General features: G+C 38.0%; 1 protein-coding gene and 1 non-coding gene across 2 annotated transcripts; both read left to right on the plus strand.

Moving 5' to 3' along the window:
* Positions 1-25,685: 25,685 nt before the first annotated feature.
* LOC145095688 (protein IQ-DOMAIN 13-like) lies at positions 25,686-28,974 on the plus strand. Its single transcript, XM_079033527.1, has 6 exons — positions 25,686-26,128; positions 26,352-26,451; positions 26,571-26,960; positions 27,563-27,802; positions 27,884-28,012; positions 28,074-28,974. The coding sequence occupies exons 2-6, from the start codon at positions 26,377-26,379 to the stop codon at positions 28,809-28,811; spliced, it is 1,572 nt and encodes a 523-aa protein (XP_078889653.1). The 5' UTR covers positions 25,686-26,128; positions 26,352-26,376; the 3' UTR covers positions 28,812-28,974.
* Positions 28,975-61,077: 32,103 nt separating this feature from the next.
* LOC145080818 (small nucleolar RNA R71) lies at positions 61,078-61,184 on the plus strand. The gene has a single exon (XR_013695401.1). It is a non-coding gene; the product is annotated as a small nucleolar RNA R71 (small nucleolar RNA).
* The last annotated feature ends 10,905 nt before the right edge of the window (positions 61,185-72,089 follow it).

A 72,089-nucleotide genomic window follows, 5' to 3' on the forward strand; every position in this document is an offset into this window, starting at 1 on the left:
ATTGTAAGGAACAGATCTGACCTCAGAAGTTGTTTTGAGTTTGTGCATGGCATGAACTCGCCGAGTCCGAAGAACAGACTCGGCGAGTAGTATGAAGGTTGCCCGTTAATCACTTTGTGAGTGGACTTGCCGAGTTAGGGAATAACTCGATGAGTCAGGGAGAGTCAGGGGGTACTGAGTTCAAGTTGGAACTCGCCGAGTTGTTCTTGAGACTCGGCGAGTTGAGTCGGGGTGGCCCCACGATTCATGCCAGGTGGAACTCGTCGAGTCAGGGGAAGTACTCGACGTGCCAAGAGAGGGTCTAAGAGAGTCAGTGGACACGTGTAGACTCGCCGAGTCGCCCTAGTGCACTCGCCGAGTCGGGTCAAAGTTTGACCGTTGACCTTGTTGACTTTTAGGGTTGAGTACAGTTGTACTTATGAGAGTATTACTTTATGTGATTAGGCGGAGGCTAGATCACACTTCTTCCGAGTCAGGTATTTACCGAGACATCGAGGTGAGTCTTCTCACTATACGTTACCTAGAGTGGTACTATGCGATGACCAGAGGGTCTTATGTGTTATGTATGAGATTATGTGCTATGTGATATTTGTATGTTGTATGATGATATAGAACGGACCGGAGGGTCTAACGAGCTATGACCGGACCAAAGGGTCCAACGAGCTACGGGACTGGAGGGTCCCGCTGAGACACATCGACCGGAGGGTCATATTATAGCCTCGAGTGGCGTACGTGTTGTATGTGGTATTTTGGGGAACTCACTAAGCATTTATGCTTATAGTTGTTGTGTTATGTGTTTCAGGTACTAGTGATGAGCGCGGGAAGGCGCCAGCATGATTCGTACACACACTTTTGGAGTTTATGTTCGAGATTCTGGGGAGTTGTTTTGTAATGAAAACATTGATACAATTTGTTTGACACTATTTTATGAGTAAATGAATGTTTTGAAAATGAAAAATTGTTTTGAAAATTTACGTCGTTACAAGTTGGTATCAGAGCGTTGGTTTGAGGGATTCAGATGCATCTTCGGGCGTATCTGAACTCAAACTGAGGATTTGAGGAAAAATCTTGATAATGAAGTAAAACTTTTGAAAAGAGTAAATACAGTTTTGAGACAAACAGAGTAGAGCCGTGTGTACGATCAGCCAGCGCCCGAACGGTGAATCCTCAAAAGTACCCTTACATTATGTGTTATGAGATATGTTATGTGATGCATGCTAGAGTAGGCTAGGTATACATATTAGGACTAGAGTGGCCTGATTTGTGATGCCTTAGCCTAGGAGATTTCTGCTGCTGAGATGATTTGAGAGTGAGTAGATAGTAGTTAGGAGCACATGAGAGTAGAGTACTTGTAATCCAAGATCCAAGGAGGAGGACTCGGAGTGAATACTGATGCGGTGTGGTCAGTAGTATTGGGCCCGTACTACTGGAGACACCAGATCACACCTGAGAGCAGTGGTGTCAGCGACGAGGAGATCCGTCGATTGATTCATGAGGAGGTTGCTGCTGCCATCCGGGCTGAGATTCCTGAGATGTTTGGGGACATCAAGACCACGTTGATTGAGACTTTTGATGAGCGGTACGCAACATTGACTGAGGCTGCTACAGCTGCAGCTACTGCTGCTAGACCTCAGGGAGGTGACTCGTTGTTGTTCTGGGAGTTCAGCAACACGAAGCCACCAGTGTTCGATGGGACGCAGGACCCGATTGCCGCTATGAGGTAGATCTCTGACATCGAGGGATGTTTCTATACATGTTCTTGTCCAGAGCACTTGAGGGTTCAGTTCGCCTTGAACCAGCTCCGCCTGGGAGCGAAGGATTGGTGGAAGTTCGTGACGGCGAACTTCACTTTGGCTGAGATTTCCGAGGTGACCTGGGAGAGGTTCACCGCTATGTTCAGAGAGGAGTATGTTCCCTCGGTGGAGAGGGAACGGTTAATTCAGGAGTTCTTGACCCTCAAGCAGGGTACTGATTCTGTGGCAGTCATCACCAGGAAGTTTCATGAGAGGGCGATGTTTTTCCCTGAGCAGGTGTCGTCTGAGCAGGCTCGTATGAGCCGTTATCTGAGTGTGCTGAGGAGAGATATTCGGGAGTTCGTGGCGAACTCAACTTACCGGACATTTGCGGAGCTCCAGGAAAATGCCCGGAAGAGGGAGATCGAGTTGGAGACTCAGGCCAGGGAGGAGGCCGAGTCTCAGAGGATGGATCGGTGGTCGGCTCAGTCTCAGTCGGCAGCCAAGCGGGCTAGACTCGCTGATTTGAGACCTGGAGGCACGAAGGGCCACACTTGTGGGAAGTGCAGTAAGAGTCACGAGGGGTCGTGCAGGGCTGGGGTATGGTACAAGTGTAGGAAGGAGGGGCATATCGCGAGGGATTGCCCCAAGGGATTCTCGGTTTGCTTTCATTGCAACCATACCGGCCATCGGAAGGTTGAGTGCCCGCAACTTCTTCAGGGATCAACACAGGGATCTGCGCCTGCTGCTAGGACTACCGAGGTTCGGCCGGTGAAGGTCGAGGCCCCGAAGGCTCGTGGGAGAGCATTTCAGTTGACCGCAGAGGAGGTCCGCGCGGCGCCCGATGTTGTGGCTGGTATGTAATCTCTTTTCGTCTTTTATTTGAGTTGAGTTTTTATGCTTATATGATGATATGTGTAGGTACTTTTCTTATGAGTTCTGTGCCTGCGTTGGTATTATTTGACTCAGGTGCGAGTCGGTTGTTTGTTTCCATAGCATTTAGTCAGCATATTAGTGTCCATTGAGAGGCGTTGGATCGGCTTCTGCAAGTTTCCATAGCTGATGAGCGAGTAGTGTATGCTTTGGATGTGATTCGAGGATGTGTCCTTGAGATCTTCGGTGTGGAGTTTCCGATAGATCTAGTTCCGATCGCGATGGGGGGCGTGTGTGTTATAGTGGGTATGGATTGGTTGAGCCGATATGGAGCTGTGATAGACTGCGAGCGACAGTTGGTGACGATTCGAGACCCTATTGGGGGAGTTCTTATAGTACACGGCGAGGGTACCCGTGTGGGGTCAGCCTTTTGTTCGGCCGCCAGAGCGAGACAGAGTCTACAGCAGGGCTGTAGAGGATTTGTGGCATATGTGATGGATGCGAGGGTTGTTTCAGAGAGACCGAAGTCGGTTGATGAGGTTCAAATAGTGTGCGAGTTTCCAGACGTGTTTCCAGAGGAATTGTCGGGTGTGCCTCCGGAGAGGCAGGTAGACTTCGGTATTGAGTTGGTTCCAGGAGCTGCGCCTATCGCTAAGGCGCCTTATCGCCTTGCGCCTCCAGAGATGCAGGAGTTATCCTCGCAGCTTCAGGAGCTGCTGGGAAAGGGGTTTATCAGGCCGAGCAGTTCGCCATGGGGGGCACATATCCTTTTTGTCAAGAAGAAGGATGGCTCGCTTCGGATGTGCATTGATTACCGTGAGCTGAATAAGCTAACGGTCAAGAACCGTTACCCATTGCCGAGGATCGATGATTTGTTTGATCAGTTGCAGGGAGCATCATGGTTCTCCAAGATCGATTTGAGGTCTGGGTATCATCAGATGAGGGTGCGGGAGGAGGACGTCTAGAAGACATCATTTCGGACTCGTTATGGGCATTACGAGTTCGTGGTGACGCCTTTCGGACTCACCAACGCACCGGCGGTGTTCATGGATCTCATGAACAGGGTGTGCAGACCGATGTTGGATCGCTCGGTGATCGTGTTCATCGATGACATATTGGTGTATTCGAGATCCAGAGAGCAACATGAGGAGCATTTGAGGGAGATCCTCGGAGTTCTGAGATCAGAGAGGCTTTATGCCAAGTTCTCCAAATGTGAGTTCTGACTACGAGAGGTTCAGTTTCTGGGACACCTCATTAACCAGAATGGGATATTGGTCGATCCGGCCAAGATTGAAGCGGTCATGAGATGGGAGGTGCCGAGGTCACCCACCGAGATCAGGAGTTTTCTGGGTTTGGCCGACTATTATCGGAGATTTATTAAGGATTTCTCCTAGATCGCCGTGCCACTCACCAAGTTGAACCGGAAGGGTGTTGCGTTTTCTTGGGGTCCGGAGCAGCAGACCTCGTTCAAGACACTTCGCCAGAAATTATGCGAAGCACCGGTGTTAGCTCTTCCGGAAGGGATGGAAGATTTTGTGTTCTATTGTGATGCATCGACATCCGGATTGGGAGCGGTGCTTATGCAGAGGGGGCATGTGATTGCATATGCATTGAGGCAGCTTAAGCCTCATGAGTCGAGATATCCCACTCATGATTTGGAGCTGGGAGCGGTAGTGTTCGCTCTCAAGATCTAGCGACATTATTTGTATGGGGTTCGGTGTATGATATACACAGACCACAAGAGCTTGAAGTATTTGATGGATCAGCCCAACCTGAATATGTGCTAGAGGAGGTGGTTGGACGTGGTCAAGGATTATGATTGTGAGATCCTGTACCACCCGGGCAAGGCTAATGTGGTAGCCGATGCATTGAGCCGTAGGGCAGAGGGCGCCCCATTTCGAGATGTTTGTTTGAGATTGTCAGTGATGACCCCGATGTTGGATGCTATTTGTGGGGCCCATGCTGAGGCTGTGAAGCCAGATAGCTAGAAGAGAGAGCGAGTTGTCGGGCTGGTATCGGAATTTGTTACCAATAGCCGGGGGCTTATGACATTTCAGGGTCGGATATGCGTACCGTCTGTGGGCGGAACGCGTACCATTTTGATGGAAGAGGCTCATCGATTGAAATTCTCGATCCATCCCGAGGCCACTAAGATGTATTTGGACCTGAAAAAGGATTATTGGTGGCCCTGTATGAAGAGGGATGTCGCATGGTTTGTAGAGAGGTGCTTGACCTGTCGCAGGGTGAAGGCCGAGCACCAGCGTCCACATGGTAAGCTGCAGCCATTAGAGATTCTTGAATGGAAATGGGAACAGATTACCATGGATTTCATCACCAAATTGCCAAGGACCGCGAGGGGTGTCGATGCAATTTGGGTGATTGTGAACAGGTTGACGAAGAGTGCTCACTTCCTGGCCATCAGTGAGAGCTCTTCCGCGGAGAAGTTGGCAGAGATGTACGTGAGAGAGGTGGTATCGCGGCATGGAGTGCGGATCTCGATTGTCTCAGATCGAGATGTACGTTTCACTTCCAGATTCTGGAAGAAGTTTCATGAGGAATTGGGTATGAAACTGCATTTTAGTACCGCATACCACCCACAGACTGATGGGTAGACTGAGCGGACGATTCAGACGCTCGAGGACATGCTCTGAGCATGTGTGTTTGATTTCGGTAGGAGTTGGGACACGTATTTGCCCTTGGCGGAATTCTCTTACAACAACAGCCATCATTCGAACATTGGCATGCCGCCCTTTGAGCTGTTGTATGGGAGGAGGTGTCGGACCCCTATTTGCAGGGGAGAGTTAGGGCAGCGTGTGATGGGTAGTACTGAGATTGTGCTTCAGATGACAGAGCAGATCCAGCAGGTCAGACAGAGGTTGTTGATCGCTCAGAATCGTCAAAAGAGTTATGCGGACAGACGTCGGTCCGAGCTCGAGTTTCAGGTCGGCAACTTCGTGCTCCTGAAGGTCTCTCCTTGGAAAGGAGTGATCCGATTCAGGAAGAGGGGCAAGTTGGGGCCCCGATATATTGGTCCTTTCAGGGTGATCGTGAGGGTAGGCAGGGTGGCCTATCGTTTGGAGTTGCCGGCAGAGTTGGGCCAGATTCATGACACTTTCCACGTGTCGCAGTTGCGAAAGTGTATAGCCGACGAGTCGGCAGTGGTGCCATTAGAAGATATTCAAGTCGATGCGATCCTAAATTATGCTGAAAGACCGGTGGCAATCAGGGATCGGAAGATCAAGGTTTTGAGGAACAAGGAAGTGCCACTGGTGCAGGTCCAGTGGCAGCATCGGAAAGGGTCAGAGTTGAGTTGGGAACCAGAGTGTGAGATGCGGGAGTAGCATCCGGAGTTGTCTGCAGAGTGAGACTTTGAGGGCGAAGTCTGATTCTAGTGGGGGAGAATTGTAACACCCGGATTCCCAGGTATGATATTTTGTTCCTTTATTTTTGGGTTTTGTGGGGGAAATCGGCGAGTTGGCATCTAGACTCGCCGAGTATGGTCGCGGATTCGTATGCGAGTTCACAGCTGGACTCGGCGAGTTCATGAGTGGACTCGGCGAGTCCACCCTGTTTAATGAAACCCTAATTTCCAGGGTTTGAGACCTATTTAAAGGGTCTTATGGCCGTCATTTGCGGCCACCAACCCCCAGAGAGAAACCCTAAAGAGATCTAGAGCGTTTATGAGGAAGGAGAGGCAAATCTTGAACTTTTGTGGGTGTTTTTGCAAGAAGGAAGTGTTCAAGGCAAGAGGAGGCTGAAGGAGGTGCAATTTTGGTGGTTCTTGAGCTCTTAGAGACTGTATTGAGGTATTATTCTCGGACCTTCTTCAGTTTTGGTGTTGATCCTATGTGTTAGGGTTTTCTAACCCTTTTAGAGATGGTTTAAGTAGAGCATTTGGTCCCTTCTCGAGTTTGTGTTCTGGATCTGGACCCAAAGAGGTCCAGAGGCCCTAACCCTTGGAGCTTTATGAGTCCTTTTGGGAGCCATGGGCTAGGAATGTCATTTTTGGGGCTAAATCACCATTTTGGACCATTTAGATGTTATATGAGTACCAAGGTCCGAACTTTACGTGATTATCATGCTTGGGGAGGCTAGATCTATGATTGTAAGGAACAGATCTGACCTCAGAAGTTGTTTTGAGTTTGTGCATGGTATGAACTCGCCGAGTCCGAAGAACAGACTCGGCGAGTAGTATGAAGGTTGCCCGTTAATCACTTTGTGAGTGGACTTGCCGAGTTAGGGAATAACTCGATGAGTCAGGGAGAGTCAGGGGGTACTGAGTTCAAGTTGGAACTCGCCGAGTTGTTCTTGAGACTCGGCGAGTTGAGTTGGAGTGGCCCCGCGATTCATGCCAGGTGGAACTCGTCGAGTCAGGGGAAGTACTCGACGTGCCAAGAGAGGGTCTAAGAGAGTCAGTGGACACGTGTAGACTCGCCGAGTCGCCCTAGTGCACTCGCCGAGTCGGGTCAAAGTTTGACCGTTGACCTTGTTGACTTTTAGGTTTGAGTACAGTTGTACTTATGAGAGTATTACTTTATGTGATTAGGTGGAGGCTAGATCACACTTCTTCCGAGTCAGGTATTTACCGAGACATCGAGGTGAGTCTTCTCACTATACGTTACCTAGAGTGGTACTATCCGATGACCAGAGGGTCTTATGTGTTATGTATGAGATTATGTGCTATGTGATATTTGTATGTTGTATGATGATATAGACCGGACCGGAGGGTCCAACGAGCTATGACCGGACCAAAGGGTCCAACGAGCTACGGGACTGGAGGATCCCGCTGAGACACATCGACCGGAGGGTCGTATTATAGCCTTGAGTGGTATATGTGATGTATGTGGTATTTTGGGGAACTCACTAAGCATTTATGCTTACAGTTGTTGTGTTATGTGTTTCAGGTACTAGTGATGAGCGTGGGAAGGCGCCGACATGATTCGTACACACACTTGTGGAGTTTATGTTCGAGACTCTGAGGAGATGTTTTGTAATGATAACATTGATACAATTTGTTTGACACTATTTTATGAGTAAATGAATGTTTTGAAAATGAAAAATTGTTTTGAAAATTTACGTCGCTACAATATATATATATATATATATATATATATATATATATATATATATATATATAAACTTATAATACTATAAAGTATAAAGGTTGAATTTTAACTTTTAAAATTCTAAGGGCTTAACCTGGAATTAAAGTATTCATGAGGGGAAACTTTACAAATTCCAAAACTTGAGGGCAAGTTTTGAACTATTCAAAAACTTTTCAATTCCATAACTTATGTGTTTAAAGTAGTTTTAATGAAAAACTCTTCAAGTTCCATAACTTGAGGACAAGTCATGGAAGACTTTAAAACATTTAAAAATGAGACTCTTCATTTTTCATAACTTATGAAAATCTTATGAGTTATAATAATCATAAATGTGACTTTTCATATAACTTGAGGACAAGTTACAAAAACACAAATTACGAACAACTTTTATATTTATTTGGATTGAAAACATATTATCACATAATTTTTCTATTAATCTAAATCAACTCATAAGAACAAGATAATTCAAATCAAACATTTTTCATGTAATTAGCCTAACCATTAAACTAATACAAAACATGAATCTATTGACAATTATCTATGAAATTGGATTAGCATGAACATTACCACATCAAAAATAGGTTTATAAGTTCAAAAAAAGCTTAGGGTAATGTTCATAGTCCAATTCCAGCCAAAAACCTCGAAAATATGTTGTCTGGGGGTCCAACTCGTTGAGTGCATAAACCAACTTGACGAGTTGGATGATTTTACACATGGACTCGTCGAGTCCCTTGTCCAGACAGCAAAAAAATTCGATTTTTTCATTTTTTTTCAGCAAATTGCATCAAGTATAAAAGAAAACAAGCCTAGGCTCTGATACCACTGAAGGGTTTTGAGCATTCTAATTATACATGCAGCCCTAAATAACTTGGATCTATGTTTTCTCTATTATACATGCAAACTTGAACTTTCCAAGGTATTACCCTAACTAGCATACAATCATTGATACTTGGGTAATATAAACAAGTTAGAAGACATACCTTTTCGTGTATCTTGATTCCATGGAGCTTAAGAGCCTAGTGCCTCAAGTGTGACACCTCAAATGGTTCACACAACATCACCAACATCTTGGAATAACTTGAGAGAAAAGGTTCCTATGCTCAAATCGGCTAGCCCTCATGTGTACACACACTAGTCCCAATTTCTTGAGCCATGGGGTCCTTATATATGGTGGCTATTAGGGTTACACCATGTAACTCATGTCTTTCCATATTCTTCATGATCCATGGGTTAAAACCTCCATGGAGTATCCGTGGGTTACTCCATGGGTTTAGCCCAACATGAAGAACTATGGATCATAAGCCCACATATATAAGAATGAATGATTTACACAATCAATCCCCATATATTTAATTAGTCTCCTTTTGATCACAAAATTAATTCCAAATTAATTCTTGATCAATACTAATTAAATAATATGATTCCATATTAATGTATTAGAACTTATAATATATTAACAAATCATAAATATCCTTTTCTTACAAAAGTCTATTGAAATTGTTCTGATGCCATGCAATCCAAATGGACCATGCCAATCGGGTCAAGTACATACCAATTATAGTTATGGACTTAGACACTAATCCAACATGTTTTGGTTTAGGGAGTGAGTAGAGTTGATTCCGGGTAGAGACGTTTCAACTATCATCCAACAGTGATGTGATTTTCCTCCTAGTTTGAACGGGTCGAAGGCACCAAGGTCGGCCCGTATATGTTATGTGTATTGATTAGTAGCTAAGTGTGGGCAGGGCACATATCTCATAGATAGCTGAGTGTGGGCGAGACCCGTATCTTATAGAATTATTTGAGTATGGATATAGGACTGATTGATAGATCAGATTATACTTGTTGTATGTGTGATACTTGTATGTATGCTTAGTAGCTGAGTGTGGGCAGGCCCGTATCTTATAGTTAGCAGAGTGTGGGCGGGGACCATATCTCGTAGTTAGCGGAGTGTGGGTGGGGCCCGTATGTCCTAGTCAGTGGAGTGTGGGCGGGGCCCATATCTCGTAGTCAACAGAGTGTGGGCGAGCCCCGTATCTCGTAGTTAGTCGAGTGTGGGCGGGGCCCGTATCTCCTTGAGTGTGGGTGGGGCCCATATCTCCTAGTAGCATGATTATGTGTATGGTATGTGGTAGTTTGGGGAGACTCACTAAGCTTCGTGCTTACAGTTTTCAGTTTTAGTTTCAGGTACTTCCGGTAGCAAAAGGAAGAGCTCGGGGTGACTGTAGTGCACACACCATTTGTTTAGCCTGGGATGTTTTTACTCTAATATGTTGATATGAGTTTTGATGAGATACTCTGATTTGATACTTTGACTTATGATTTTGGATGGAATGTTTTTGATAGATATGTTCATTTTAATAAATAAAAAAATGAAATTTTTGTCATGATTTTTGGGATGTTACACTGGTTCAAATCCGGTTTAACCCGGATCCAAACCCTGAACCATACCCAAAAATGAGTCCACATGTATATGCACACATCCAAATAGTGAGCCGCAATCTCAAAGAAACATAAAGCAACAAACCACACCTTGCACAAGAAATTAACTCACAAAATACATCCTAATAAATTACACTTTTTACCATGATAATAAATATTTTATAAGGTTCATTTGTCCCCTTATTTTTTAATGTAGTATGAATATGTATACCAAATCAATGAAAAAAAAATACATAATCACTATAAAAGTCATACACATCATCAGTTGTATCGAAAACCTTTCCCACTATGCTTTCATCGTTTTCACATTCGACGTTCACATCAACACCGTCTATATTTTCAGATTCATATGTGGCTTTTGAAAAATCATTTGCAACAATATCTTCTGTTATATATGTCTCGATAGGGTGAACATTGACTTCAGTTTCAAACATCATGTATTATACAAAAGAAAATAATGTCTTATTTAACATTAAATTATCATATGATCAAGTAAGAATGGAACATTACATATAAAAATCGACATAAACATAAATAATCATGAATCATATCAAACTCGACACTAGGAAATAAACCAAATTCACCAACAAAAAGGAATTTGACATTAGGAATCAACCAAATTGACTATGTAGAACAAATCCAAGAGGATAAGGGCAAATCAACCAAAATTTCGAAACAATCCATGTCATGGGAAGTTCCAAAATTTCACACTATAGGCTTTCAGAAGTGTTTTATATCAACCAAATTGACTATATAAAACAAATTCAAGAGGTGGGGCTGTTATGTGTCTTTTGAAAAAAAACAATTCAAAAGTGGTTATTAGCTTATTAGGTTAAGGATGATGCCAAAAATTCACGAATTATAAATACGTAATCAGATTTACTCAATTTCAATATAATATAATTATAGTAGCTAAGTTAATTAGTTAAAAATGATATATGAAGTTGTCGGATTAGGTGTCTAAGCCCATAACTATTTTAGTATGTACTTGACCCGATTGTGAGCATGGTCCTTTTGGGTTGCCTCTACCATAGCAACTGATAGGATGAATTAAGGAGAAAGAAGATTAATTATGATTTATTAATATATTATATGAATAATATATTAAAAGAGAAATCATATTGTTTAATTAATATTAGTCAAGAATTAATAAGAATTAATTTTGTTGCTAAAAGAGATTAATTAAATAAAGGGGACTGGTTGTGTAATTATAAGATAATTGCATAAATGGGCTAATAGACTCCATAGAAGTTAGAGTGGACGAATCTATGGGGAAACCCATAAGAATTCGTCCAAGGCCTCTAAGGAGGGAGTCCATGGGCTGCTTAGGACCTAAGCAGTCAAATTAGGGTTTCCTAGTTGAAAACCCTAATAGCCTAAGTATAAAAGGAACCCTTGGCAAGTCAAAAACATCCCTAACCTTCTAAGAGAAACCCTAGGACGTTTTTGGAGCCTTCTCCCTCTCTCCTTGTTCATCTTGTTGCATATGGTGTTTGTGAGTCCATTAGAGGTGCAACATTTGAGGCACTAGGCTTTCAGAAGTCAATTACAAGAAGGATTCAGATTATTATTGCAACATAACAATCAATGTAAGATCTAAACTCTATTCTTTTGTCAATTTCGATTATTGTATGCTAGAATTAGGGTTTATGAGCTTTGGGTTATTGTTGCATGTATATTAGACAAACTAGATCCAAAGCTTTAGGTTTTGCATGTACACCATAAGATTGGTGTAGTGCTCAAAACCCATCAGAAGTTTTATGACATTAAAAAGTAAAAGGATGAGGTGTAGAAAGTTTAAATGTTAATGTATAAAGTTGTTGGCTATAAAATTAATAAGTGACCAACACAAAGTCCCCTGATCAGTAACTATAAAATTCAATACATAAGAAAACAATTATTAAAAATTAAGCAACAATAATGACAAAAACTAAAAGAAAATTCGTTAATAAGTGCAAGAGAATTAATAAGTGCCTAACACAAAGCACAACCCAATGTAAGTAAATTTTTTGAAAAAAAAAATTACAAATCTGAGTACAAAGATCTCACAAACTCGATCACAAACTTAATACAATGAGATTCAACAGTAGCAAACACGACCCATATGCAGTTCACGAACTCGACTTAATTGATGAAATAGAACAAAATCAATCAGACGCAACTCAATTTGTTAGAAGAAATTCACGTAAAAAAATTGAAAAAAAAAATCGTAAACCTGATCAGTACAGAAGAAAATCACACATCGGTAAGAGATTCACCAAGAATGAATATGATCAGTACAGAAGAAAATCACATAGCAGAAAGAGATTCACCAAGAATGAATAATGACGAACCAAATGCAATTCACGAACCAAAAAAAAAGAAATTGGTAAGATCTTTGAAAACAAAATTACGTATTTTAATGGAAGGATGAGTTTTTTTTTTTTTTCAGGAAATCACTCAACCATTTTTTTTGTAATATACTCTTAGCAAAACGACCTAGTTTAGAGGGTTTAGTACCAAAGCTTAAGTCGATTTATATATATATATATATATATATATATATATATATATATATATATAATTGATTGTTATGATACTACCATTGGATTGAAAACTTTGTAGCATTACTAACATATTACTTATCAACATTCTTAGTTTAGTTGAGAACATATTAGTTAGTTTTTGTCAGCATAGTTTATATATGTCAGGACAGCTTATCATGTTTTTTTTTTTTTTTTTTTGGCATTTTAAATTGAGGGACTAAAACCATAATTCTTTTAAAAGCAATAGCACCTGTCAATTATTTAAAAGTCGTACCAAATACGTGATTCTATCAAAATACATAAACCATATATGTAATTTACTCTTTATTTTATTAGAGTAAAATAAGGAAGGATTGTAAAATAAGAATAGGTCACGTGAGTGTAAGCAGGTGATGTACCTTTGTCGGACCAAACACCATTCTTCTCACATCATCAAACACCATTCTTCTCACATCATCAGATATGCATGTGCCCGTAAATACACGGCTTAGTGCTTACCCCACGCCCACCTCCTTGATGGGTAAATTCGTCAGATAATAATAAATAAATATAGGATACAATATTGTAACTTTTAATTTAATCTGAAATAGTATAGCATTTGGTTTAGATAGCTTTTTGGGTATGTATTTCATATGTTTATTTCTTCATAATCATTACCTAACGTTAGTTAACTTCGATTATGGTATGTAGATTTTATTTTATTTTGTTTATATTGTTATATTTATAAATATTTGATGATTACTAATAAAATATCTAATAATAACACTAAAAAGGTAATATGTAAAGATGACAACATGGACTCGTCACACAACATGAATAACATGTGGAAACGGCTTATTTTTGGCATAAGTCAATAATGGGTCGGACCAACTTGAATTGATCTAAAACACAATTTATCTATTTTAAAATTCTTTCATGAATAACTCATGTATTAATTAAGTAATATAAAAGATTATATTATATTGTTATATTTATGTGTTGAAAGATTTCAATACCTCTTGACTAGTTTTCTTCTTAGCTAATGGTCAAAATATACTCGCCAATACCTTTATGTGTGGTTGAATAACGCTAGTCATGCATGCATCGATTGAAATTTCTTCGTTAATCATTGAAAAGTTCCTCGAACCCTAATCACAGAGTAATCACGACGGTCAATTCATATGACCTGTGATGTAGTCAGTAAGTACGAACAACTAAATAAAAAAAAAACTGTAACCATGCACATGTACACATTAATATATGACGTGAAACATGATCTATAACACCTAAAATGATATCGTTTAGCATGTAAGTGTAAGTATATAATGTTTTATCATCTCAAAACGTTGGAAACTTATATAAATCACAACACTTGTACGTTATTTAAACTATATTGCATCTAGTTAGTAGTTTTACAATTCAAATAGGCTCACCTTAGTTCTCACTGTCAATTTAGGGTAGAATCATCAAATGAGTTCATTTAGTGACCTTTAAGTAAGTGCATTGGTGCATGTGTTTGTGTTTGTGTGTGTTTGTGTTGGGTAGGGCGCTTGTGCCACAATTGTAACGTTTGAGGCATATGTACCAAGATATTGCCCAATTTGGGCCACCCGACACGAGAACTTCCTAAGATGATCAACTATCCTGAAAATTTCTCCCGCTCGCACATGTTTAAACGAATAACCGTGTTAGGTTGTCAACCCAATAAATAATATGGTATATAAAAATATTGTTAGTTATACCAAGGATAGTGTTAGGATTAAATATCCTTGAATGATCGATTAGATTCAAAGAGAGTAAAGCAAGAACATGACAATGACTCAAAATATGTTGAATGATTCAAAAGTCACGCCTCAGAAGAACTCGATGAAGAATTGCTACTGTAGAGGCGTGACTAGAGTTACAATATAATATCAGAGTTACCAAAATACGATACATGCATGCATCTTAAATACTCTAACCCTAGTAATTAAATATGGGAGGACATGCCCAACCCGTTTACAAAACAAACTAAACAAATGGCCCAATGACGCAACACAATAATCCCAACAATCTCCTTTTTACTATCCATGAAGTCTTTTCTGAGAGTCCCACAGTTTCATCTGCGTTGTCGATCGGTGCATACCAAAAATGTTCGTCACATCCACCTTTGTTATCTTCATTTACAAGGGACGTTAATTCGATAGTTTGGTTTTTATCTAGTCCTATGGTTGCAAAAACTTGATTTGGGACGGTTTGAACATTTTGATAAACTACAGCCTTTTCTTTTAAAGACTTTGGTTTATTTTGTGAAAGACGTGTGAATTCTACTGAATTTTCAAAAATTAATACTTTCGTAGTTTCAGATTCGTTTTTAACAAATGTTGAACAATCAACCTCATCTTCTACTGAAATTTCACTCACATCACTGTCATCGTCGAATTTAGATGTGTACTCAACATTGAGTTTATTATCTGAACTTAACTTTGAACTCAATGAGTCAAATTTTTGTACAGTTTTGGTTTTGGTTTTCAGTTTATCATTTTCATCCAAAAGCTACTTTAATATGTTCTTATGTTCTTTGGACTTGATGCATGTTTCAATTTTGTCCCGTCCCACCTTGTAAGCATCTAAAATTTCATCAGAAGAGACGATTGACTCAACTTATAACGATCAATGTCGATTTTATCTTCCTTAATTCAAGGAAAGGTAAGATCATTTTATGAATTTTCTTACCAATCTCACAATCAAGATGTAATTGTGTAATATTGAAATAAAGCCTTTTTGCAATTAAACAAAAAATATTGCGTTGTTTCAAAAGCATTGAATTGTCTCGTTACAAATAAATAAGTTCATCCCTAGACTTAGAAATATCAGACTCCAACTTTTCAATCCATATGCGTCGTTCCTCACTCTTTGACAAAACCCTACTGATTTGATCGGTTAGGTTAGAATTTGTCAAGCGAGTTTGTTTTAAACTGTTACTTATACTTGAAAATGTGAATTTCAATTCTTTTATTTCAGTTTCGTATTGTGACACGGGAATATTGAGTGATTCAAGAATAGAGTATACTTTATTGATCATTTGATTACACTCGTTGATTTGTTCAAACACTGGCTTCGCAGCAAAGCAGCTATCAGTCTCATTTCCACCATCAGTGGCATATCCTCGCATCTGTGACACATCGTTTGTCACCACAAAACATCTTCCTTCAGGGTGCTAATCCTCCTCTTTCGCAACGAAGCTTTTCCTATGAGTAGGCCTGCGAACCTGCTTGTCTTTAGAGTTTGTGGACCAAACTTCTACCCTGCCAAATTCATCATCAACTTCATTTTCCTGCACAACAAAAGCATGCATAATGTTATCTGCAATCTTTTTCTTCTTGATTTCTTCAAGCTTTCGCAGATGGTAAGATTCATCATCCTCTCCCTCTTTCTTTTCGTTCAATCTTCGCAACATACACTCATTTTCTAAATGACTTTTGCCATGTCAATAGTTGCAATCATAGTCGGAGTCACTCATTAGCTTCTTCTCTTTCTTGTCTTCATCCTTCTACAAACCGTTCGCATTTTCTTCTTTCACCTTTTCAAAGGTATAACTGCCCTGCCAGTTTCGGTTCTTATTCTGGTTGAAGTTCTTCTTTGAAAATCTCTTTGGATTCGACACCATCATTGCAAACTCTTCTTTAGAGAGTTTACAATCAGAAAGCTCAAAATGTGAGTCATCCTCTTCAGCCACCTTTTTACCCTTCGTAACAAGGGCCAATGATCCCATTCCGGAGACTACTTTCGCCTCTTTAGTCACTTCATCTTCATGTGACCTCAGGATACCAACAAGCTTGGCCAGTGTATGGTTCTTGAACTGTTCATGTGTCTTAACTGTAGACACCACTGCCTTCCACTCTGATCGAATTCCATTCATAAATGTGACTTTTTGTTCTATTAACTCACGTCCAATGTCATGTTTCGTCATTCAGCTTAAAAGATGATTATATCGATTCAAGGCTTGACTTAAAAACTCTTTAGCCTTCTGTGAAAAAGCACCAAAATCTGAAAGCAAGAGTGTCTGTGTTGAGTGCTAAAGATCTGCATCTGTTGAGTAGAGTTCCTTAAGCCCATCCCAGATGGCTTTGGTAGTGTCACAGGAACTAACCAGATGAAAAGTGTCAGCTTGCAAGGCAAATCGAATGATTCTCAATGCCTTAACACTTTTGATCAGTTTTTCCTTTTCATCTTGAGGAACGTCCTTAATATCAAGAAGGAGTTTATTATAGTCGTTTTAAGTTTTGATAAATCTTTTGCTTTCAGTATGAATAAACGGTCGAAGAGTTATAGCCTCCCATATCATATATCCATTATCTTCTAGGCCGAGAACATAATCTTCGAAGTGAAGCGCCCATACTTCATATTCATTAGGAAAGCGAATTGGGATCCTAGTGGTCGATCCAATGCTGCTTGAAAGATTAATAGAGTTGATGTGAGAATCTTCGTGCTACATGATGATAAGATCTTTAAAACCTGTTAAGAATCAGACGTGTAAAACTAAAGCAATTTTAGGGTAATATTGAGATTGCTAAACAACGTCAAGAACACAATGATGATCGTTAAGCTAGATCCAATATTAACGGAAACCCTAAAAGCTATTAAACAGAATAGATGCGTATTTATTACACAGTCTTCTGCTTTGATACCAATTATTAGGATTAAATATCCTTGAATGATCGATTAGATTCAAACAGATTAAAGCAAAAACATGAAAATGACTCAAAATATGTTGAATGATTCAGAAGTCACGCCTTACAAGAACTCGATGAAGAATTACTATTGTAGAGGTGTGATTAGTGTTACAAGATAATATCAGAGTTACCAAAATACAATGCATGCATGCATCTTAAATACTCTAACCCTAGTAATTAAATAAGGGCGGACAGACCCAACCCGTTTACAAAACAAACTAAACAAATGACCCAATGACGCAACACAATAATCCCAACAGATAGTATAGCTAAAACAATGATCGTAAAAATTAGACCATAACTAAAATAAAAAGGATATATTTTTGTTAACTAAAAACTAAAACAAACCATAGCATAAAATAAAATAAATACGAGATTTTAAGAAAAATAAGATTTTAAGACAATTCTGGTTTCGTGTTCGATTCAACTACATGTAAATGTAATTGATCATGAGTTATGTTTTAACAGTTTTTAACCTAAGTTGGTACCAAGCAATATTGAAAAGTTCTAATATTACTTTATTTGTCAAATTATATTAAAAATAATCTCTTCAACTAGACCTAACTTCACTAACTCTATTCTAGACAAGCTTTTAGATTTTGATTGAAAATTTGTATTAAGATATTCAAGAGTTATCATAAGCTTGGACATGTAAAAGTATGGAAATTTATGTTTACAACGAATTAAGTCCTAAGTTAATAACCAATCATTGCTTGTTACTCGTGTTAACTCATATAACAATTACACATTTCATAATTACCTGAATTTATTTAAATTAAACTAATTCATGTAGGCGTTCATGAGAAAATAATAAATTAAAGCACTTTATTAAAACAAAAACATGAATCACTAGGTAAAAATCAAGTCTAAAACATCAATCTTATAGAATCAGTTACACATAGTCGAGTTACGAACTAGAACTGGAAAAAGGGTTTTTAGCCGATTATGGATAAAAACACTAGTTCAAAATATGTAATGGATAAGATGTTTTACAAATTAAATGATAAAAAGAGTGAATATCATATCCAAAACATGTTCTTTAACGTCTTGATGTTCTAAAAGTCATCATTCAAACTCCAAAAATCATATATATCGAGAAAATAACACAATCTTATAGAATTAGTTACACATAGTCGAGTAACAAAATAGAACAACAAAGAAAGAGTTTTTAGCCGATCATGGCTAAAAATACTAGTTCAAAATATATAATTGATAGAATATTTTACATACTAAATGATAAAAATAGTGAATATCAACTCCAAAGCGTGTTCTTCAACGTTTCGATACTCTAAAAGTCGTCCTTCAAACTCCAACAATCATATATATCGATAAAATAAAATAGTGTTCGGATTTATAGGTTTTAGGAAGCGTCTGGCCAAATATTTCTTGACTCATACGAGTCAACCCATAGGGAAAATGTGATCGGACCAAGTCACCTCACCGGTAGATAAAAATGCATTTTCTTGACTTTCGTTGATTTTTTTACCCGACTCGATTGAGTCAAGCCTGACTTGACCGAGTCAACTCATTTTTGTCCTAAGGCTTGATTTTGACGGACTAGCTCGATTCTAGGTCCTCAGAAAAGCTTGAGTCAGCCGTGTAATTCATTGTATTGTTTGAATCTTTTATTTTTTCATCCTTTTCAATCCAGCTTCGTTGTTCATAAAATTTGGATATCAACTCCCCAACAACATCCTAAGAGTGGTCCAACCTTCAAACCATCCAAAAAGTGTGAAAATGAAAAGGTTCTATGAATTTACATAAATCTCTCAAAATGTGCAAAATGCATGAGTTTTAAAATTTATAATTGATAGAAGGTTTTATAAACTAAATGATAAAAATAGTAAATATCAGCTCCAAAGCGTGTTCTTCAATGTTTCGATGCTCCAAAAGTCATCCTTCAAACTCCAATAATCATATATATCGAGAAAATAAAACAGTGTTCGGATTTATAGGTTTCTGGAAGCATCTGACCAAACATTTCTTGACTCAGACGAGTCAACCCATAGGGAAAATGTGACTCGACCAAGTCACCTCACCGGTAGACAAAAATGCATTTTCTTGACTTTCGTTGATTTTTTTACCCGAATCGATTGAGTCAAACCTGACTTGATCGAGTCAACTCATTTTTGTCTTGAGGCTTGATTTTGACGGACTAGCTCGAGTCTAGGTCCTCAGAAAAGCCTGAGTCGGCCGTGTAATTCATTGCATTGTTTGAATCTTTTATTTTTTCAACCTTTTCAATCCAGGTTCGTTCTTCATAAAATTTGGATATCAACTCCCCAACAACATCCTAAGAGTGGTCCAACCTTCAAACCATCCAAAAAGTGTGAAAATGAAAAGGTTCTATGAATTTACATAAATGTCTCAAAATATGCAAAATGCATGAGTTTTAAAGACCAATAGTGATGTAAATGGATATAATAGATGTCCTAAAAGACGCATTAAAATGTACCAAGTATGTTTGGCATGGTACAAGTAGCAATTTTTTATACCAATTATAGTTGGTACGATACATGGTTTAGAGAAAAATGAATTGGTATCGTACCAATTTCACCCCTAATATAAGGGCTGCTTATTTATTCTTTCCAATACATGTGGGATTAGAGGCTCACCTCTTTCACCCATACTGGTTTAGTATACAAGTTGAACACATTGACGAGTTCCCAAGCTCTGATTCCATTATTTGACATCCCTGACACAAGTACCTAGATATTGTCTGATTTGGGCCATCTAAGACGAGAACTTTACAGAATGTCACCCATCTGGAAAAATTGCTCTCGCCTGAATATTCTTAATGATAAATTTCTTATGAACTTACGGCCCCCGCGACTTTAAAATTGTAACGTCCCGAAAATCACGGCATAAAAAAAATTGTTTTTAAATTAATAAATCTTTAACACATATTATTTCCATAAAACTAGGGTAATCAATATATAGTAAACTATCATCAAATCAGAGTAATCCACAGAATGCGGAAACATGTGGTGTGTGTTTTGCAATCAAATTGAGCTCTCCCATTTGAAAACCGAAGTACCTGAAACATAAAATGAAAATCATAAGCACAAAGCTTAGTAAGTTCCCAAAATACCATACAACATACAACCACATATTATCATGTAACATACATATAGTTGCCATGGGCTCCCCCCATGGTCTTTATCTGGAATGCCATGGGCTCCCCCATGGTCTTTACTTGGAATGTCATGGGCTCCCCTTCATGGTCTAATATCCAAATGACATGGGCTACCCCGGGGTCTTCGATGCAAGTATCACAGAGAAAACTAGCATACCACATAACACATAATAGGGCGACATTGGTGCCTTCGACCCATGGATATAGTGAGAAGACTCACCTCAAACGCTACGCGAATAATCCTACACTGCCGTTGCTGTGAACCGGCTCCCGAACTGAGCCAAACAGCCCAACACCGTAATCAATAACTAAACAAGGCTAAACCCCAACATTAGGCCCAAAGATGACCCAACTAACCAGGCCCACTAATGGCCCAACCCATTAGTCCCACTAAGGCCCAAATCCGGTGGGCCTACAAAGGCCCAACAAGGAAAGCCCATAATCTAGCCCAAAGAGTAGTCCAATTCCAAAAGCAAATCCTCAGACCAATAAATCCAACTCTCAAAGCCCAAACTCAAGTCCAAAGCCCAAAACATGAACAAGCCCAAAAGTCGACAGCAGAACGTACGCGGGGCGTACCCCTAGGTATGCTCAGCGTACTCGATGATTTCGGATGGGGACTCAAATTAGTACGTGGGGCGTACTTGCATTTACGCAGGGCGTAAGTGCAACTTCTCCAAAACTCGATCCATGACTTAATTCTTTAAGTCCTTTGCATCCAAACCTCAGAAAACCTTCAATATAAACTCTTAATGCATAAAGTCGGCACCTTTATGCATTTGCATGTCTTAATGGCAGCCAATAACCATCTTAATCCATTAAAACCTATTCTATTCCGACTAGAACGTTCATGGACCACTCTTAAACATCAAGCAAACATTTTTATGAACTAACAACATCAGGAGAGGTAAGATCCATCATTCCAAGCTCCTGGAGTGGCTTAAACTCACAAAGAGAACTTAATACACCATAAAAGCCCTTAATCTTGCCCTAAACTCAAACTAGCATAAGACGAAGTCAAAATAAGAACTTTTTACCTCCTGAAGCTTCCCAATAGTGTGAACATTTTGGATATATAACCCCAAGGCTACACCAAGCTTGACCACCAAGATCCACCACATTGAAATAACACTGAGAACCCTTCAAAATCACCTCCAAGATCAAGAATGCACCACCAAGGGGATTAGGGTTTGAAATGCGGCTCTAATATCAGTGGAGGCTGAGAAATTAAAGAACGTTGACCTTATAAGGGTGTTTAAATAGTGCTCAAACCCTAAAAATTATGGTTTGACACTTTGCTCATTACGGTGGACGTAACCCAGCTTACGTTGGGCGTACCCACCCAGACACGCATAATCCCTCCTTGCATTCATGGGACCGATTTGCCAACTAATTCCATTAGGGGCTAATTCTGCCAATAACTTCAAATTGCCATAACTTCCTCACCGTAGATCCGTTTCCAAGGAACCTTATATCCACGGAAAGGTGGCGAGGAGCCCTACACTTGTAACAACACACCATAGCCTTAAAACTTCACAAAAACCCAAAATTCATAAATGACCGAGTTATTAAATTATAATTATACCCTTGGGCTCCGGAAACACCATCAAACACTTGGATCACTTAATCCATAACACTCACATCCGAAAAGGGCCAAATCCGTCCTTGCCTAAGGCCCTAAGACTCATGACAACTGATGATTGGGATGTAGCCCCGAATAATAAAGCAAATCCAAAACCGAGTGTTACAAAAATGCATCATGATAGTTATTCAAACCCATTATAAGGAGGGACTAGGTCTGATTTCCAATTGATATGAAATTAGAGGTTTTTTTTATTTAAATACCCTTATATGGGTAAGTTGAAATAAATATTTAAATTAAGATTTTAAATCATTTGATAGAATAATTTGTGGAAAAGGTCACGAACATTCTAGCCTTTAGCATCCTACAGTTTTAAAATGTAAAAAGTATATAATGACATAACAAAGTACTGCATAACATTAATATTTTTATTTGCTTGTCCTATTTTTGTACTTATTTGATCTTTGATTTTTGTTTAACTAACAACTGTTAGTTGTGGTGTTGATTGTTTTTGGAGAGATGATTCAAGGATCATTAAATCTCAACTTACGTGAACTGGTTTTGCTTAATTTGATCTGGGTAATTTAATAAAAACTTATTGAAATAGTCTTGTTAAACTCATTTTAGGTAATTAAATTCCATTGTGTTGCAATAGTTTTAATAAGATTTGGGTCATGAAACCCCTACATCTTTTGGAAAAGACTTTAAAGAAAATACTTTTCGGAGGCCGATTCGAGTAAGATAGATTGTTATCTTCTAACTCAAAATGAATCCAACTTGAGTATTCTCACTAGGAAAATTTGTTGTCTAACCTATTTTGACATATGATCAGGTTGAAGATAGAGTCAAGAAGTAGAAGACTTAAGCTTGGATTTTATGAAGACCACACTTGTGTGATGAGCTTGAACAAGTGTTTTTGATACATTTATTATTAACAACCCCACTACTTTAACTTAAAAACATTTATGCATTTGGGATTGTTTTACTTTTGCAAACTTTACTCTAAACGAATTTGGAATTTAAACTAAATGATGTTCTTAAAGGTGTTTTTAGCTAGATCTTAGTGAGGGGTGTTACAACACAATCGCCACTTTTCCATATAAACACCACACCATTTGGAGTTTTTTTTTTCTTTTTCTTTTAAATCGATCGGTAGTAAGATGTGAGAAAATGGAGATGTGTAATAAGATGTGTAGGTTGAAGAAGAAAGAAACATTTAATGTCTTTATTTATGTAGCCAGAGTAACAGAAGACAGATACAAGCTAGAAAGACGAAAATGTATGTGGCTTTATAAGCACTTGGTACAAGATGCCAGATAAACTTAATAGATGTTACCATTAGGGACCAAAATCACCAAAAAAATCTTTTTCAACTAAAAGCACAAAAAATTAACAACCAAAGATAGTGTTGTTAAAGGTCAACCCGATCGGGGTTCAAGTTAAAGGTGTCAGGTTAGTAGGATTTGCAAAAATAAATATATTACCAGAAAGCCGACCCTACTTAAGTATAGTTTAGTTAGGTTTGTGTTAATCATGTCGGTCATTTTAGTCGAGTTAATCGACTTGAATTGGAAGATAGAATAATATTGTGTGATTTGAACAAATCACGTAATACTATAGGGACTAAATATGTCAATTGCCAAAGAAAGGTTCAATTATTTTGTTGTTAGTGTTAGGTTGTATGTAGGGATGATCTTTAGAACTGAAACCGATTTTCCTATATTATAAGAACCGAGAACCGGACCACCGGTTCTAGCGCCGATTCCGGTTCCGGTTTCGGTCCCGGTTTTTCAGTTATTTTTCAAACTAGAACCGGTTGAAATATTATAGATAATATGTTATCTTTCGTAGCTTGTAAGTGATTTAATACTTAACTCAATTATGACTTTTTATATTTTAAATTTAAGTACAAACACCAAATTACATGATGAAAAAAGAATCAAGCGAGTCCGACTTCATATGAGTGTGTTATGCGCATTTTAAAAGCGGGACAGATTCTAAAAAAATATGCTCAAACAGAAAATACGCAGCATTGATATGCTGTCTTCCGAGGTCTATAACTGATTCAATATCTAACCAAAATATATGTTTTTATAGACTAAAATGAAGTGCAAACACCAAACTACATGCTGGAAAAAAATTAAGTAATTTCGACGTCATATAAATGAGTTATGTACATTTAAAAAAATAGGACAGATTAAAAAAAACAAAAAATGTTGAAATAGAAAAAACGCAACATCGATATTCTTTCTTTCGGGGCATGTGTCTGATTCAATATCTAACCAAAACATATGTTTGTACAATCAAAAATTAATTACAAACTCCAAATTACATGTTGGAAAAAATATCAAATAATTCTGACTTCATATGAGTGAGTTATACACATTTTAAAAAACAGAAAATTGTCAAACCGGTTCCGGTTTTTAGAACCGGGTTTTCATAAAAATGGAGAATCGGTAACCGAAACTTGTTACCAATTCCGGTTCCGGTTCCCCTAATGCTCATCCCTAGTTGTATGCATAAAGCTAAGATGGATTTAAATGTCATTGTAATAAATTATTTATTAGTAAAAGGACTGAAAATGTAAATTTTCAAAAAAGATTTTCACTCCGTGACTTGCTGATGACTTGACTACGATGATAAAAAGATTAAAAAAAAAAATTGAAACTCTTCATGATATGATCAAATGAGGAGCAACAGCTTGAAAGGGTCGTACTATACAGATTGTGTTCGTTAAGACCGGAGAGTGGTTACAATAGACCGTAGTCTCTTTGGATTGGGTTTGGATTGAGTTGTGGATTGAATCGATTTTTGTCAGCTATAATTTTATCTATTTTTTACCACAAAATGGACACCTAAATTACTAAAAAAAAAGGCAATATTATTTTATTCCTATGGCAAAGATTAATTACAAAAAAGTCGCTAATTTTAGCCACAAATTAGCAAAATTATTCATTTGAATATTTCACTAAAATTTTATATTTTTAACTAGTAACTAAAAAACACAATTTAGAAAAAAAAAATACACAAACAATATAGATAGTAGTTTTATTAAAAAAAATTAAAATAATAAATATAAGTATATATCACACCAATATATTATTTTTCGTTTTTTTCTAAACTAACATATTATACAAAACCATGTTTTTGTACGACTAACTGCCAATAAAATTATTTTGTTTGGCGTTCAAACAATCAAATGATAACACACGGAAGAATTTTCCATAAAGCAAACACCATCAGAGGACCAGTCGTCTTCCGGCTCCACCACACACACATACCATGCGGGCCCTCATGCGCGTTCAATCCACGCGCCGTCGTGGCAATAATAACCATTCGACGGACTGCCAAAAAGATGACGAAAAAGCAATTAGCCTTAATGCCTTATAATTGTCTTCTAGAACGACTTTTAGTTCCATTGATTTAAGAGGATACAAATGAATCATTATCATATATAACATTATTATTAATGATGACGAAAAAGCATTTAGTGTTATAATAGTCTTCCCATCTAAGTAAAGTTTGTTGAAGTTGGCAGCACGGCAGGTTCAGAAAAAAAAATCAAGTGGGTAAGCGGCCAAATCTATCTCTCTCATTCAAACCCTAGAAGGAAGGAAGAATTGTTGTTGAATTTAATCTTTAAAGAAAGAAATTGGTATATATAAAGTCATGAAAAGGTGAAAGGTGGTGGGGGACAATAAAGATGGAAAAAGTAGTAAGAATTGTTGTTCATATTAATAAATCAATCTTCTCAGAGGGCCTCAAGGAACGAAACCAATTCAAAGTTTCTTCCTTTTAAGTTTTAATTAACCATTAAAACTCATATAATTCTCTCTCTTTTTCTTTCTCTTTTCTCCCTCTCTTAAATAAAGTTGGTAAGAAGAAATGAGTCATGTAGAAGGATGCCATGTCAGAGAAAGGTTTATCTAAAGAGAGGGAGGATCAGGATATTTTGTTTTGTGTAGAATCGATCAACCAACATGAAGCAGCTTTCTGGAAAGGGTTTTTGGAAATCCAGTGGAATTTTTTATAGTTAAGGTAACATTTGTTCTTAATTATACGTCATTTGAGTTATGATTTTCTATTATATCTTGTGAAATTGCATGAGTTATGATTTTTTGTTGTATCAACTTTATTAATGTTGAATTATGCATCTGGAGTATGTGATGCATATAAAGTGTTTCTTGATCTACCCAGAAATTTTCGTATTTCATGTTTTTTCGATCCTTTTTGTAAAATATTCACCTTAAAATTTTTACAGGGTTTGATAGTAATGCTGGGAACATATGGGGAGAAAAGGGAGTTGGTTTTCTGCAATCAAGAAGGTTTTTACATCCAACTCCAAAGACAAGTTACACAATGTAAGTAGTTTGATTATTGAAAATATCTTTTTTTTTCACTTATGGATTTGGTAAAAATGTCATTGATATATCAAAAAGTTTCGATTTTTATTCATTTTCTTGATCTCTCGTGGTCGTAGGACATCGAAAAGAAAACTCCTGATGAAAAGAAGAAGGGGCGAGTGAAATCAAGAAATGGAGAAAATAGATCTTTCATTCCTCTCTTTAGAGAGCCAAGTAGCATTGAGAAAATCTTGGGCGAAGTTGATCAATTATTGTATATTGGACATCCTACACCTGTCCACCAACCACAACCACCACCGCAACCGGAATCTATACATTCCGTCAGGCCGCCCTCTCCAAGGGTCGGTGGTTCTTATCGAGCCGCCTCTCCTAGGGCGGCTTCCCCACGAAGCTCCCCTCCTAGGACGGCTCATCGCCGGACTGAAATTGCATATAGACCGGAACCAACCGTAAGACAACACCATCTTTCGGCTACCATAATCCAAGCCGCCTATAGAGGTTATATGGTATGTTTTTATTGTTTATAGTGTGAGTTCCAATGATTAAGCCTTTTCTGCAAAAGAGTTATTCTCCAAGCAATCCTACCCACACTATATTTGTTCATAATGTGAGAAGTAAATCAGGTATAGTGATAGGTGGTTGAGCTCAGAGTTGAACACCTACTAGGAGCCTAGTCAAGATCGGATTTCGAACTCCCATATTGTGGCTGTCAAGACTCAACCCTTTGCAAGTATACTTGCAGAAACAGTGAAAATCACAAGTCTCGGTCGTTACAGTGTGAAAGTTTCAATTCCAATGTGAATTTAGTTTCTTATGAGCATTCAACTCTTATGCAGCTGCAGTGTGAGAGTTTCAATTTCAATGTGGATTTAGTTTCTTATGAGCAGTCAACTCTTATGAAGCTGCAGTGTGTGAGAGTTTCAATTCCGATGTAGATTTAGTTTCTTATGGACATTTAACTCTTATGCTAACCGCCTATGTGCACCTAATCTACTTCTCACATCATGCTTATGGACATGATAGTGTGTCAACTTAATTAGGGTTGGTAGAAAAATAATTTTTTTAAGAAATATTGAATATGTTGTAATTATTTGTGTAAATCTTATAGGCAAGGAGGAGTTTTCGAGCTTTGAGGGGTCTAGTGAGGCTACAAGGAGTGATAAGAGGCCAAAACGTGAAGCGACAAACAATGAACGCCATGAAACAGATGCAATTGTTGGTGAGAGTCCAAACTCAAATTCAATCACGAAGAATTCAAACGCTGGAAAATCAAACACTTGAACGCCAAACTTACAAAAACGAAAAGGAAGTGGAAAATTCAATCGGGAAATGGACCTTCAGTAACCTAGTAAGATTTCCTGATTTCCTCTTTACATTTCTCAAATCGAGTAATGTTAAATTTATTAAATTTGGGGATTGTGTATTATAGCTGGAAATGGGCGATGAACATTGGGACGATAGTTTGATAACAAAAGAAGAACAAGAAGCAAGAATGCAGAGAAAAATGGAAGCAGTGATCAAAAGAGAAAGAGCCATGGCGTATGCATACTCCAATCAGGTAATAATTTCAGACTTTCAGTTCTTGAAAATTGAAGTTTTAACGCGATTTGAACAATCAGTTATGGAAAGCGACACCGAAATCAGCTCAAACCGCTCTGACGGACATCCGATCCGGCGGATTTCCATGGTGGTGGAACTGGTTAGAACGTCAACTTCCGGCCGATGAAACTCAGATTAAGAACCGGAACCCTGAATTAACACCTACACCACCACGAACAAATCTCGATCGGAAAACAAGCCCACGTCCTCAATCAAGCATCTTCAAACAGAGCAACTTTTCGTTTGAGAATCTCGACACGCCGACGCCTAAGTCATCACGATCAATGGTTCCGACGAGGGGGAGAACACTCATGACTCCGACGCGAACTCCACCGTCGACCACCCCAAACCTAATGAAATACTCCAAACCAAAAGGCAGTGCCGCGGGTTCTCCTTACCCGATGAAAGACGACGATAGCTTGATGAGCTGCCCGCCGTTTTCGGTTCCGAACTACATGAGTCCGACGGTGTCTGCTAAAGCTAAAGCGAGACCGACGGGGAATCTGAAAGATCGTACGATGAGCGCGGCGGCGAGCGAGACGTCGTCGAAACGAAGGTTTTCGTTTCCTTTAACGCAGAACATTGGGGCGTCGTTTAAGTGGAATAAGAAGTCGTCGAGTAAGGATTCAACGGCGTCGCAGGCTCCGATGGTGTTGGAAAAGCATAAATCTCCACGGTCGATTGGGGATTTGAGTATGGATTCCGCCATTTCTATGCCGGCGGCGTTTGGGAGGAGACCGTTTAACCGATTTGTGTGATTTTTCGTTGTTTTGTGGATTTTTTCATTTCAAATATTGGTGGGTTTTGATTTTTTTTTTTAAATTGGTTGGTAAAATGAGTGTATGTTCCTCTACTACATATTGGTTGATTATATAATATTTTGATGTATGATAATAAAAAAACAACTGTTTTGTGTGAAAATATTACGGTTTTTTCGTTTTTGACTAACAAGAATGTAACTAAATACAGAGGTTATATAAGAGAGAAAATTTAAAAAAAAGTGAAGAAAAAAATGATAAAAAGAAAATTAATATTGTCCTACAAAATAGTCAAAAGTCAAAACACAAAACTATTTGCATTTTTACGAGGACTCCTATAGCCTTGGGCCATATTTCCATGGATATGGATCGGGCATTGGTACATAATTAACCTGATGACCCATATATATAAACCAAAAAAAAAAGGTTTTAGTTTTGAATGTCCCCAAAATTATCTCTAAAAAATGGTGGAAGAAAATACAAAGGTCCAGTGGAGTTACTTTCTTTATGATTTTTTTTTTTTTTTTATGTTTTCATAAAAAATGGTGGAAGAAAAATACAAAGGTCCAGTGGAGTTAGTTTCTTTATGATTATTTTTCTTATGTTCTCATCAAAAATGGTGGAAGAAAAATACAAAGGTCCAGTGAAGTTAGTTTCTTTATGATTATTTATCTTATGTTTTCATTTAGATTTAAGATTTACACAACAAAAAACCGAAAACTTTATATTTTATGGAATTCTCATAGGTTTATGTGAAAATCTTTTGTTCTTGCTATAAAAACGAGTGAAAATTCCATAAAATATACCTTTTTCTTATAGGATATAAGAAGTTTTCTTATTCGATAAAATTAACACCAGATCTTGTTAAAAAAAATACATTATTTTTGCATGGGTTCTTGACAAAATACACAATTTTCTCAAGAAAACAATATTTTTCGTAAGAGTCCCAACAAAAAAACCAATTTTCCTAAAAAAATTATGTGTTTTTGCAAGAACTCATGCAGAAATCATGTCGTTTGCTCGATTATATTGTTTTCTTTAAAGCGATGCGTTTAAATGGAATAAGAAGTTGTTGAGCAAACATTTAACAGCGTCGTAGGCTCCGATGGTGTTGGAAGAATACAAATCTCCTCTGTCGATTGACGACATTTCTATGTTGGTGGCGTTTGGGAGGAAACCGTTATCAGATTTGTGTAAATTTTTATTGTTCTGATAAATTTTCACTCCATATATTGGTGGGTTTTGATTTTTTTTTCCTAAATTGGTTGGTAAAAAATGGTTGTATGTTCCTCTGCTACATACATATAGGTTGGTTATATAATAATTTAATGTATGATTATATTAAAGGCAACCGTTTGCGTGAAAAATTACGGTTTTTCTACTAAAAAGAATGTAACCAAATAGGGATTGTATACGTTTTGAGGGAAGAAACTTACAAAAAAAAAGTAACTTGGATATAGAATAGGTTAGGCCAAAGGGAATGGATGAGTTTTTCACGCGTGACAACTGACGTGGAGGGGGGTATTTATGCGTGAACACCGCCCCCTCTATAGTGGGTGTGACACGGATTGAAGACATTCACGGACGATTAAGAACAATTTTATTGGCTGAATTTTTTCCCCCCAATCATTCCTCCCGTTTCTCTCTATCTCTCTCTTTTCCTTTTATCTTTCTCTCTTGTCGACTATTGAACACCGCCCCATTACTAGTAAATATGTAGTGGAGTGGATTTTTATATGATGTGTGGCCGCCTAAAACACATAAATATCTCAAAACCATACATCATGGCCTTATTCAATAGGATTGTCCAATGGACTATTGACTTTGTGGCTCATGACTTTGGAAGATGGGATTCCGAGACCTCGATCTTTTTTCAGAACTTCTTCTCGTTGCATCCCTTGCTCCACTACTGTTTTACTTTATATTGTAGCATTAATTATTTCTCAATTTAGGAATGATCCAATCTATCTATAGCAACCACCCTTACTTTTAGGAGATGGAGATGTGCACTTAGGAAAGCAGAATAAACCTAAATGTCAGCCAATGTTAGGAAATAGATACGACCAACCTTTTCGGAATATATATATATATATATATATATATATATATATATATATATATATATATATATATATATATATATATATATATATATTTCTAAAAAATTAGATGAAGATTAAGAAAAAAAATAGTTGTATTTTTTATTGACTCCTCTGGGTTTTGGCCATATTTCAGTGCAAATTTTTGCTACATAATCGGATGGTGACCCTCATACTTAACAAAAAAATACTTATGATTTTTTTTCAACTTTTGAATGCCTCCAAAATTATCTCTAAAAAATCGTAAGATGAACGCAAAGGCCCAATTTAGATAAGTTTATTTATGAATGCAAAGCCCCAATTTAAATATGTATTAATTACTTTCTTAAAATAACTAAAATGATTGGTCCAGAATCAATCATACATGCACACAAGAGATAGTGAAAAACAAAATAACCTAACCGTATATATATATATATATATATATATATATATATATATATATATATATATATATATATATATATATATATATATATATATATACGGTTAGGTTATTTTGTTTTTCACTATCTCTTGTGTGCATATATGATTGATTCTGGGTCAATCATTTTAGTTATTTTAAGAAAGTAATTAATGCATATTACGCGTTGAAGATATAATGGATATTAATTACATCTTCAACATTTAATATGCATTAATTACTTTCTTAAAATAACTAAAATGATTGGTCCAGAATCAATCATACGTGCATACAATAGATAGTGAAAACATTTGAACCTAACTCTCTCTCTCTCTCTGTCTCTCTCTCTCTCTCTCTCTCTCTCTCTATATATATATATATATATATATATATATATATATATATATATATATATATACACACACACACACACAAGGGTTCAATTGAGGAAAAAAAAGTTTGAGAATGGGGGAATCATTCTCAACCACTCATTTACTTTTGCCGCAAAAGCCTCCGTCGTACCAGCGGAAATGGTAAAGGAATAGACATGTGTTTTCCAACAAAACATGTTTCCTTAAACTATGCTAAGCATTACCTTAATATATACAAAAACATAGTTTTTACGTCTTTTTCTTTTTAATTTTTAAAAAGCTATTTTTATCGAAAACTGATTTTAAATATATCAAAATTCATGATTTTTTATTCTCTACAAATAGACATCTATATTGATATAGTTTTAAGATAAAATTACAAAAAAAAAAAAATTATATTTTCAGCTATCGTTATTCATAAGTGAATAAAAATCAATCAGGTTTTACTACAGTACATTCGTTATTCACTTATGAATAAAAACTATGATTATTTTTTTTTACAATTTAAGTATCATTCATATATGAATATAGCATATACTAAACATAATATATTCATATTTAAATATTAGACGATTCATTCACTTGTGAATATTACATAGTATATTTACTTGTGAATATTAGATGGTGTATTCATTTATAAATATGATATAATATTTTCATATCTAAATATTACATAGTATTACATGGTATATCACATGTGTATATTACATAGTATATTCACTTGTGAATATTAGATGATATATTCACTTATGAATATTACACAATATATTCACATATGAATATTACAATGTGTTTTCACAAATATATATAATTTTTATATGTTATTCACATATTAATAACATACAAACTTGTGAATGTTAGATGGTACATTCACTTATGAATATTAGATAATATTTTCATATCTGAATATTACATAGTATTACATGGTATATCACATGTGAATATTACATAGCATATTCACTTGTGAATATTAAATGATATATTCATTTATGAATATTACAATGTGTTTTCACAAATATATATAATTTTTATATGTTGTCCACATATGAATAACATACAAACTTGCATATTCGTTTTTTTTGTTTTAATAATCATATACCGATTCAGGTGAGAAAACATATTCATATATGAATATAACGTGGTAATTTAGTTTATGCATTTCATCAAATAGTTGGAGTGCATAAAATTTAACTTTTTTAAAAATAATAAAAACATGATACTTTGACTATTTAAATCTTACAGAATAGTAGATAGATAGAGAATTATATGAAGTTTTTCAAAAAAAAATGATTTGATCTTTTTCTAACCTCAATTTTGAAGTTTTATTTGAGAATCGATGTTGAATGAATGATATGAAGTGGATTTTTTGTTGATTATTGATGATGTTGATCTAATAACGCTGGGAGTATAATTAATCGTAGATGTTGAAGATCTGATCATATTCAAGAAGAATTGAAGGTTGGATTAAAAGAACCAAAAACGAATTTTTGTTGTTAACTGTTGAATCGTGTTGATAAACATGTTATTGACGAAGATCGATGATTGATTAACACTGGATGATGTTGATGATGGTTTAACTGAAGAATTCTGGATGATTGTTGAAGGTTGGAGGAGAAATTTGGATGATGAACGATCGAAATTTCTATACAGTTACGTATTTGAGATTGAAGGTTATTATCATATTTACAAGTTTTCCATCGTGTCTTTTTATGCTTTGATTAAATGAGTGGCTGAGAATGATTCCCCCATTCTCAACCTTTTTTATTTTCTCAATTGAACCCACCTTTATATATATATATATATATATATATATATATATATATATATATATATATAGCTTCATTTGAGACTATTTAGCTTTTATGCGACAACTGGACTAAATTTCAACATTTGATCAAAATTAATCATGTGGTTCGCAAATAAAACATGACATGTTATTAAGGGGTCTAACTAGATGATCAGGGGTAGTTTAGTCAAATTTATTGTTTAGATATTTATCGAGTAATTTTTTGTCTCAATCTATATTAGCGTACCAGAATCACATCATGTTTTGGTAGCCCGATATTGAAATCAATTCACATTCTTCGTGGAAGATCAACATTGAGTTCGATTCACAGTTCATGTTTCTATCATAAGCATAAGATTGAGATCAATTTCAAAATTGATCATCAATTTATAACAAGCTGGTGAAGATTTTGTCATATTCACATAATATAAACCTAATGTTATCTGATTACACGTTTAGAAGCAATCAAGATGAGGATTTCAGCAAATTGATCATAAATTCAACAACTTGCATGAAGATTTCAAAAATCATATATGAAGGGTTTAGCACCTAATATCAACAATTGATCATTAGTTTCAAGCTTTAATTTTTTCTCCATATTCGAGCACATAATACTTGAAAAGAAGCAAGTGGCAACAACGAATTTTTGACGCATTTTGCACTCTTTCTGTCAAGTTAAACAGACATGTACAAATTAATTATTGTTCTTCAGAAATTCTCTTGAACTATACATGCATTCTACCTATTTGATGAAAATCCTGAATAAATCCTAAATGAATGAAGAGTCTGATATATCACATATCCTTCTCATGAATAAAGTACTCTTTAAGAATATGGATATGCTTCCAACATATGAATTATAATTGGTGTAAATAAATTTAATGTTAACTACTCTTATTAAATTTACCTTAATTTTGTTAAAAAGAACGTCTTTTTCTTCAAACACATATTGTTGGAAATGTCTTTTAGCACAATTTTGTTTGAATATGCTCATGTTAACCTACAGAAAAGGAGTTGTACTAAGGGAAAATGTCACTGTAGCCCCACGAACTTACATATTTTGGTTTAAAAGGTCGTTTTTGTTATATTTTGGTTTTATAAGGGCATGAATTCAGATTTTACCGGCTAATTAGGGATTTTGACCCAATTTAACCGATTTCCTTTTTTAGTCATCACCCAACTCAGTTAGAGAGTCAACTCACCCAACTCGGATGACACGTCAGCGACCCACGAACGAGTTGGCTTGCTTAGGCCCTAAGGGTTCAGTAGTCCCCTAGTATATAATAGAAGGATCTGCTGGAAAAAACCCTAAAATGTCGTTACCATTTTCGGCCAAACAATAGCCGAAAACCATTCGACAATACTCTTATTTCCCTTCACTGTCTTGTATGGATCCTACCCCACCACCATCACAAGATACTATAAACTCAAAAAACTCCATAAGCTCAACAAACAGTAACGACCTAATTTTTTTTCAAAAGAAAATTTTCATTTTTGATTAACCAAACACATCTCCATAAATCATGAAATCCAAATATAATTGTTTTTAAAACTCATATTAATTACAACTTTTATTTCAAAACATCAGAGTGTCCCATAAAACGCCTGAGAGAGTGCACGCCGCGCCATCAAGCCTTGCCCTTGCCCTTGGGCTCGGATGTACCTGAAATAAATCTACAAATTATAAGCTAATGCTTAGTGAGTCCCCCAGAGCATACCCCACACACAATCCACATAACACATATCATATTAACTCTAAAAGCTACATATGCCACATAATTCATGCATACTAACATATAAGGATGTCGTGTGTGACATCCCCATTTTCACGGCCATAAAAGACCGATTTTGTTTATGCTTTATAAAAATCAGAGTTCTTCTTTTAATAAAAATGTTGCGGAATTTGTTCCCAGAAAAACACGATAAATACGTTATTAAAACACTTTCTAAGAAACGTATTTTATTCATTTTAAAACGTTTGGGATGTCATCGTTAATACAGAAACATAAGCATAAACAGAACTTACATTTATTTACACTAGTGATCTACATCTCTTTAAATCTCTCAGTGTAATGTGACTTCATATCAACACCTGTGATATAAATAAACTGAGTGGGTCAGGTCGGGAAACCTGGTGAGTACATAGGGTTTTCAACCCACAATAATATAATTATTATGTTTAAACAATCAAACAATCAACCTAATTACCCATCCCCATTATCTTCTTTACTCTTAAGGATTTATCCTAAGAGTCATCTATCTTGCATTCGTTTATTCCGAAGTCCCTTACTTCCAGGGTTATAGGACTGGCACTAAATCCATAGCTGCCAATGTTCGTTCGTAAAGTACTAATTCCATAGCTGCTATATTCTACTCATCGGGTACTAAATCCATAGCTACCAGTGTTCAATATGTACTAAGTCCATAGCTACCAATTCCTAACAGGTACTAAGTCCATAGCTACCAGCGTCTAACTAATAGGTACTAAGTCCATAGCTACCAATTCCTAACAGGTACTAAATCCATAGCTACCAATGTCTAATAGGTACTAAGTCCATAGCTACCAGCGTCTAACTAATAGGTACTAAGTTCATAGCTACCAATTCCTAACAGGTACTAAATCCATAGCTACCAACGTCTAACAGGTACTAAGTCCATAACTACCGTTGTTCGTCCCATAGGCACTAAGTCTATAGCTGCCAATGTATACTCACATCATCTTATATCTCTCATCATTCATCTACCCATGTCATACCCAACATATTCGTATATATAAAATACGTATATAGTTTAAAACCTTTAAAACATGTATAAAACGTTCATCCAGCATAGACAACAAGTATTCTAATAATATGCACACATCGCACGTAGTTTATATAAAATACTTCATATCTATGTGTAAGATGAAAGTAACTATGCACTCACCTGAGTAGGTGGTGACTCAGCACTCGGACAACGCTTCGATACTCTTAAAACAATTTTCCTTCGATAAAACCTAGTACCAATACCACTAGGGTTTTGTCTAACGATAACCGCGACAAATTAATAGTCTGACTATTATTATTATTATTATTATTATTATTATTATTATACAAGCGTTAATAACACTCAATATAACTCATAATAATAGCCTAAATAATTATTTTAAGGACCTAATAACATTCCTATAATTATTTGAAAGCTATATGAAAAATTGCGTAAGCGTAGCACACTTACAGCGAGTTTTATCGAAAACCGGAACTTATTTGGAGCAGCGTTTCGAAACCGAAAGGCTCTTTTTCTCGGGACTCCGGGAGCCTCGGGGCTTCCCTCGGGAGCTAGGGGTTTAACTAGGGCTTGGGGGGGTGTTAGAAACCCTAGAGAGAGAAAGAAATCTAGAGAGAGAAAGGAAATAGTGTGTTTTGCTCGGCAATCTTCGCATCTATTTATAGCCTCAGCAGCCTCGGTTACGCTGGGCGTAGTTCCGAGGTACGCTGGGCGTACTTCGCATTGGGCTACCAGATGGCTTCGTACGAGACACACGTCGGACATCGGCTGGAGCTACGCGGCTGCTTGTGGACCAAGGGTGGCAGCTGTACGCGGCGCGTACTGAGCTTCGGACGCTGGGCGTAAGCGAGACTTCGTGGCGATCATCGGATGCGAGGCGTGATCAGCAAGCAACGGTCCAGATCATGCCACGTCATCGATTTAGCAACAGACTTCGCAAATTTCACTCTCGACTTCTAAAAATCATAACTTTCACATACGAGCTCCGTTTTTTACGTTCTTTATATCCACGCGAAGGTGGGAACGTACTCTACAACTTTCGTTTAGACTCCATCGGCTGATTTTGGCTCGATTTTAAATTTTACATTATTAACAGGTCGGGACAGGATTGGTCCGTTAAATTCTCATAACTTCTTTATCCGACGTCCGTTTTCGCCCATCTTTTTCTCGTTACGCTACTCTTAACGAGATCTTCGATTCCCGTTTAGGTCGTGTAGGCCAAAAACCGCTCGATCTAATATTCGAATTTCAGGATGTACATTGCTAGTCCGAAACTTCGAAAAATCATAACTTCTTCATTATAACTCGGATTTCGGCGTTCTTTATATGTACGAAAACCTTGTGACATATTCTACAACTTGGTTAAGATTATTTATTCTAAATAATCTTTTCTTGAAAAGTCGTTTTCGACTCCTATTGCCTCTAATTTGACTAGCCCGGATTTGTGGACGTTACAATTATCTCCCCCTTAGGATGATTACGTCCCGGAATCATCAACGAAACAGGGCTCGTATAATGACTCCATACATCATCTCTTCATCCTAGGTAATAATTATAACTTCTATATTCCTTCAAGTCTTAGACTTATTGACTGTAAGCAGTACTTAATCGTGCACCTGCTCTCTAGCTCAGGTTAGACTCCAAATATTGACCTATCATCATGTGATGCACGTTTAGACTCAGGTCTCTTAGAGTTAAATTCTAAAACAGACTATGCTTTCATTCATGTTCTAATGTGATATAATCACACTTTAACATGTAGCATTTCTAGCTACCGACTTCTTTAACAACGAGCGCGATACCTCTATTGATCGCTTTGATTTCAATTGTTTGGTTAAAGTCGGACGCTACATCAAACTTGGTTCTCTGAACCACGTAACCTACTCATCGTAGTCGGACTCAATGTGATATGACCACTAGGGTCTGGATAACAACAATCTTCGTAGTCATTACCGAAACAATGGTAACGACATACTTGAATAAAACGAAATCAATTACTAGTTTCTTGGTAACCTTGTGACTTTCCCTGATCCAAGTGTGAGTCATGTGCTTCCGGTAGTATAGGCCTCTACTACCATTCACACCTACTCATACTCGTCCCAAGTATCGTCTCGCAGTTTTTCCAAGTCACCATACAAGAAAATCACTTAACAATTTAACACCAGATAACAAAACGAAGATTTTATTATTTCTTGAAACTATTACATAGATGTTCAAGTTCACCCTGGACTATGCCTCTAATGGGCTACATCAAACGATACTATGGCTACTGCATAACTTGATCTTCGGGTATAAAGTCCTCATCCTTGATTCCTCACATGGTTTTCTGCTTCATCGAGGATCATGTGAAATGCCCTTGGCCTTGGTGGCGTTTCTGGTCTTGCTGCTTTATTTTTCCTTGGGCAGTCTCTGGACATGTGCCCCTTGCCTACACATCCATACCATACATTATCATTATGTTTGCAGTCCTTGGAATAGTGACCAGTCCTCCCACACTTGTAACAAGTCACTTCTTCGTTGCACTTCCCACAATGCTTCTTCTTGCATTTATCACACCATCTCGCTTCACCTCCATCTCCTCCTCCAAGCTTTGAGAATTTTTTTCCTTGTTGGACCTTGAAGATCCTTCAAACTTCCGCTTCTCTCCTGCCTTATCTTTTTCTAGACCCTTTTCTCTTATCTGGGCCTCTACATTCTTAGCTGACCTAACAGCTGTTTTCAAGGTAGTTGCCATTTTGACCATTGGGCCAAAGTCAGTGGGCAGTCCGTTAGCAAACCTATCAATCTTGGAGAGTTCAGTAGGCACCAAGTAGGGGAATAGCTTCATCCTCTCGGTGAATGCGGTGGCATACTCATCAACACTCATCTCCCCTTTCTTCAGGTTCTGAAACTCGTTGTTTAGGTCTATCAGATCTATCTCCGAGCAGTACTGCATTTTCAACTGTTCCAAGAACTCTTCCCATGACATCCTTAAGGCTTCTGCTCGTGGCATCGTATCTGCCAATAGCTTCCACCAGCTCAAGACTCTAGTTTTCAATTGTCTCACAGCGAAGACAGTCTTCTGCTTCTCGCTGCAGTCGCAGCTTTCAAACACCATCTCCATCTCGGAGATCCAGTCCATAATCTCGACAGGCTTTGGGCTTCCTGAGAGACTTGGTGGTTTCGCACCCAAGAAATGTTTGTACATCCGCCCATCCTTTTTGTTTCTCCCTTTTGGGCCATCCCTTTGCTCACCTTGAGTCCCTACATGACTCACTTGGCGGCTGTAGTTCCCTTCCTTAGATTTCTTGGGAACTGGCTCTGTCGGTTCAACATGTACGGTAGGTTCTTCCCTATTTTCGTGGAGCATCTGTCTCATTTCTTCCCTTTGTTCAGCTAGCATAGCCCGAATCATGGCTTGAACTCCAACCATGGTGACTGGCTCAGGCGTAACTTCTTCTACAACAGGTATTTGCTGAACCACTGGGGGTTGGTTTCTGTTCCCATTTGCGTTTATGTTTCCGCTACGGGTCCTTGCCATCTTGATCTATACACCGAATAAGGTGAATCTAGACCTTTACTTAGGATTGACGTTTAAATAATCCTTATCACTCCGAAACGTTTATATGCTAGTTCTAATATCGTAGTTAAACGCTTAGAATCCTAAACACATAAGGTTTCCAGATCCAGTCGGCAACAGACCATAGATCCGATCAAACTATAGGATAACAAATCATTTAGCACATAAAAGCAATTTAGGCATCATTCCTAAAATAAGCTAGTGCTCACACCTTACAATCATCGCTTAGCATTCTAAGTTTAAGTCTAGAAATAAATCCATATTCCTAGTTCACTTAAACTAATGCTCTGATACCAACTGTGACATCCCCATTTTCACGGCCAGAAAAGACCGATTTTGTTTATGCTTTATAAAAATCAGAGTTCTTCTTTTAATAAAAATGTTGCGGAATTTGTTCCCAGAAAAACACGATAAATACGTTATTAAAACACTTTCTAAGAAACGTATTTTATTCATTTTAAAACGTTTGGGATGTCATCGTTAATACAGAAACATAAGCATAAACAGAATTTACATTTATTTACACTAGTGATCTACATCTCTTTAAATCTCTCAGTGTAATGTGACTTCATATCAACACCTGTGATATAAATAAACTGAGTGGGTCAGGTCGGGAAACCTGGTGAGTACATAGGGTTTTCAACCCACAATAATATAATTATTATGTTTAAACAATCAAACAATCAACCCAATTATCCATCCCCACTATCTTCTTTACTCTTAAGGATTTATCCTAAGAGTCATTTATCCTACATTCGTTTATTCCGAAGTCCCTTACTTCCAGGGTTATAGGACTGGCACTAAATCCATAGCTGCCAATGTTCGTTCGTAAAGCACTAATTCCATAGCTGTTATATTCTACTCATCGGGTATTAAATCCATAGCTACCAGTGTTCAATATGTACTAAGTCCATAGCTACCAATTCCTAATAGGTACTAAGTCCATAGCTACCAGCGTCTAACGAATAGGTACTAAGTCCATAGCTACCAATTCCTAACAGGTACTAAATCCATAGCTACCAACGTCTAACAGGTACTAAGTCCATAGCTACCAGCGTCTAACTAATAGGTACTAAGTCCATAGCTACCAATTCCTAACAGGTACTAAATCCATAGCTACCAACGTCTAACAGGTACTAAGTCCATAGCTACCGGTGTTCGTCCCATAGGCACTAAGTTTATAGCTGCCAATGTATACTCACATCATCTTATATCTCTCATCATTCATCTACCCATGTCATACCCAACATATTCGTATATATAAAATACGTATACAGTTTAAAACCTTTAAAACATGTATAAAACGTTCATCCAGCATAGACAACAAGTATTCAGATAATATGCACACATAGCACGTAGTTTATATAAAATACTTCATATCTATGTGTAAGATGAAAGTAACTATGCACTCACCTGAGTAGGTGGTGACTCAGCACTCGGACAACGCTTCGATACTCTTAAAACAATTTTCCTTCGATAAAACCTAGTACCAATACCACTAGGGTTTTGTCTAACGATAACCGTGACAAATTAATAGTCTGACTATTATTATTATTATTATACAAGCGTTAATAACACTCAATATAACTCATAATAATAGCCTAAATAATTATTTTAAGGACCTAATAACATTCCTATAATTATTTGAAAGCTTTATGAAAAATTGTGTAAGCGTAGCACACTTACAACGAATTTTATCGAAAACCGGAACTTATTTGGAGCAGCGTTTCGAAACCGAAAGGCTCTTTTTCTCGGGACTCCGGGAGCCTCGGGGCTTCCCTCGGGAGCTAGGGGTTTAACTAGGGCTTAGGGGGGGTTAGAAACCCTAGAGAGAGAAAGAAATCTAGAGAGAGAAAGGAAATGGTGTGTTTTGCTCGGCAATCTTCGCATCTATTTATAGCCTCAGCAACCTTGGTTACGCTGGGCGTAGTTCCGAGGTACACTGGGCGTACTTCACATTGGGCTACCAGATGGCTTCGTACGAGACACGCGTCGGACATCGGCTGGAGCTACGCGGCTGCTTGTGGACCAAGGGTGGCAGCTGTACGCGGCGCGTACTGAGCTTCGGACGTTGGGCGTAAGCGAGACTTCGTGGCGATCATCGGATGCGAGGCGTGATCAGCAAGCAACAGTCCAGATCATGCCACGTCATCGATTTAGCAACAGACTTCGCAAATTTCACTCTCGACTTCTAAAAATCGTAACTTTCGCATACGAGCTCCGTTTTTGACGTTCTTTATATCCACACGAAGGTAGGAACATACTCTACAACTTTCATTTAGACTCCGTCGGCTAATCTTGGCTCGATTTTAAATTTTACATTATTAACAGGTCGGGACAGGATTGGTCCGTTAAATTCTCATAACTTCTTTATCCGACGTCCGTTTTCGCCCATCTTTTTCTCGTTACACTACTCTTAACGAGATCTTAGGTCGTGTAGGCCAAAAACCGCTCGATCTAATATTCGAATTTCGGGCTGTACACTGCTAGTCCGAAACTTCGAAACATCATAACTTCTTCATTATAACTCGGATTTTGGCGTTCTTTATATGTACAGAAACCTTGTGACATATTCTACAACTTGGTTAAGATTATTTATTCTAAATAATCTTTTCTCGAAAAGTCGTTTTCGACCCCTATTGCCTCTAATTTGACTAGCCCGGATTTGCGGGCGTTACATCGTGGGCTCCCCCCAAGGTCTTATACCTTCATATCATGGGCTCCCACCATGGTCTTTACCTAGGAATGTCATGGGCTCCCCCACATGGTCTTATATCCAACTGTCACGGGCTCCCCCCGGGGTCTTCCATGCAATAACATTCATAATCAACTAGCATATAATATATCATAGAAATATCTATCATAGTACTTAACGTATACATGAACATGTAAGGATGTCGTGGGCTCCCCCGGGGTCTTATACCATCATGCCATGGGCTCCCCTACATGGTCTTTACCTTGGAATGCCATGGGCTCCCCCACATGGTCTTATATCCAAGTACCACGGGCTCCCCTGGGGTCTTCCATGCAAATATCATATAATCACTAGCATACCACTTAGCGTAATGCTAACTATCATACCACATATCTATACTATAGCTAGTGTCCCACATAACATAAAATGGGCCAGCCTTGGTGCCTTAGACCCGGCGTACAAACGGATTAAGTACTTTCTTCCATTAAGTGCTTAATACTTGTTGTTATATCATCCAAAACCATATCTGAGCTCATTAAGACGTCCTAGGGCATAAAGTTGGCAACTTTACGCCCTTGCATGCTCTTTGGGACTTAAAAACTTCATTCTTCACATTAGGACTTCATTTAAGTCTCCAAAATCTTGCATGGAGTCTAGATACTTTCCAAGCTAGCACCTTTATGCATCTAGCATGCTCACAAGGCTCAAATCTAACCATTTCAGCCTCTGGAGTTGCTTAACTCTCAAGAGAAGGTCTAAAACCAACAAAAGGGACCATAAAGAAAACCCTAACTAGATACAAAGAATAAGAAGACAAGATCAGAGCTTTATACCTCCAAAAGCTCCTCAAGGTGAACTAGATACAGATTCTTGAAGTCCAATGTCACTCCAAGCTTGCTTGACAATTCCTTCCTCTTGAATGGACACTAAAATGGCCACAAATGCACTCCTTAAGATCAAAACACACTCTCTAATGGTTTTAGGGTTTTCAAAGATGTTTAAAGGTGAAAGAGGCTGTTTAGGGTGAGGCTCAAATAAGATAAGGATGCTTATATAGGTTTCAGGTCTGGAAATTAGGGTTTGGACATCCGTCACGTATGCCCAACGTACTCTTGGTACACCCAACGTACATGTTATCCCTCCGCGATCATTCATACATAGTACGCTAATCGTACCCATGAGTACGTCCAGCGTACTTAAGGGACTTATTATGCAACATTTAAAATTTTCAATGGCTTCAAAGGTAATACCTGGTTTGGAGTGTTACAACTCTCCCCCACTTGAACTAGAATTCGTCCTCGAAGTCTGTAGATGCAAATAGATCGGAGTAATGCTCCCGCATCTCCTCCTCCAGCTCCTATGTCCATTCGGAGCCCCTTCGGTGCTGCCATTGCACCTTTACAAGCTTCAATTCCTTGTTCTGAAGACCCTTGGTCCTCTTATCCAAAATTGCGATAGGCCTCTCAATATAATTTAGTCTCTCGTCCACCTAAATGTTGTCCAAAGAGACGGCTATGGACTCGTCAGTGACACATTTCCGAAGCTGCGACACATGGAAGGTGTTATGAATCTGGCTAAGCTCATTCGGCAAATCCAAGCGATATGCCACCTTGACCACCTAGGCCGTAATCATGAACGGGCCTATATATCGGTGTCCTAGCTTGCTCTTCTTTCGAAACCTGATGAGTCCCTTCCAGGGCAACACCTTCAGTAACACAAAGTCCCCCACCTGGAACTCAAGATCTGATCGCTGTCGGTCAGCATAACTTTTCTGACGGCTCTACGCGACCCGCAGCCAGTCGTGGACCTGCTAAATCAATCTGATAGTCTTGAGCACTACCTCAGTACTTCCCATGAACCAGTCTCCAACTGGAGAAATCCTGGATAAATCTCCAATAATAGCCCGCTAAACCCAAGAAACTACGGATCTCAGACGCATTCTTCGGTACTTCCCTCCGCATCACTGCCTCAACCTTGGCTGGATCAACCGAAATGCCCTCCTGGTTGATGATGTGCCCCAAAAACTGTACCTCTCATAGCCAAAAATCACACTTGGAGAATTTGGCATACAGCCTCTCTACCCTTAGGGTCTCCAATACCTTTCTCAGATGCTGCTCATGCAGCTCCCTGGACTTAGAATAGACCAAGATATCATTAATAAAAACGGTCACCAATCGATCCAGTATCGGTCTACACACCTTGTTTATGAGATCCATGAACACTGTTGGGGCATTGGTGAGGCCAAACGACATCAACACAAACTCATAATGCCCATACCGAGTCCTGAAAGCTGTCTTCGGTATGTCCTCATCTGTTGGTATCCCGACCGAAGATCAATGTTGGAAAACCAAGATGCACCCTGCAGCTGATCAAACAAATCATCGATCCTCGGCAACGGATAACGGTTCTTCACCATCAATTTGTTCACCTCTCGGTAATCAATGGACATCTTGTGTGATCCATCCTTCTTTTTCACGAATAGGATCGGTGCTCCCCACGGGAAAGTGCTCAGATGGATGAACCCTCGGTCTAGCAGCTCCTGAAGTTGCGTAGATAACTCATGCATCTCAGGTGTTGCCAAGGGGTATGGTGCCTTTGCTATCAAAGCGGCACCAGACACCAAATCAATGTGAAACTCCACCTGCCTCTCTGGAGGCACTCCTGGTAACTCTTCGGGAAATACATCCCAAAATTCCTATACAACTGGCACATTTCCCACATCCCTCGTGGTCTCAACCCTCGTATTTGAGATATAAGCCATAAATCTCATACATCCCTCCTGTAGAAATCTCCTGGCCCTCGCAGCCAAACAGAGAGTTGGCCCCTGCAAGGCCCTCTCACCATGTATAACCAGTTCGAACTCTCACCAACTGGCACTCACAATCAATCATGGCCACATTGGCCTCCAACCAGTCCATCCCAATGATCACCTCAAACGCTCACAACGGTATCGAGACTAGATCAATGCGAAACCTCTCACCAAGCACATTCAGGACACAGTCCTGATACACCCTCGCAACACTCACAGTGCGGTCATCTGAAATCTCTACCTCAAGCAGGGAATCCAAAGTTCCCGGCGCATCCCGGAACTTGATGCTAAGCGCAAGAGACACGAATGATCAGGTAGCACCTGAATCAAACAAAACATGAGCAGACATATCATTGAACAAAAAGGTCCATATATAAGCACAACGTACACATAAGCAATACAAATAAACATAAAGCAAAGAAGAATAAATACGTACCAGTTATAACGTCTGGCGCTACCGAGCCTCCTCGGTAGTCAGCTGAAATGCGTGGCTCTTCACTGCTGGAGTATCCGCCTTAGCAGGACGACCATCAGTAATCCTCATCGTGGCAGGCGCAGGTGCCGTCACTGCTCTTCCCCCTCCCTGCAACCTCGAACGGTCGACCTTTTTATGGCTATTCTGGTTACAGTGGAAACATATCAAGCCCTTCTTGGGGAAATCCCTGCTCAAATGACCTTGCTGGCCACAAGAGTAACATCCAGAGCCTGCTGTCCGACTGTGTGATTTACCGCACCTGGAACACCGGCCCCATCCCTGCTGGAAGTGTCTGAGGTCTTAGGTTTCTTAGCCTGACCCACCGCTACATGTGCCTGCTCCGGATTCTGCTTGGTGCAAAAGTCCAACTACATCTCCCTCTCATGGGCCTTCTCTACCATCTCATTCAAGGTTTTGCACCATGTAAAGCTCACAAACTCTTGGATATCATCCCTCAGCATGGAATGATATCTTGTCCTCCGCATGTCCTCATCGGTAGCATACTGTGGGATCAACAATGCTCGCTCCCGAGACTTGGCGATGATCTCTGCCACAGTCTTGGTGGTATATTGGAGCTCCTGGAACTCCCTCACCATCCGTTTCACCTCAATAGCTAGTGCAAAATCCAAGTCAAATCGCCGAACAAACTCAACCCATGTCATCTCAGCCACACCAGCTGCTCCCACCATACTAGTCACCTTGCCCCACCAGTCATGGGCTCTGTCTCTCAAAATGCATGACACAAAACCCACATTTTCCGCATCCGGGCAGGAACTCGTACACTAGGCATTCTCGATATCCGCAACCCAGCATCGGCTAACAATGGGGTCCTTGACCCCGAAGAACCCCGACGCCCCACACGCCTTGAACTCCCAGAACGAGGGAGTTCGGGCCCCAACCTGACCCACATCAATCTTGGCTCTGAATGCCCCGAGCCTCTCCTCCATGAACTCCATCATGCCCTCCTTAACCATCCCAAAGATAATTGGGTTAGTGTCAAGAATTCCTCTTGTAACCTCGGCTATGGTGAGCTCACGCAACCTCTCGTCGATGGGCTCGGTACCATCGCCCGACCCAGATCCAGATCCCGATCCGATCCTGATCCCCCAGTTCCATGTCGTGTCACCACCATACTATACTGCAATACCATAAAACATAATTATCATGTCCATAACAGGGATCTTCCCACACCGATCCTCCTTAGAGCTCCCAGGACTAACATTGGTTCAAGTACAGGTCATGTGCTTTTAGTAGTACGGGCCCAATACTACCTTCCACACCTACCTGTACCTTTCCCACAGACTACCACATACATCAAATTCCAGGTTGTCCTAGGATTTGCTCTACTTAAATAAATTAGGCAATTCATAGGTTGCCTTGATGCATGCAGATTATACACAGAAAAGGATCAAATAGACGTTCGAATAAAAGATTCTAAACTAGGACCACAACCAGACAAGGAACATGAAATAAGTCCAAATCAATCATTCTAAGGCTACAAGCTCTAACCGTATACAATTTTAAAAGCATACACATAGCAACTTCCATACGATCATCAAAGCTCAAATATCAGTATAACATGGTTAACACATTGGGGAACTACTTACTTGGCTCGGCTGATCACGCGCTTTGCACTCTCATCTTTTCCTTTCTTTAAAAGCTTTTTATTTTATTTTTGAAAACAAAATTACCATTTCCTTAGTTTGAGTCCTGACACACCCAAGGGTGTGCCCGAATCCCTCAAACTAAGGCTCTGATACCAACTTGTAACGACCCGATTTTTTTTCAAAAGAAAATTTTCATTTTTGATTAACCAAACGCATCTCCATAAATCACGAAATCCAAATATAATTGTTTTCAAAACTCATATCAATTACAAATTTTATTTCAAAACATCAAAGTGTCCCATAAAACGCCTGAGAGATTGCACGCCACACCATTAAGCCTTACCCTTGCAAATATAATTGTTTTCAAAACTCATATCAATTACAACTTTTATTTCAAAACATCAGAGTGTCCCATAAAACGCTTGAGACAGTGCACGCTGCACCATCAAACCTTGCCCTTGCCCTTGGGATCGGATGTACCTAAAACAAATCCACAAACTATAAGCTAATGCTTAGTGAGTGCCCCAGAGCATACCCCACACACAATCCACATAACACATATCATATTAGAAATAAAAGCTACATATACCACATAAGTCAGACATACTAACATATAAGGATGTCGTGGGCTACCTCCAGGGTCTTATACCTTCATGTCATGGGCTCCCCCCATGGTATTTACTTAGGAATTCCATGGACTCCCCCACATGGTCTCATATGATCGGAAGCTCGGGAAATGAAGAAAGAAGAAAAATGCTAAATCCTGAAGCTACTCGGCGAGTAAGGACGTCTACTCGACGAGTACATACGAAGATTCGCAAAGTAACAAGTAAATTCCTTGTCGTATATGGATTCTTCAAGGGGACTCGACGAGTCGGTTGTCTACGCGACGAGTAGCCCCTGTTTTGAGAAATCTATTAACAGAAGCAACAAATCCGAATTGACTCTCTCTCTGGCTTTTGGGAAGCTTACTTGGCGATTAAGGAGACTGCTAGAGATCTGAGGAACGTGAGAAGAACCCTAATCCTCAATTCTAAGAGGAATAAGGCAACTTAGGTTTAATTTTCCACTTTACCTTTGAATAGAACTATGTCTAGCTTGTTTGAATTCGTTTTTAGGCTTTTATGAACTTTACTCATGAACTAATTTCGTTAGTTTCTGTTTAGAGTAGACAAGTTTTCTCCTATGTATAAATTTACTATTTTGATTAATTGTTATGTGGTGAATTTTGTTAAATCAAGCTTGTTAAAGACCCTTATGCATTAACCATAATTATTTTATGTTAATTGCTAAGTAATTAAGTTGCATGAACATCTCTTAATTGTTTGTCTCATATAATTTATGTGAACACATTGTTATATGCCTAGGAATAGTGAATATGAAACTAGGATTAACTAGAGAATGGGTAAATTAATGTGTGAGCTTGAGTGATACACCATCATCAATAGGTTAATTGAATCACCAATTTAATTAGCTAATTACAAGTCTTATTTAACCCGAATAATTAATATAGGGAATTTATTAGTTTAATCACTTGATCACTGCTTAAATTAATTTATTTTCTAAGGATTGCTAATAATGAATGTGAATTTAATCACCTTACTCGGTAGCCAAATAACAATTAATTCATTACGTTACCATAAAAATTAACCATAGGAGTAAATGAGTTGAACCTAAACAGAAACCCTTTTGATCATTGAATTTAGTTGGTATTTACATGTTAGTTAATTAGTTAAGTTTCTAGTCTTGCAAAACTAGAGAAACCCCCTATATTTTACTAATTGTTTTAGATAATTCTAGTAATTAGATTAATTTTCATCCCCTGAGTTCGATACCCTACTTGCTAATTCATATTACCAATTGGCAGGTCCACTGCCTTTTGTGTGTCAAATTCATATATAAAAAGTAGGTTAAAACTAGTTAGTTTAACACACATCTAGTTTTTGATCAATATACCCAACACTTGACTTTTGTTTGCCCCCAAGCAAAACTGAATTTTAGCATACTAATATCCAATAAGACAATTCCAATCGAACCCAACCATTATGTCAAGACCGCAACGCATGCATTTGTGTCTAAAATTTTCCTAAGGACCCCCCTCAATTGTAAATACTCACAATCCTCATAAACACTTGCCTACTTCTTTTAAACCATGCTCATTTTATGCATCCCTTGGAATCCATCCGCAAAAAACCTCCTAACCTAAAGGTATTTTTGGTTGAGCAACCCAAGCATACATAACTAGAAAATTACAAATTTTTTCAATACCACTATGGAGCTATTTTTAGAATTCTTCACTTCCTTGATAACTTGATATTTATTTCTTTGAATTCACCAAGTTTTGGTTTTTGGTATCTTTAACTTTTGATCCTTCAGAATTTTGATCTTTTGATCTTCACTCTAATTACTCCAAAATTCTTCAAACTTTTCTTGTAATTCTTTTTTTTACATGCATCTCACTCTTTTATTTTTTTTTCAAAACCCTACATGCTTAAGCAGGGGCGCTCAACTTCAACCTTTATTGGTTAAAGATAATAGTTTTCCTGGATACATTTCAAGTACACAATGCTAAACGTTCTGCATCCGTCGAACTAAGCAAGATTGTGTTTTTGTCCCATGATTTCACTAGAATAAAGGGGGCCACAAATGCACTAGAACGTATATTGGCTCAACTAAACATTTGGGTCTTCATGCAATCACCAAACATAACACTAGCATGATTCCTAATTGCTTTTTACCAAATTTTCTAAGTTAAGTCCTAGCAATTTTATGCAAAAATTTTAAACTTTAACTAGTGTAATAACCAACCCCTACCCCAGACTTAAATTATGCAATGTCCCCATTGCATGTTGTGCATGAAAAGCATAAAAGTAAAGAGAGAATTGGAACAAACTCCCCCGGGATAGTAGTCGCGAGGTTGATTTTCTTCCTTGAAAGCTCCATCTTCAATTGAATTTAAACACGGGAACATTCATCCATGTCTTGGGTGTCAAATCTCGTGTGGTACAGCTCCAAATATGCCGGAAAATAGTCTTGAAAAATCTTCGGGAATTAACCTTTAAATAATATGAGTAAACACGTATCATATGTGATCAAAATGCAAATTTTGATAGTGAAATATTGAGTGACTCGCTGAGTGAATACGGCTGCTCGACGAGCAGAAGGGCTTTTAGCAGAAAAGTCATGGTTTTGCAAGCGGACTCGCCGAGCCCAAAATATGCACTCGGAGAGTACATCGCTGAGTGATAAATATATTTTTAGCTTTTGAGTCCGTTTCTGATGTGGTTGGGTATGATAATTTAGTGTCTTTCCTTGATTTTTCTTTAATAAGCAACACTCTTAAACCCTCTTTGATAACAGACTCGACCTTAAACTCAAAAATTGCACATTTTCTTCTAGACCCTACCCTTACTCTAGCCTTGTCATTTGAAACTCTCGCATGCATCCTAGCCTCAATCTGAAAAAGATAAGAGCAACCACAAGTGATAAAAATAAATTCCTACTTATCCTCCTAAAAGTTTGAAACCCACAAAACAAATAGAAATAGTTTTTAAACATCCAAAACAAAACAAATAAAAATATCAATCATCATCCTCCTCTTCATTGCATCTTGTCCCGCTTCCACTAGCTTGGTTCCTCCTTGCTTGCAATCTTTCCTCCCAACTTGGTACATAGGGGAATCGGGTCCGGGCCTTGGTGCGATATTCATTTGTTCAAATAAATTAACAAATGACTCGTTGTTATAGTTCATGCTTCTACGAAGGTCATCTTGGTACCTCCTTGCTTCAATGTTGTACCAATCCATAGGCAACTCTTCATCCACAGAAATGACCGGTGGGTCTTCCCGGACTTGCTCCCGCCTTTGCATTACCATTTTTCCCGGCTCCTCCGGTACCAACACCTCATCCACATTAGGGATGCCAAAATGCCCTCCACCAAAATCTTCCACGATTCTTGCCCTCCTAAATAATGTAGTGCTGAAAGGAGGAGTAGGAATCATGGTCAACATCCGAGCTACCCCTTGTTCCAAAATACCATATGTTCTTGCAAGCCTTGTAACAAACATTCCCCCATTAATTTTTGAAGTAATCCATTCTTTTACCGCCCCTCTACTAAATATTTTGCCAAGCAATATGGCAGATTGCAGAAAACATTTGGAGTGATAATGCTCCACATGTAGAAAATGTCAAGAGTAGGGACCTTATCGTCATCCTTTCGCATGTTAATAGTACTTGCGATCAGACGATGTATCAAGTGGTGAATTGGAGAACGGATACTCCCCTCTTACGCAGATGATGGAATGTAGACCCGATTTGCGATTGTGTTCCACCAAGTCGATGCAACCACTCCCTCGGGCAAGTCTTTGTGACAATGTTCTAGAAATGTTTCATAATTTTCAGACATTATCACATCTTGATCATAAATCCCCATCCTCCATGCAAGCTCTGCAATGCTGCATTGACGCAGCTCCCCACCAAGACAGAAAGTAATAATGCTTGGATTGTAATAGTCACTACCACCTCGGAAGGAGATCGTAGCAAAGAACTCCCATCACAGTTCTTGATAAACAGGCTCTTGAATCTTAAAGAGTCGGCTCCAGCCATCGCAAATTATTGCCATCCCATCATTGTTGAAAGACTTGACCAAATAAGGGGTCAAATCCTCCTCCAACCTAGTTTGACCAATCCAGTGCCATTCAATTTCATTGGGGACATAAATTTCCTTGCGTCTCAAAGCTGTCAGCTTGTTTTTTGCGCGAGCAAGGGAAGATTTGGAGGTTATTTTAGGAAAAGATAACCATGAGAGATCCCCATGGCTGCCTCCCCTTGAACTGTGTCCATGCCTAGACATAATTCCTGCAAAATAGAATCACAAACAAAACAAAAAGCAATTAGTAACATTTGGGCATCTGTGACCTGGACTCGCGGAGTCCGCAAACCGACTCGGCGAGCAGGATGAACATTGCGAGTCCAATTCTATTTAGATAAAATTAACCATCCAAATATATAAATTACTCTAGGGGTTTGCTTCGGTGTGTTCCAGGAGTATAAATATGTAAGAATTTTCATCTAAAACACCCTAATTTTTCAAGAACTCAAAACCCTAAAATCCAAGTTTAGTCAAAATCCGGATTTTGCAGAAATTAAGGGTATAACTCTACCAAAGATTGAAAATTTTACAAGATTAAGAGTTAAAATGGTTACCTTTGAGTTGGATTGGCAAGGAAATAGAAGAAATCAAGATGAAAGCTTGAGAGGATTTGCTCGTCGAGTATGAGTGGCGGCCGGATGAATGGTTGAAAGTGTTTTACAATTAGGGTAAAAACCCCTTTTACAGAATGTGAAAAAGAAATTATTATTATTTTTCGGGTAAATACGTGGACTCACCGAGTAAATGTACCTACTTGCCGAGCAGTAACGCGATTTCGCGTTTAATCAGGATTTCTTAGATGGACTCGCCGAGTAGGTTTTAGGGACTCGACGAGTCTTTCATTCACAAAGGCTAAAAACATTGAGTTTTTTGAATTGTATGCCACCAACCCCACACTTGAGCATTGCTTGCCCTCAAGCAATCATCATAAGCTCAGAAGAAGAATGATAAAAGCATATCCTAAAAAAAACGAAATTAAAATAAAAAATAAAGGAAAAAGAAAGCAAACTCTAAACTCAGGTTGCCTCCCGGAAGCGCTTATATTTAAGGAGTAATTAGTTGGACTCCTACCTGCCTTAAGTTTCTGTAGTTCCTCCCAGAAGCAGCCCTTCTTCAAGACCTTCTTCTCTTGGAATTCCTTCTTCATATCTCTTCACTCTATGACCATTAACCTTGAAAGGAGTTCCATCTCTGGATATAAGATGAATAGCTCCATGTGGAAAAACTTTCTTCACTATAAATTGACCATCCCATCATGTCTTTAGCTTGCCTGGGAAAAGTTTGAACCTTGAATTGAAGAGTAACACCTTTTGTCCTTCATGAAAGTCCCTATTACCCTATAATCTTTTGTCATGCCAATTGTTTGTCTTTTCTTTGTATATCCAGGAACTCATGTAGGCATGATTTCTAAGCTCTTCAGGGCATTCATTTGCATCAACATGTTGGTTCGAAGTTCAACCAAATCAAAATTGCACATCTTTAGGTCCAAAAAGCTTTATGCTCAATTTCTATCGGTAAGTGGCAATTCTTCCCATAAACTAGCCTATATGGTGTAGTACCAATAGGTGTCTTGAAAGCTGTTCGAAAGGCCCAAAGTGCATCATCTAATTTATCCAACCATTCCTTTCGATTTCCTCCAACCGATCTCTCTAGAATCCTTTTTAACACTCTATTCGTCACCTCAGTATGCCCACTAGTTTGTGGATGATAAGATGTGGAGAACCTATGATGTACCCCATATTTTTTCAATACTTTGGCTAATTGATCATTTGCAAAGTGAGTGCCCCGGTCACTAATAAGAGCTTTAGGAACTCTAAATCTTGAGAATAACTTCTTTAGAAATCGCACCACCACCCGAGCATCATTAGTTGGTAATGCTTGTGCCTCCGCCCATTTAGACACGTAATCGACTGCCACCAAGATGTATTTATTCCCTTTGGACATTGGGAAAGGTAGCATAAAATCAATACCCCACACATCAAATATCTCACAAATTTGAATACTATGTTGGGGCATTTCATTTTGGGATGATATATTCCCCGCTCGTTGGCACGAATCACATTCTTTGACGAATTGAGCAACATCCTTAAAAATTGTGGGCCAATAAAACCCAATATCTAAAATATTCCTAGCTGTGTAATGTGCTCCATGATGTCCTCCAGCAGGCCCGTTATGACAGTGTGCCAAGATTTCTCGACTTTCTTTCCCGAATACACATCTTCTTATCATTCCATCTGCGCAGCTTCGGAAGAGATACGGCTCATCCCAAAAGTAGTACTTAATTTCTGAAAAGAATTTCTTCTTTTGTTGGCGGGTCAAGTCTTTTGGAATGTAATTGGTTGCTAAGTAGTTAGCTATATCCGCAAACCATGGCATTTCTCCGAATACTACTAAAAGGTATTCATCGGGAAAATCGTCTCCAATCTTGTTTTTTTTCTAACTCCTCCAAATGCGGGTTCTCTAATCTTGACAAATGGTTGACAACTACGTTTTCCATTCCCTTTTTATCGCATATTTCAATGTCAAACTCTTGCAAAAGTAAGACCCAACGTATCAATCGGGGCTTAGCATCTTGTTTACTAAAAATTGTGGGCCAATAAAACCCAATATCTAAAATATTCCTAGCTGTGTAATGTGCTCCATGATGTCCTCCAGCAGGCCCGTTATGACAGTGTGCCAAGATTTCTCGACTTTCTTTCCCGAATACACATCTTCTTATCATTCCATCTGCGCAGCTTCGGAAGAGATACGGCTCATCCCAAAAGTAGTACTTAATTTCTGAAAAGAATTTCTTCTTTTGTTGGCGGGTCAAGTCTTTTGGAATGTAATTGGTTGCTAAGTAGTTAGCTATATCCGCAAACCATGGCATTTCTCCGAATACTACTAAAAGGTATTCATCGGGAAAATCGTCTCCAATCTTGTTTTTTTTCTAACTCCTCTAAATGCGGGTTCTCTAATCTTGACAAATGGTTGACAACTACGTTTTCCATTCCCTTTTTATCGCATATTTCAATGTCAAACTCTTGCAAAAGTAAGACCCTTTTTTCGCAACATTTGCATGACCCTAAGGTACGAGGACAAGGAAGAGATTCTCGAGAAAGAAATCGACGAGATCAACGAAACTACTGATACTCCCGAAGAAATATCCGAGTATAGGGCTCAATGCAAAGAGGCGACAAAGGTGTCGTGCATCATGGTAGCCACTATGACTCCCGAGCTTCAAAAGTTCTACAAGGACAATTGTCCTTACAACATGCACCAAGATTTGATGGAAAAGTACCATCAATGTGCATGTCAATAGAGGTACGAGATAGATGCCTCGTTAATAACAACCAAAATGAAGGATGGAGAGTCCATCACAACCCACATGTAAATAATACAAAGATATGTGGATCGTTTGCTCAAGGTTAATGTCAAATTTGATGAAGAGTTGGCCATTGATATTATCCTCCACTCTTTACCTCCTTGTTATGAACAGTTCAAGATGACTTATCATACGAACAAGGATGAGGTGACCTTGAGTAAACTTCAAGGGTTGTTAAGAACTGCTGAAACCGACTTAAAAGGCAAAGTTGTCGCATCAAATCCTACTACTGTTGCCCCTGTTGTCACACCCCCAAACCGAAAACGACGGAAACGTTCGGGGGGCGGAGGACGTCATGTACAATATCATAACAATGCACAATAGTAAAACAAGTAGCAACATCATCCATTGCATTTATGGTATAATTTGTACATGTGTGTTCTGAATGTATTTGTAAGACACCAAAAATATATATATCAAAATAAAAGACGAGTCTTGAAAGGGCTCCGTCTTCTCAAAACCTGGCCATCTGTACCTGTCTACTGGTGACCTGAGAATACAAGTTATTTTGAAAGAGTAGATCAACATTTAAGTTGGTGAGTTCATAAGTATTTTAGTGTCAAATGTTTGCATTAGTTTGATTAAAATGTTTGTAAGTGTTTTGAAATAAACATTTGTATACTTCCTAGAAAATCCTATATTTTCTACTAAAAGTAGTCTTCTACCAAGACTTGAGTTATGTTGTATGTTTGTTCTTTTGTAAAATGAGTGTTTTTCCCAAGTATGACTATCATTACCAGAAAATAGTTTACATTACCTTTTATGTGAGAAGATCACTATACGAATGTAATGTGAAAATAAAGAGGTACAGTAGTGTTGTATATAGTAACTACCGAAGTACTAATCACCTTAAAACCAACTGTTTAATTAAGGTAAAATGTGATGAGATTATAACCATGCTTGATTGACTAGTATAAAACACGACGTTCCAAAGACATCAAAATGGTTTGACATTTGTCATCCGTAGACCTACAGGTCCCATTGTAGCTAGCAGCAAGGTGTAGGATGGTCAATCCCGTATAGATCTATACACAAACTCACGCTCTCCCTCCAGGAGATTCTGGTTACAAAACATGACACAACAGTATATTGCCATGCCATGAAGTAGTGGCTCACATTAATGTTATATTGTTCTTGTATTAGTATGTATGCTCCTACCTGTTCTGGTGTATAGTATTTCCTTCTGTTCTTGTTATAGTATGTTCCTTCTATTCTTGTGATAGTATGTTCCTTTTGTTCTTGTTATAGTATGTTCCTTCTTGTTCTAGTCATAGTATGTTCCTTGTTTTTCTAGTCATAGTATGTTTGAACTGACTCTTGTAAGTTTCATTGTTCTAGAAATAGTAAGTAGTAATCCACTAAACTTACCTATTATAGTTTACTAGTATGATTGTTTGACTGTTAATGATGTATAGAAAAGACTCAATTACTCACCAAGAAACTAAGTTAAGTATAATCCTTAAAATGGGTTTAATATTCACATATTTATTCAATAAGTATAACTATGATTTAACTGACATTCGGACTAATGATCCTACCCCGAGCCCACAGCCAAACAAAGAACAAAAGTCAAGGTATCTAGCAGTATTCATAAGTCCAAGAAAGCATACTTATACATAAATAGATAGACGAATATGATTTGATATAAAAGAAATTTATAAAAGCTTTAAAATTATTTTCAACAAGTTTGAGTATAACAAATCCTTTTGAATGTTGTTTTCACAAGTAAATGATTAACACGATTTCATTGTGTTATACTTGTATTCCCCCCCCCCCCTTTAAAATCATTTAAAAGTATTTAAAAGCATAGTTGTAGGGGTATGAAATCACCTGTAGTGAGTGATTCGAATGAAAGATTGATATAGGATGCTAAGTATGCCAAGTGAATCCTCGAGCACAAACGGATCCTATTAAGCATATAATGACACATATATGTATATAGTTAGTGTATATAACAACTAATCATGTAAGGGAACAACCTTAGGGACTAGGGAACACTTGAAATGAAGTGTTGCAATCACATATGATTGATTGAATGGAGTTTACGGCCACACAAGGATGTGTTCACGACCAAGAACGCTTAAGTGTTTACGGCCAAAGCTTGGTCTAGGAAGACTTTACAGCCAAGGAAGGAGGGTTCATGGCCATATCAAGATCTTATGAAGGGTTTATGGTCGTGAACTATTGAAGATCTTGCATTTTGGTGCTTGATTCATGCTTAAAGGGTATTTGTTTCATGGAGATTCAAGAGCTTCTAATGGATAACAAGTATATGGATATATGTGTCATTATATGCTTCTAATGGATAACAAGTAAAGGGTACTTGTTTACTAAAAAGATACTTTAGGGCCGAATGGTCGGTAAAAACTATGGTCGTGGATAATACCAAACAAGGGGGAAACTTATCAAAAGCATATACCACAACAAGTAGCTCCTTCTCGGTAGTAGTGCAGTTCTCTTGAATTGGGTTCAATGTCTTGCTTGCATAGTAGATTGGTTGAAAATTCTTGTCAACTAATTGCCCTAAAACAGCACACACATCATAATCACTTGCATCACATATTAGCTCGAAAGGAAGATTCCAATTTGGTGCTATCATGATAGGAGTAATGGTTAATCTTTCCTTTAACAAATGAAATGCTTCATGACATTCCTTGGAGAACTCAAATGGGGCATCCTTCAAGAGTAATTGACTCAAAGGCCTAGTAATCTTCGAAAAACTTTAATGAAGCGATGATAAAATCCCGCATGGCCAAGAAAACTCCTTAGCCCTTTTACATTAGTTGGAGGGGGTAGCTTAGCTATTGTGTCTAATTTTGCTCTATCCACTTCTATCCCTTTTCTTGAAACTTTGTGACCCAACACAATTCCTTCTTTCACCATGAAGTGGCACTTTTCCTAATTAAGGACAAGGTTTGTCTTCTCACATCTAGCTAGCATCAAGTCCAAATTAAATAAGCAATCTTCAAAAAAATGACCCGAATACCGAGAAATCATCCATGAAGACCTCCATAAACTTTTCTATCATATCATGAAAGATGGCCATCATGCACCTTTGGAAAGTGGCTGGTGCATTGCACAACCCAAAAGGCATGCGCCTATATGCAAATGTTCCACTCGGGCATGTAAAAATGGCCTTCTCTTGGTCTTGGGAGTCTATTGGAATTTGAAAATACCCCGAAAACCCATCAAGAAAACAATAATATAAATGGCCGGAGAGTCTTTCGAGCATTTGATCAATAAATGGTAAAGGAAAGTGATCCGTGCTTGTGGCATCATTTAGCTTCCTATAATCTATGCAAATTCGCCACCCGGTTACCGTTCTTGTTGGAATTAATTCGTTATCCTCATTGACCACCACCGTTATGCCTCCTTTTTTCGGTACCACTTGCACCGGGCTCACCTACGGGCTATCAGAGATTGAGTAAATGATTTCGACATCGAGTAGTTTAACCACCTCCTTTTTTACAACTTCTTGTATGTTCGGGTTAAGTCTCCTTTGGCGTTGAACTACAGGTTTAGCTCCATCTTCTAAGTTAATCTTATGAGAACAATAAGTCGGACTAATTCCTTTAATGTTGGTGATCTTCCATGCTATAGCACCTTGCCTCTTCCTCAATACTCCCACAAGAATTTCTTTCTCATGTTTGGCCAAATCACCAGCTATAATTATAGGTTTTTGTTAGCCATCTTCAAGAAACGCGTACTCTAAGTGATCTGGTAGTGCCTTAAGTTCAGTTTTCGTGTTCTGAATGTTGAACATGTCAAGTCCAGTGAGGGGACTCGTCGATCCCTTCGTAAAATCTGCGTATGATCGGGTTTCTTCAGATGGACTCATCGATTCGGTCGAGGCTACTCGGCGAGTCGGGTGTTCTGCACTTCTGATTAGGTCATTATACTCAGCTTCCTTGAGCAGTCTTTCTATTTACAGCAGGTCTCTTTCCACATCAAATTCTTCTTCATGTGTGATGGTGGACTTGTTTGGCTTATCTTCGTCCCATTCCTCCATTAATTCTTCAAACATGTCAACCGAAAATGTTGTGTCATCGCTATTCCTTAGATGTTTCATGGCTTAGTCAACCCCAAAAGTGACTGATTCGTCTCCTACCTGAAGGGTAAGTTTAGAATCTCGAATGTCAACTATAGCACTTACGGTGCTCAGAAAAGGTCTTCCAAGTATTATCGGGACTTAAGGATCCGCTTCCATGTCTAAAACTATAAAGTCCGCGGGAAACATGAACTTATCAACCTTCACCAATAGATCTTCACATATTCCTCTCGGGAATGTGACCGTTTTATTTGCTAGGTGAATCGTCATTCAAATTGGCCTTGGCTCCGGAAGATCTAATTTCTTGAAAAATGAGTATGACATGAGATTTACACTTGCCTCTGAATCAGCCAATGCATAAATGGTAGCTAAGTTTCCAAATTGGCAAGGCAATGGTAAGCTTCCTAGATCACCTTTCTTTTTAAGTAGTTTGTTCAACATGGAAGCTGAACAATTCTCATTTAGGACCACTTTCTTCACCTCCTCCATCTTCTTTCTATTGGTTAGAAGCTCCTTGAGGAATTTGACATACTTCGGCATTTGTGCAACCGCCTCTATGAACGACATATTAATCTGGAGAACCTTTATGTGTTCCAGAAACTTCTGGTAGTCAGCTTCATTTTTTCTTGTCTAGCTCGATCCAGAAAGGGAAGTGGAGGCTGATATGGCTTAACAGGAGGCTGGCTTTTCAATTCAGTTTGGGGACTCATCGAGTCCGTAACATCGACTCGGCGAGTCAAGTCGGGATTCTGTGATTCTTCATGTTCTTCTTTATCCTCTTGCACCAGTTTAGGATCTTCTTGTTGAATAGGGGTTAGAGGAGTTATAATCTTCCCACTCCTAGTTGTCATAATATTTATATGTGCTCCTTTCGGGTTACTTTCGGTGTTACTAGGAAGTCCACCCGGTCTTCTCTCATTCACTTGTTGGGCAAGTTGCCCCAGCTGCTTTTCTATGTTGAGAATAGATGCTTGCTGATTCCTAAGCAAGGCTTGTTGATCTTTCATCATAAGTTGGTGTTCTCTCAACATATTTTGTTGATCTTTAAGTGTAGCATCGGTATCATTGTGTCTTTTCTCGGATGCGACCATGAATCTTGTAAGCATGTCTTCCAAATCTGATTTCTTTTCATGTACTGGTTCCTCCTTTTGATAATAGCCTCTCTCCTTTTGCTTAAACTTTTCTTCCCTTTTCTTTTTGTACTCATCATATGGTAGCCATTCTTTCTTTGGTTTCCGCCAATTGTCATCAAACCTATCACCACTTGAATAGCACACTTGTACCTTTCGGTTCCCATTCTCATCAAGATCATAATATTTTGTAAGGTGGGGCCCTCTATAGTTTTCACATCCCACTATAATAGCATGGATGGATTGGTCCATCTTCGTCATTTTTCGGTCCATTCTTTCGAATTTTGCCATCATTGCTACCATGTCATCAGTGATAGAATTTACCGCCCCTCGAGTGAAATCATTCCTTGGGTTATGATATTCTCTAGAGTGCTTAGAGAATTCTTTAGTTAGTTCTTTGATCACCGGGGGTGCCTTTTTGTGAGAGGTCCTTGCAAGTCAAGGAGTTGCCTAGTTGTTACATTGACTCCATCATAGAAAATGGAGACTTCTTGTTGAATGTTTAGATCATGATGTGGGCAGTTCCTTAGTAGGCCTTTGTATCTCTCCAAAGCCTCATAAAGTGACTCTCCAACTTGTTGTTCAAAGTTGGCTATGGCTTTCTTCAACTTGGCTATCTTCGAAGGAGTGCAAAACTGGTCAATAAATTCTTCTTTCATCTTAGCCCATGTGGTGATGGATCCGAAAGGGAGTGATTTCAGCCAATCTTTTGCAGCTCCTTTGAATGTGACTGGAAGCATACGAAGTAAAACGGTTTTGCGAGGTACCTTTGGAACATTAATGTAGTCGGCTACGTCGTTGACCTCGTCCTAATGTTTGTATGTGTCTTCATGATCTTTTCCATAGAAGGGAATTTCCTAAAGTTGAGCAAGTATGTGGCCTTTAAGTTCGAAAGTAGTTGTCGCGGGAATCATGGGTTGCACGAGTACTGGGCCGGTATCATCACATATCCTCTTCTTCCATTCGCCCATGGGAACTTCATCAATGTTTGCCATGGTGTTAGCGGGTTCGTCTCCAAAGTCGCTTTCTTCTTTGGATTCGGATTCGTCCCTTTGAATAAATTCTTCTTTCATCTTAGCCCATGTGGTGATGGATCCGAAAGGGAGTGATGGCAACCAATCTTTCGCAAATCCTTTGAATGTGACTGGAAGCATACAAAGTAAAACGGTTTCACGAGGTACCTTTGGAACATTAATGTAGTCGGCTACATCGTTGACCTTGTCCAAATATTTGTATGTGTCTTCGTGATCTTTTCCATAGAAGGGAATTTCCTAAAGTTGAGCAAGTATGTGGCCTTTGAGTTCGAAAGTAGTTGTCGTGGGAATCATGGGTTGCACGAGTACTGGGCCGGTATTGTCACGTATCCATTTCTTCCATTCTCCCATGGGAACTTCATCAATGTTTGCCATGGTGTTAGCAGGTTCGTCTCCAAAATCGCTTTCTTCTTTGGATTCGGTTTCGTATTCAGTGTCCTCCTTCTTCGGGTCTTTGCCCGCCACTGAAGAGAAGTTGGATTCTCCTACTTTCTTGCCCTTTTCTTACCAAAAACAGCTTTTAGATTCTTCAACGGTGAATTCTTCGATGTTGCGGTTTCTCCTACGTTCTTGCCTTTGTTTTTCCTCAAGGTTGCTTCCGGATCTTCAAGCGGAGGGATCAAAGGTGTACCTCCTCCCCTGGTCATAAAACGAACTGCAAACAAAAAAGAAAACATGCGTAAAAAGAAAAAATAAATAAATAAAATAAAAACGAAACTGAGTTTCAGCGATGGACTCGTCGAGTAGCTTCGATTGCACTCGGCGAGTTCAAGGCTAAAACTGAAAAAAAAAAAAAAAAACAAAAATTTTAACAAATCAGATAAAATTAAAACTAAACCTAATACCTAGACTACAAAAGCAGTAACTTTGTGCAAGATTAATCTCACACAAAGGATCGATAATACTAGAAATTAGAATTAATTTTTGAACTATTATCCGGCAACGGCGCCAAAAACTTGATGTGTGTTAAACTAACTAGTTTTAACCTACTTTCTATTTATGAATTTGACACACAAAAGGCAGTGGACCTGTCAATTGGTAATTTGAATTAGCTAGTAGGGTATCGAACTCAGGGAACGGAAATTAATCTAATTACTAGAATTATCTAAAACAATTAGTAAAATAGAGGGGTTTTCTCTAGTTTTGCAAGACTAGAAACTTAACTAAAACTTAACTAAAACTTAACTAATTAAATAACACGTAAATACCAACTAAATTTAATGATCAAAAGGGTTTCTGTTTAGGTTCAACTCATTTACTCCTATGGTTAATTTTTATGGTAACGTAATGAATTAATTGTTATTTGGCTACCGAGTAAGGTGATTAAATTCACATTCATTATTAGCAATCCTTAGAAAATAAATTAATTTAAGCAGTGATCAAGTGATTAAACTAATAAATTCCCTAGATTAATTATTCGGGTTAAATAAGACTTGTAATTAGCTAATTAAATTGGTGATTCAATTAACCTATTGATGATGGTGTATCACTCAAGCTCACACATCAATTTACCCATTCTCTAGTTAATCCTAGTTTCATATTCACTATTCCTAGGCATATAACAATGTGTTCACATAAATTATATGAGACAAACAATTAAGAGATGTTCATGCAACTTAATTACTTAGCAATTAACATAAAATAATTATGGTTAATGCATAAGGGTCTTTAACAAGCTTGATTTAACAAAATTCACCACATAACAATTAATCAAAATAGTAAATTTATACATAGGAGAAAACTTGTCTACTCTAAACAGAAACTAACGAAATTAGTTCATGAGTACAGTTCATAAAAGCCTAAAAACGAATTCAAACAAGCTAGACATAGTTCTATTCAAAGGTAAAGTGGAAAATTAAACCTAAGTTGCTTTATTCTTCTTAGAATTGAGGATTAGGGTTCTTCTCACGTTCCTCAGATCTCTAGCAGTCTCCTTAATCACCAAGTAAGCTTCCCAAAAGCCAGAGAGAGAGTCAATTCGGATTTGTTGCTTCTGTTAATAGATTTCTCAAAATAGGGGCTACTAGTCAAGTAGACAACCGACTCGTCGAGTCCCCTTGAAGAATCCATATACGACAAGGAATTTACTTGTTACTTTGCGAATCTTCGTATGTACTCGTCAAGTAGACGTCCTTACTCGCCGAGTAGCTTCAGGATTTAGCATTTTTCTTCTTTCTACTACAACTAGTGTACCACATAACATAAAATGGGTCGACATTGGTGCCTTAGACCCATTGGTATGGTGAGAAGACTCACCTCTGTCTGCTAAATCTGAGAGTTGCTCTCCTAACAGTCTGTAACCGCCTGTGCTGAACAATGATAACATTACCCAAGGTTAGGGCTAAACACCAACCAATTGAATAACCCAAACTCCACGTCCTTTCACAATGGCCCAAAAGGTCTTCCTCAGTTAATGGGCCCAAAGTCCACATCCAAAATCAGTAATGGGCCTCATGGCCCAATAAAGCCCAACCATAACATCCATGGCCCAAAACAAATCAACTGGACCACTAACCCTAAAACGTGAGGCCCAAAATCTCAAAGGCCTAAGCAAGTCCAAGTCCATCTGTTGTGTGTACGCTTGGCATACCACCCTGGTACGCGTAGCATACTGAGTCCCTGAGTTGTACACGTGGCTATACTAACTTACGCCCAACATACAAACAAATTAAGCACTTTCTTACATTAAGTGCTTAATAATCAATAATCTATCGTCTAAAACTATATCTGAGTTCCTTAAGATGTCCTAGGGCATAAAGTTGGCAACTTTATTCCCTTGCATTCTCTATGGGACTTAAAAACTTTATTATTCACATTAGGACTTCATTTAAGGCTCCAAACTCTTGCATGGAGTCTAGATACTCTCCAAGCTAGCACCTTTATGCATCTAGCATGCTCATAAGGCTCAGATCTCACCATTTCAGCCTCTGGAGTTGCTCAACTCTTAAGAGAAGGTCTAAAACCAACAAAAGGGACCATAAAGAAAACCCTAACTAGATCTAAAGAATAAGAAGGCAAGATCATAGCTTAATACCTCCAAAAGCTCCTCAAGGTGAACTAGATACAGATTCTTGAAGTCCAATGCCATTCCAAGATTGCTTGACAATTTCTTCCTCTTGAATGGACACTAAAATGGCCACAAATGGACTCCTTAAGCTCAAAACACACTTTCTAATGGTTTTAGGGTTTTCAGAGACGTTTGAAGGTGAAAGAGGCTGATTAGGGTGAGGCTCAAATGAGATAAGGATGCTTATATAGGTCTCAAGTCTAGAAATTATGGTTTGGACATCCGTCACGTACGCCCAGCGTACGTGCTGTGCCTCCACGATCATTCATACATAGTACGCTAAGCGTACCCATGAGTACGCCCAACGTACTTAAGGTACTTATTATGCAACATTTAAAATTTTCAATGGCTTCAAAGGTAATACCTGGTTTGGAGTGTTACACAGACGGGCTTCACTTGAGCGATTTGCAAAAGATCTTCTGTGATTGTGGTGAAAAGATAGCTGAGCAACAAGGTCAGGTCGAGCGTATGAAGGAGGATATGGTTCGATATTATCTTCATTTCATGGTGGATGTCCTCAACATGCAACAAAGGTTTGACCATGTTGAGAAGCAAATTAAAGCGACTGCTCTGTTGGTTGTGGGTGTTGTCTTCGTCATGTTCCTGGTCATGATTTTCATCATTCACTTGGTACTCAGCAAGTGAATCTCATGGACATGGGTTATGGTGGTATGCTAATCTAGTGGTCGTAGTCTACTGTTAGGTTTAATGGTGTTTTTGGTAATATATGCTATTAGGATTATGTGTGTTTAGTTTGTGTTAATGGTAATCCAGTTTGTGTAGGTAGTGGTACTCTATTGGTGGTTGTAATGGTAATGTTTGGATGTATTTTGAAGTCTTGGTTACCTATAACAGGCATTTTGGTATGATATTGGTATAAATTTAAATTGAAATACATGTCTGATAAAATCAGGCATCAATGGCTAATAATTTCTTTCATTCATTGGTGTTGTTTTAGGGTAACTTTTGGTGGATCCATGAACATGATAAACAGTAGAAAATATTATGAATATGTTGTTGTTTAGTAAATATGAATAGTTGGATGTACTTTGTTTACCTTCATTAATTGTAATTAAGTATGTTTGGTGCACCAACTATGACAGATGTGCATGAGGTCAAATAAAGGGGTATTTTCGTCATTTCCTCTTTATAAGTACTTTACTTCCTTAATCGACAGTAAAGTGGACATACATCCCTCCCTTTTTCCCTGTGATTGTTTGGTTTTGGAATTAAGGAGCCCTTGGAATTAATGAAGAGAAAATGGTGAAATGCTCATGTGGATGTGTTGCTATAATAAATAAGAATGCCTTCCACTCCATCCAACCCTAGAAGACCCTTCTATGCTTGCCCCACTAAGGTGTGTGTTAGTTTCTTTATTTGTCCATTGTAGCCTTGATTTATTAGTTTCTTCCATTCTCAGTCTCTCACTCGAAATTTTTTTTGTTAGGGACCTTGTAATGGTTTTATTTGTTGGGTAGAAGTAGAAACTAAGAATATGAGTGTTGAAGCAGTTATGATTGTAGGTTTGGCTAGGTCAAAAAAGAAGCTTGAATCAACGATTTGGAAACTAAAGATGCGTTTAGTTGTTAGTTGGATTATTTTCTTTGGCATAATTGTTTACAAGTTGTAATGGTTTTCTAATATTAATTTCCTTGTAATGGAAAGTACTCTATTGTGCATGTATCTTTATTTTATTTAAACCAAAAAACAATGGGTATGTTAGATTGGTACTTTATTTGTTGATAGTGACATTGGAAATAGCTTCAACTTAGACAAATGGGACCATATGCAGTTATACTAATGTATAAAATGGACCCCAATACCATGCACGTTCATAACTAACACACAATCATAACCACATTCAAACCATTAACATTACAAACGATTGTACATAACACCAAACATCCAAACTTAATTCGAAACATCACAAATACATAACACCAAACATCCAAACTTAATTCGAAACATCACAATTTGATCCTAAATAACAAGTACATAATGATAAAAATTCAAATTTAATTCCTATTCAAGTTCCATTGGCTTGTCACTAGTGTTTCCTTCCCCATTCTTACCCTCAACCCTTGTAGCAAGTTTTTTCTTGATAATTCTTTAAGAATTCTTTCTTTTCTTGATAATTAACTTCTTACCCCTAGATACTTGATCATCTTTACCATCCATTGCCTTCTTACCACTACTTCCTTCCCCATCATTACCATTTGTGCCCTTCATAGCACTGCTTCCTTCCCCATACTTACCATCGGTTCCCTTCTGACCACTAGTTCCTTCCCCATCTTCACCACATTTTCCCTTCTTACCACAGGTTCCTTCCCCATCTATACCACCTTTTCCCTTCCTACCACTACTTCCCTCATAATATTTACCATCTATTCTCTTCCTTTTTCTTTACCTTGAGACTTTCCCTTGTGGCTCTTAGAAGGAGATTTTCGCTTCTTTCCATTCCCTTGTCTAATTGCCAAGATAGGTGTGACAACCCGAAGTTTCTATCTTGTAAAGTAAATCAATGCAATCCAAAGGCGGACTTGTATCTGTTACCTTTTAGCCTTGCTAAGGGTTATTCTAGTTTTTAAGCCTTATACACTTAGGACTTAATGCTATGAATTGTGAGTAATGAATCTATGAATTTCAAATTGAGCCAAGAACATCCATCAAGGGATGTTTACGACCCAAACTAGGTTTACGACCGTAAACCTATGTTTGGCCGTAAACCCCTCACTACTTGTATAGATTTCCTTCACTTTTCTTCATTTCTCGAATCCTCCACCCAAGAACACTCAAACTCTCTCAAGTATCATCAAGGATATCCATCATTTCTCTTCAAAAATGTAAGTGATTCGTCCCTTTTACTAGTTAATCTTCTTTATCTTGTGAATCTTTTGAATCACATTCTTGAATTCATCACTTTTCCTTCAAGATCTTCAAGTCTTCATCTTTTCACCAAGAACACCAAAACACACACTTGTTCTTGGGCCGTAAACACCTCTATGACTCCGATTAAGTATCTTTTCCATATACTTGTTATCCATTAGAAGCTCTTGAATCTCCATGAAACAAATACCCTTTAAGCATGAATCAAGCACCAAAATGCAAGATCTTCAATAGTTCACGACCATAAACCCTTCATAAGATCTTGATATGGCCATGAACCCTCCTTCCTTGGTTGTAAAGTCTTCCTAGACCAAGCTTTGGCCGTAAACACTTAAGCGTTCTTGGTCGTGAACACATCCTTGTGTGGCCGTAAACTCCATTCAATCAATCATATGTGATTGCAACACTTCATTTCAAGTGTTCCCTAGTCCCTAAGGTTGTTCCCTTACATGATTAGTTGTTATATACACTAACTATATACATATATGTGTCATTATATGCTTAATAGGATCCGTTTGTGCTCGAGGATTCACTTGGCATACTTAGCATCCTATATCAATCTTTCATTCGAATCACTCACTACAGGTGATTTCATACCCCTACAACTATGCTTTTAAATACTTTTAAATGATTTTAAAAGGGGGGGGGGGGAATACAAGTATAACACAATGAAATCGTGTTAATCATTTACTTGTGAAAACAACATTCAAAAGGATTTGTTATACTCAAACTTGTTGAAAATAATTTTAAAGCTTTTATAAATTTCTTTTATATCAAATCATATTCGTCTATCTATTTATGTATAAGTATGCTTTCTTGGACTTATGAATACTGCTAGATACCTTGACTTTTGTTCTTTGTTTGGCTGTGGGCTCGGGGTAGGATCATTAGTCCGAATGTCAGTTAAATCATAGTTATACTTATTGAATAAATATGTGAATATTAAACCCATTTTAAGGATTATACTTAACTTAGTTTCTTGGTGAGTAATTGAGTCTTTTCTATACATCATTAACAGTCAAACAATCATACTAGTAAACTATAATAGGTAAGTTTAGTGGATTACTACTTACTATTTCTAGAACAATGAAACTTACAAGAGTCAGTTCATACATGAGTCAGTTCAAACATACTATGACTAGAAAAACAAGGAACATACTATGACTAGAACAAGAAGGAACATACTATAACAAGAACAAAAGGAACATACTATCACAAGAATAGAAGGAACATACTATAACAAGAACAGAAGGAAATACTATACACCAGAACAGGTAGGAGCATACATACTAATACAAGAACAATATAACATTAATGTGAGCCACTACTTCATGGCATGGCAATATACTGTTGTGTCATGTTTTGTAACCAGAATCTCCTGGAGGGAGAGCGTGAGTTTGTGTATAGATCTATACGGGATTGACCATCCTACACCTTGCTGCTAGCTACAATGGGACCTGTAGGTCTACGGATGACAAATGTCAAACCATTTTGATGTCTTTGGAACGTCGTGTTTTATACTAGTCAATCAAGCATGGTTATAATCTCATCACATTTTACCTTAATTAAACAGTTGGTTTTAAGGTGATTAGTACTTCGGTAGTTACTATATACAACACTACTGTACCTCTTTATTTTCACATTACATTCGTATAGTGATCTTCTCACATAAAAGGTAATGTAAACTATTTTCTGGTAATGATAGTCATACTTGGGAAAAACACTCATTTTACAAAAGAACAAACATACAACATAACTCAAGTCTTGGTAGAAGACTACTTTTAGTAGAAAATATAGGATTTTCTAGGAAGTATACAAATGTTTATTTCAAAACACTTACAAACATTTTAATCAAACTAATGCAAACATTTGACACTAAAATACTTATGAACTCACCAACTTAAATGTTGATCTACTCTTTCAAAATAACTTGTATTCTCAGGTCACCAGTAGACAGGTACAGATGGCCAGGTTTTGAGAAGACGGAGCCCTTTCAAGACTCGTCTTTTATTTTGATATATATATTTTTGGTGTCTTACAAATACATTCAGAACACACATGTACAAATTATACCATAAATGCAATGGATGATGTTGCTACTTGTTTTACTATTGTGCATTGTTATGATATTGTACATGACGTCCTCCGCCCCCCGAACGTTTCCGTCGTTCTCGGTTTGGGGGTGTGACAACAGGGGCAACAGTAGTAGGATTTGATGCGACAACTTTGCCTTTTAAGTCGATTTCAGCAGTTCTTAACAACCCTTGAAGTTTACTCAAGGTCACCTCATCCTTGTTCGTATGATAAGTCATCTTGAACTGTTCATAACAAGGAGGTAAAGAGTGGAGGATAATATCAATGGCCAACTCTTCATCAAATTTGACATTAACCTTGAGCAAACGATCCACATATCTTTGTATTATTTACATGTGGGTTGTGATGGACTCTCCATCCTTCATTTTGGTTGTTATTAACGAGGCATCTATCTCGTACCTCTATTGACATGCACATTGATGGTACTTTTCCATCAAATCTTGGTGCATGTTGTAAGGACAATTGTCCTTGTAGAACTTTTGAAGCTCGGGAGTCATAGTGGCTACCATGATGCACGACACCTTTGTCGCCTCTTTGCATTGAGCCCTATACTCGGATATTTCTTCGGGAGTATCAGTAGTTTCGTTGATCTCGTCGATTTCTTTCTCGAGAATCTCTTCCTTGTCCTCGTACCTTAGGGTCATGCAAATGTTGCGAATCTAATTGTTAAAGTTTGATCCATCAAATGTGACCCTCCCACAAATGCCCAAAAGAGAAAGTGGGTTCAAGGAGTTGGCGTTGGAGGAGTTTGGGCCTGGCATCTAAATAAGAAAAGAGACAAAGTTTAGATTAGATAAGAATCCTTAATATAACACCCAAATGAAATATTAAGGCTAGGACCCAACACAATATTCTACAATTCGGAAGAGAGATGTCGTAATCCAATTGCAAAATATTTGAAGGTATGTAAATGACGATTTACCAATTTCCACCATGAAAAACAAAAATGAACATTAGGTTTTAAATGAATTGAAATTCCTAGATTCTTTGAGATTCATTGCACTTTTCAGTGGCATGTTTTAATTTCGATTATGCACTTCAAGTTTGTGACATGGATATCGAGAATCACAAACAAGGTGTGAATAACCATGCAAATGTGCTTGGTATTCTTGATGTCATTTATCACCTAATCAATGTGTTGGTTAACCACAAACGCTCCATTGATCTATAAACATCGAGCTACCCTTTGCCACCCTTGTTAGTCCAAGTTAGTTTGCCGATTAACCACACACGCTCCACTAACGAATTGACAAAGTGCAATGTGCAATTTCATGGAAAAGCATCATTTCACGTTTTCCCTAAAGTAACTACGATTGAGAATTTATGAAAAGATTTAGTTACTTTATAATAACCATTATACTTATTAATGAGGAATTAGTTTTCCTATCCTACCCGTTCGGCTAACGACCCTCCGCCAATCAAGGAAGTGGTGGGTGAGAGTAGACACCCATTCAACTATCAATTTAAAGGCAATTTCCTTATACCCCCCTTAGAGATCGGCTTCGTGAATGAGGCCTACTAACGGTAAGACTGACTAATCTTATAGATATATATATAAGTATTAAGCTTTTAATATTATAATAGTATAAGGGTTGTATTTTAAACTTCTAAAGCACTAGGGTTCAAATTTAATATTTCAAAATTAAAATTTTTTTAATCAAATTTTAAATTCTAAAACTTGAGGTGAAGTATTGAAACTTTTCAAAACTTTCTAGATCAAATTTAAAATAATCAAATAAATTTACCATTATCTAAATTTAACCTAATCAAATTTTATTTGGCAATATAATTACAATTCAAAATTTACAAATAAGTAATTATTCATATAATCTTGTAATTATCTTAAATTTTGAAAATTATCTTCCAATTAGATTAGTACCCTTAAGCGTGGGTGAGATGATCAGTTTCTAGCTTGTGTACATGATAATTTGGAGATTACATTATTAAATATAATGGAGTTTACCAAGTATTGAGATCTTCATGCGTCTAGATCTTTGTGTTTCGAGGTGTTCAAACTTGAGGATCCTAATGTTCCAGGGTACTTAATCCCCTCTAAGGTTTAAAGAGCTAATTACCTTTTTCAAACGAACTAAGGTTTACACACCTCGCCTGGACGCATGATATCTAACTGTGGGATATGGGTGAAGGGATCATTTCACGATTCAGTTCCTTGGAAACCCTCTTATCTTTAAACACACGTTAAGATCCTTAAGGTTTATAACATTTTCATGTTATCCAGAAATCGGGATCCTACCCCAGTGGATACTTAAGGTTTATAACATTTTCGTGTTATACAAAAATCAGGATCCTACCCTAGAGATTACTTAAGGTTTATAAAATTTCGTGTTATCCATAAATCAGGATCCCACCCCAACGGTTACTTAAGGTTAATAAAATTTTCATGGTATCAAAGATTGGGATCTTACACCAGAAAT

The sequence above is a fragment of the Lactuca serriola genome, chromosome 1 (genome assembly GCF_051521515.1).
Source record: "Lactuca serriola cultivar US96UC23 chromosome 1, Lser_US96UC23_V15, whole genome shotgun sequence".
NCBI lineage: Eukaryota > Viridiplantae > Streptophyta > Magnoliopsida > Asterales > Asteraceae > Lactuca > Lactuca serriola.

Coding starts and splice junctions, on each gene's coding strand:
- LOC145095688 (XM_079033527.1), top strand. CDS start 26,377: ATGGGGAGAAAAGGGAGTTGGTTTTCTGCAATCAAGAAGGTTTTTACA. Junction 26,452..26,570: donor CCAAAGACAAGTTACACAAT/GTAAGTAGTTTG, acceptor TCGTGGTCGTAG/GACATCGAAAAGAAAACTCC. Junction 27,803..27,883: donor AATGGACCTTCAGTAACCTA/GTAAGATTTCCT, acceptor TGTGTATTATAG/CTGGAAATGGGCGATGAACA.